Source organism: Candoia aspera, chromosome 2 (genome assembly GCF_035149785.1).
Source record: "Candoia aspera isolate rCanAsp1 chromosome 2, rCanAsp1.hap2, whole genome shotgun sequence".
Classification (NCBI taxonomy): domain Eukaryota; kingdom Metazoa; phylum Chordata; class Lepidosauria; order Squamata; family Boidae; genus Candoia; species Candoia aspera.
This window is the reverse complement of record NC_086154.1, coordinates 242161304-242233392: the sequence shown is the minus strand read 5'-3', so window position 1 is coordinate 242233392 and position 72089 is coordinate 242161304. Positions and strand designations below refer to the sequence as shown.

The following is a 72089-nucleotide window of genomic DNA, read 5'->3' as shown; positions in this document are numbered from 1 at the left end:
GGTATAATTTAAAGTCAAATATTTATTTATAAAAATGGAGTTTCATTTTTTTGACAAGTTTATCAGATTACTTTTCTGTAGTCAGGTAGAAATTCCACTTCACTGTGAAAAACAAGAATCACATATATATTAATTACTCTTGATGTTTAGATCTCTACTTAGGTACTGTAAAATAAAAATGATATTTTTCTTATTTATATATTGTTGTTTTGGTAATGTGCTTATATTATAGGAATTCAGTTACTATATTCATTATACTACCCCGTATTTCATTTCATTGCATGGTCTGAATGATAATCAAGTGTTTGGACAACTGGAATTCCTAATTAAGAAGAACACAGTATGATCTACTTAATTTCTAGGGTTGTAAGCAAATAATTCCTTTTACTATGCAATGCCAAAACAGAAAATCCAATGGATTCGCCGAGGCTTACTGTCAGATAAGAATGTGCAGGAGGACGTCAGAATGGTGCAAGCATAAACTTGTGTCCAAAAGTGAATCCTCCTTAGTAGGCCTTTCTCCCAGGAAAGTGAACATTAGCCAAGAACCCTAATGTTCTATTCAGTTATGGCCAACAAAAATAATTGCCCTGACCATCCTGTTTCAGGTTTGAGAGATCTCAGGAAAAGGTAGCTCCATTGGGGAATGTAAACTCCACTGAATTCATTACGTCTCACTTTTCAATAGAAGGTATACATCGTTAGGGGCTAAAACGTGAGACCTGAGATATGACACATTTTCCATTTTAATTTATATCCTGCGCTTTCATTATTAATATATGTAACCTAATTGCCTAATAAGAAATAATAAATATAAAATAAAACTGGAGAATACCATATTTATTCAAAAATTAGATTGGTTGGATAAAAAAGAAAACCTTACCAATACAACATTCTCAACAAATTGAAGAATGTCCTCACATTTTAAAAATAAATAATTGGGAAATAAACTGTCTTCCTTTTAGGTAAATACAATAAAAATATATATATAAAGAAATATGGGGACCCTGGGGAGCGTACTTACCTGGTTATCTGGGAACAGTTTGATCTTGTTGGGCCTGAGGAAGTGGACAGGGTTCTCTGGACTGTAAACACCACCACTTGCCAACTAGATCCCTGTCCCTCCTGGCTGGTGAAGGCAGCTTGGGAGGCGACATGTGGGGGGGTCCAGGTGATGGTGAATTCATCCTTGAGGGAGGGAATGTTTCCTGCTGCCTTTAAAGAGGCACTGGTGCGCCCCCTCATGAAACCATCACTGGATACCATAATGGACAATTTTTGTCCAGTCTCCCACCTTCCCTTCCCTTTTTAGGGAAAGTGGTTGAGAAAGTGGTGGCATTGCAGCTTCAGAGGGTCCTGGATGAAACAGATTATCTGGACCTCTTTCAGTTGGGTTTCAGGCCTGGATATGGAATGGAAACAGCTTTGGTCCCACTTTTGGATGATCTCTGGTGGGAGTGGGATGGGGGCAGTGCATCCATCCTTGTTCTTCTTGACCTCTCAGCAGCTTTCAATACTATCGACCATGGTATCCTTTTGGGTCAACTCAGGGAGTTATGGGTGGGTGGTGTGGTTCTGCGCTTGTTCACCTCCTTCCTCCAGGGATGGTCCCAATCGGTGTTGATAGGGAGCTAGAGATCCGGCCCACGGCCGCTCCTTTGTGGGGTGCCACAGAGTTTGGTACTCTCTCCACTCCTTTTTGACATCTACATGAAACTGCTGGGTGAGATCATCCATCGCCTCGGGATGAGGTATCATCAATATGCTGATAGTACTCAACTATACATCTCCATCCTGGGTAACTTAAGTGATGCTGTGACCACCCTCTCTGGGTCTCTGGAGGCTGTAGGGGTCTGGATGGGGAACAATAGGCTTCAGCTGAACCCTGGTAAGATGGAGTGGCTGTGGGTTGGGGGCTCCCTGGCATCCAGGAACTTACCATCTCTGGCTTTGAATGGGGTTGCACTGCCCCAGACAGATCTGGTGTGGAACCTGGGGGTTCTCCTGGACTCACAACTCCTCCTCACAACTTGAAGAGCAGGTGGCAGCTGTGGCCAGGGGAGCCTTTGCACAACTTCGAGTTGTACACCAGCTATGCCCCTTCCTGGATCAGGAGTCCCTCCAGTCAGTCACTCATGCCCTAGTCATCTCCCCCATAGACTATTGCAATGTGCTCTACATAGGGCTACTCTTGAAGAGTATCCGGAAGCTATAGCTGGTGCAGAATGCCACACAGGCAGTTTTGGGAGCCCCAAAGCGGGCACACATAACACCTTTGCTGCGCAAATTGCACTGGGTGCCAGTTTGCTTCTGGGTCCAATTCAAGGTGTTGGTTATCAACTTTAAAGCCCTACATGGCATGGGTCCAAGTTACCTGAGGGACCGCCTTACCACCATTACATCGACCCGTCCCACCCAGTTAGGCAGAGGGGGCATGCTACGGACCCTGTCCATGAGAGACTGTCAATTGGCAGGGTCCAGGAGGAGGGCCTTCTCTGCCATGGCCCCTGCCCTCTGGAATAAGTTACCCCCAGAGGTGAGACAGGCCCCCACTCTCACGGCCTTCCAAAAGGGGGTTAAGACTTGGTTGTGCCACCTCGCTTGGGGTGGGAGTGTTATCTGGTGCTTAACAGGCAGATAATTATTGAATGCATCTGAGGACTAAAAATGTGTTATTTACCATATCAGTAGAAAATGTAAGAGTGGGTAGTCAGTCTTTTTCCATTAATGGGAAACCATAAAAATCCATTCAAACACCATAAATGAATTAGCAATATAAAACAATTTCATCCACACAAGGTATATTTTCCAATTTCAGTACAGTACAGTACATAACTTTCTTCCATCCAACATGTTAATGTATACAGTATTATTAAATTGCAAATCCATGTGACTGTTCTTATTACTTGCAAATAAAAACAATTCTTTAAGTCAGGGGTTCCTAAATGTTTTGCCATCACACCTCCCTTTAGTATAATCTTAATGTGCACACCTCCCCTAAAAATCCCAACACCAGAATGAACACAAAAGAACAATGGAAACAATACTATGAAACTTTGGGAAAGGTGCACTTATTGTAACAATGTAACTAAAAGGTTCTTCACATCTCCCTTGGATGCTGTCCATACCTCTCTAAGGGTGGTACAGCTCACAGTTTGGGAAAACCTGCTTTAAGTGGTTATTCCATCTGGCAGGGGAAAATATAGCATAACAACACTAAAGGGCTGGCAACACCTCACAGGTATAGATTTTATTTTGCAGGAAGAAAAGCAGCTACATAAATGAAATTGAAAGAATAAACTTCTTCCCATGCCAGCTCACAATTTCAATTTTCTGTGATTGTTTTACATTTATGATGATGATGGAAGAATAGTGGAACTGCCATAACCCAAAGAAAAAAAGAGCAGAAGAAGGGACTTGAGAGAAACATGTAAGAAAAATATTAATAATAATGAAGCTTCTCTACTTTATTTCAAGATTTTTTTAAGGTTTATTAACATGCAAAACAGACTACAGGAACCATAAAAAGCAACAATAAGAGGAACTGATTTCAAGAAAGCATCATAGCAATATTGGCTATCTTCACATAATACATGTAACCTAGTTACATAATTGTCCTGTTCAGACTATGAGGTGGTCAGACAGTTTTATTATCAAAACCATTCTTTATTAAAGAAACTATTTACAATAAATAAATCCTTGTGATCAAGAGGTAGGCTCGTTCTGATCGAGACCACCCGGGCAACAACGGGAGGACCGGCAAGGTTGCAAGAGGAGACTGTGGCAAAACAGCTAAGCAGGGTTCACTGACCGGAGCTGTGGAACTGGAAGAAGCTAGGACACATGGCACAACTGGAACTGGAGATGATTGTCCGCAATCTGGTATACCACTCAAACTAGGCTGGCACATGGAAACTAGGCGAGACCAAACTGGAACCGCTGGGCAATGCTTGGCTCTAGAGGCAAGACTGACTGAACTGGGTGACCCAGGCTGGACTGGGTATGCTGGGCTGAAGACTCAGAACAAGGCCAATAACTCGAAACAAGGCTGGACTTGGCTGAAGACTCCAGGCTAGGCTGGAAGCTTGGCACACAACTAGGCTGGACTGGAGGTTCTTGACTAGGCAAAGAACTTGAAACACAGCTGGACTGGATCACAGGTTCTAGACAAGGTTGAGAACCCAGATCACAACAAGATAGGTCTAAAGTTCCTGAACAACACTGGGCAACCAAAACACGGCTAGGCTGGACTGGAGATCCTGGGCAAGACTGGAGGTTAGAAGCACGACGAAACTGGACTGGAGACTCTGGACAAGGCTGGGAGCTGGAAGCACGATAAAACAGAACTGGAGATCCTGGGCAAGGCTAAGGGCCTAGAGTACAACGAAGCTGGACTGAAGATTCTGGGCATGGCTGGAAGCTTGAAGCAAGGCTGGAAGCGCTCCTGTAATGCGCAGAATGGAGGTGGTGAGGTCCGAAGCTGGACGCAAGGCTGAAGTTGCTGGATTCGGCAGGGAGAAGATCCTCTGTGGCAGAGGTTGCAGGATACAGGTCCTCTTCAGTAGGAGACGCTGGCACTGATTCCCCTCCAGCTACAGACGAGGTTTCCGATGCAGGTAAGGACTCTTCCGCTGGGACTGTGAGCTCGAAGGATCGGTTGTCTCTGAGCGCTTGCTCTTCACACATCTGCCTTTTATGCTGATCCCTTGCACGCCTATTCCCTTCTGCAGCCAATTGGGCTGACTTTTCCTTCGCACACTTTTCTGTACATCTTTCACACATGCTGATTGGAGGACCCAAATCCTCCTCTGAAGACTGGCCAATCAGCGTCTGTAACTTCTACTGCACTGCTGAGTCACTTCTGGGTCTTGCTTTCCCAGTTTCTGCCTGGTAAGTTTCTGTTTCCTCTTCTGACTCAGAAAGAGTTCTGTTTTCTGTGTCAGAGGCTGGCTGAAACCTCACAAGAATTAATTTAGCTATTGCTTCTTTTTTTAACCATTTATTCATCTGAAACTTTTCTAGACACTTCTTCAGTTAAAACAATTTATAGATGGTTCACAATAGGTTATAAAATAGCAGCAAACATTTCTCTACTGTATCTATCCACTTGTCTATCTCCTTGTCCATTTTTTTTTAGTTGGAGTGCTTTGAAAAACAAGGATTAGAAGGGGATTTGGGGACATCACAAGTACTAGCCAATCAGCACTATCCACAGCTGGCTTTTATTGCAAATTTGTAAGGCTTCCTTTCAGAGCTCAGGCCAGGAAGTGAAAGCTAATGCATGTTTCCAGCTCAAGCCTAGAGCTCTGAAAATGTTTACATAAGCCTTCACCTTTAGTGAGAATAGGAAATAGTGCCTAACTTAGAGAAACCACATTCAAACACGGGCATCTCAGGTAACAGAGCAAAGAAAGATCTTTTGCTCAACAGCTGTGCTGATGACCTGTTGACAGCACTTGATGGGATGGGGGAGAGGGAAGGAACAGTCTGTGGAAAATATCAGACATTCTAAAGATGGATCGGCAAAAGAGGGTCTATTTAACATTGAGCCAAGAACTCCAGTAGACAAGGCACCCGTCAAACGTACAATATGTCGGGGCTTTGCTAAAACAGTTTCAAAAGTCTCTGTTTCTCCCTACCACCAGACTTCAAAAAGAACAACAAAGAGAGATTTTCTTCTCAGCAAAGAACGATTAGCATTTAACATTATTATCTACCAAGATGTGTCTGATTTACTCTGCTTGAGGCACAAGGGCCATTATGAGCAGCTCCCTTTTTATTGTTCACAGGGCTCAAGACTGACTTAGGCACGCCCAAGATACTAAAAAACAAGACCTGAAAAAGAACTTTGAGCATATGGTTATAAAAATTCAAAGACAAAAATCTGCTCTACCTCATTTTCCTCAGGGAAAACATAACCAAATCTACCCCCATGGAAGAAGCTATAATAAAGAGGGGGCTTGTTTGCATTGCCAATGGAAGAAAAGAAAAGAAAAGAAAAGACAAGAAAGGAAAAGACAAGAGAAATAAAGAAAAGAAAATCCCTGCCTTACGTCAAACAATAAGAACAGTCTCTAAATACTGAACAGTCTCTAAATACTGTCAACCACAAAACAAGACTGAAGCAAGTTTGACTTTGGAAAACTCTAGTGGCCTGCCATTCACTCATCCTGCTGGTTTGAAGCAAAAAAAAAAAAAGGTGGGGGGTCTCTGCCTGCTAGGTCAGCAATATTAGCTTATAAAAGAATTTTAGCTGTCTTTCTAAAGTTTATACAAGGCAACTACATGCATAAACATAGAAACATAACTGGGGGGAACAACAGGATTGTTTCATAAAATAGTAGATGACAGCAAACCCATTTTTTTAACGATCCGTCAGTGCAAGAAGCAAAAAAAATGCAATTTTAAAATGCCTTTAAATACTGAAGTTTTCTTTCTTTCACTTTTTCTTTTTAGTGGTAACTGACAGCATATGGATGTTGTACCAAGGGAAAATAGAGAACCACTTGCCGTTTGCACTTGCCAATCTCTTATATCAAAAAACTCCACATAAATGATAGAGTTATAAGCAGAGCCAAATACAGGTACTTGCTGCTAAAAGCAGTCATTCCATAGCAACAGCTGCTCCAACCCATAATGTGTCATAATAGGGTTTTCTGATGTTCAACATCTTCCTACCTAAGTTGCAAATTACTGGCTGCTGCTGACAAATATATGGAAAGGTTCTGAACACTTCAACTCATGTGCCACATCGCTTACATATTGCAAACAGGGTGGAGAGGACAAACTGGCATTTGTGATGACCGATCCATCTGAAATAGTTTTACCTATCAAAAAAGGCCCTAAAAGTTATTTGAGCATAAATTCATAGGCAATATCAAATACTGATTGTAAAAAATATATATTTTTGTTATAAAAATGTACAATGCAAGAAATAGGGCATTTTGGAAAAATAGTTAAATCATTTAAAACCATTCAGAAGACAAAGAGGTTAACAAAAAGTATGAAATTGCAAGATCAACTAGAACTGATGGAGAAAACTGGATTGAGAAAAATTGAGAAAAAAGATTGAGAAAAAGATTGAAAGACTGAGAAAAAAGTAAAATACTTGGGTATTACGATGACAAATATAAATTATATGCTATTTCAAAATAATTATGTTAAGACATGGAATGAAAGTAAGGACATGTTAAGATGGGAGAAATTAAAATTGTCATTGTTGGGAGAATCTCTGTGATAAAAATGACTGTTTTGCCAAGAATGAAGTTTTTGTTTCAGACAATACCTATTTTGACAACTGATGTACCATTTAAACAATGGCAAAAAGATGTATCTAAATTTATATGGCAAGGGAAAAAACCACGATTTAAATATAAAGTGTTACAAGATGCAAACGAAAGAGGAGGACTGGGTTTACCAGATTTGAAATTGTATTTTGCTGCTCGTTGTTTGGTCTGGATGAAAGAATGGATGTGGCTGAGAAACAAGAGACTTTTAGAGTTAGAAGATCATGACCTGAGATTTGGATGGCATGGATATTTATGGTACAATAAAGTTAGAATTAATGTGGACTTTAAAAATCATTTTATTAGACATGCCATATTGAGAATATGGAATAGATATAACACCAGGTTGTGCCTGAAAACACCTTTATGGATCTCTGCTCAAGAAGTATATCATAGAAGAGAAACAGCAGACAAAGACAAATTTATTTATTTTATGTATTTTTCAAATTTTGCCACCGCCCATCTCCCGCCAGAAGAGGGACTCTGGGCGGTTTACTATAAAGCTAACAAGTTAAAAACAATAACCATAAATAGTATATAAAATATAAATACAAATACAAAGTATACATATAAAAAATAAAAATAAAATCCAGATGGCAGTAAAAGATCTAATTCAGTTCACATGTATGTGAGGAGCACTCTAGGCGCCAGCCATCCCCAAGAATAACTACCCACCTTTCTGCCCCAAGCGAGGTGGCAGAGCCAGGTCTTCAGGTTCTTTTGGAAGACCAGGAGCAATGGGGCTAACCTCACCTCCAGGGGCAGCATGTTCCACAGGGCGGGAGCTACTGCAGAGAAAGCTCACTTCCTGGACCCTGCCAAATGGAATTCTCTTACAGACGGGGTCCGTAACATGACCCCTCTGCATGATCAGGTGGGACAGGTTGATGTAATGGGGATGAGCCGGTCCTTCAGGTAACCTGGTTACCTTAACGTCAAATGGTTGACGTTCCAGGAATAATTGAAAAAACATCAAGGGGAATTTAAAATTTATAAAATTTTACTAAAGTAATAAATTAATTTATTTTCTATTTCTATTTCTATTTATATAAATATTATATTTATATTTAATAAATTAATAATAAAAAAAAAAGAATCCCTCTTTTGAGGGAGATGGGCGGTGATGAAATTTGATAAATAAATCAAATCAAATCAAGAGAGCAATTAATAGCAGAAGGATATAGTTGTCAATGGTTTTCCCATTTACAGTTATCAGAAAGATTCAAAATGGACAAAAAGACCATTGGTATGGAGCAAATAAGACAGAATTTGAAGTACAGTTGTGTACTGATGATGAACATGTAATTGCTAAAATATATAAACTTTTGTTGAAATTTGGAACAGAGGAAGAACAGGTTAAAGAATGTATGATAAAGTGGGCTAAGAATTTTGGTTATAATATACAGATGGATCAGTGGGAAAATATGTGGTTAAAAGGGTTGAAATTTACATTGTATTATGATTTCAAATAGAATTTTTATAAAATGATGTATCATTGGTACATGACACCTGAGAAATTATTTAGAATGTATAAAGGCACTTCAAATGTATGTTGGAAATGTGAACAACATGAAGGGACATTTTATCATGCTTGGTGGACATGTAAAAAAGCTTTTCAAAATTGGATTCAGACACATACATTGATACAGAGGATTTTAAAGTTTAGTATTTAATTTAAGCCAGAACTTCTCCTTTTACGACTGATGGATAAACAGAAAAAAACCATGGAAGATTATTTCAATATATGATTACTGAATCAAATTTATTATATGCATGGAAATGGAAAGATTCCATACTACCCACCATGAAGGAATGGTTGGTGAAATTGACAGATCTTGCTGAGATAGATAAACTAACTTCTTTGATTAGAGAAAAGATATTATCTACATTTATTGGTGACTGGAAAACTCGTATGGACTTTTTGTATAAAAATGAAAAAAAAGCAGAATTTGTGACTTATGGCTTTGATGATTAGGTGGGATAGATTATAGAAAGAAGAGTATCATGATGTGACTATAGAAAGAGGTTAAAATATAATTGTACTTATAAATGCTGTGAGAATATTGGAAGCCACTGCTTTGTATCTTTTTTCTTCCTTTTCTATTTTTCTTTAGCTTTTTTCCTTTCCTTGCACTTTTTGCTTTCTCTTTGCTTTCTTTCTTTTTCCTTTTTCTTCCTTATTTTATATTAGTTTGTATTAGTTTTTATCTTTCTTTTTAAAAGTTTTAATAAAAATTACATATATATAGCATAGTGGTTAGAGCACCACCTTTGGAGTGAGAGACTGGGGTTCAAATCCCGGTTGTACCTACCTTACCAGTAGGTATCCTTGGGCAAAGACCCCCTAACGCTTCACCTGCCTACCTCAAATATAAGAGTGACACGAACTAAGAGTTGTGCCAGCTCGGATGTAACCCGGATTAACAAGGTCTGCGTCACATGTTGGGGAACCAGGACAATCTGATGATAAGTGGGCTACTGAAACAAACCGTACATGGATGAGACAAGAGAACCTGGAATTGATGGAATGCTACTACAACAGCAGACCTAATGAGAGGGGATATATGAAATGCATGAGGGAACTATGGATGGACAGAAGACCTGCATCCACACTAACTGAGAAACAGTTAGTTACCCAACGCTTCAACGTAGTTAAGAGGAAGCTGCTCTCCCAACTTGAGACAGACCAACTACACATTATATCCCAGACTCAAGAAGACCCGGAAGAACAACTGGAGGTGCAACCAACACCTGAAGCTGGAACATCACTGCCACCCCCTCCACTACAGAGCACAGCAGTTGATATGAGGCAAAAGATCATGTATAAATTAGCTCAGTCAACTCTCGAGACCGATTACCAAGGCTCAGTGGAGAAGTACCATCAGATAGCAAGCTAGAAGAGCCCTTGCAACAATCCCTACTACCTCTATAACTCAAACCAATGAACTAGTATACGCTATAACCGCTGTAATACCGGAGATGCTTGGCTACATGATCAAGAAGAACAGCAGTACATACCCCCACTGGAAATGAGGTGGGAGGCTAAGATCAAGGCAAGTAGTTCAAGAGTGGAACTACCATCAGTCACCTACTCTACATGGATGACATCAAGCTGTATGCTAAGAGTGAACAAGACATTGACTCACTGATCCACCTGACACAGATCTACAGTGAGGACGCTGGGATGTCATTTGGACTGGGGAAGTGTGGCCAGATGGTAGTAAAGAGAGGGAAGGTAGTTAAGACTGATGGTGTGGAACTACCAGCAGGACACATAGCAGACATACAGACCAGCTACAAGTACCTTGGTATCCCACAGACCAGCTACCAGCAGACCACTACCATAGCAGACATACAGACTAGCTACAAGTACCTTGGTATCCCACAGACCAGCTACAAGTACCTTGGTATCTCACAGACTCATGATGACGAGGCAAGGAAGACAGCAACATTCAAGTACCACCAAAGGATAAGACAAGTCCTGAAGAGCCAGCTCAATGGGAAGAACAAGATTCATGCCATCAACATGTATGCCCTGCAAGTCATCAGATTTGTTGTTTATTCATTTAGTCGCTTCCGACTCTTCGTGACTTCATAGACCAGCCCACACCAGAGCTTCCTGTCGGTCGTCAACACCCCCAGCTCCCCCAGGGATGAGTCCGTCACCTCTAGAATATCATCCATCCACCTTGCCCTTGGTCGGCCCCTCTTCCTTTTGCCTTCCACTCTCCCTAGCATCAGCATCTTCTCCAGGGTGTCCTGTCTTCTCATGATGTGGCCAAAGTATTTCAGTTTTGCCTTTAATATCATTCCCTCAAGTGAGCAGTCTGGCTTTATTTCCTGGAGGATGGACTGGTTTGATCTTCTTGCAGTCCAAGCCACTCTCAGAATTTTCCTCCAACACCACAGTTCAAAAGCATCCATCTTCCTTCTCTCAACCTTCCTTATGGTCCAGCTCTCGCAGCCATATGTTACTACGGGGAACACCATTGCTTTAACTATGCGGACCTTTGTTGTCAGTGTGATGTCTCTGCTCTTAACTATTTTATCGAGATTTGTCATTGCTCTTCTCCCAAGGATTAAGCGTCTTCTGATTTCCTGACTGCAGTCAGCATCTGCAGTAATCGTCGCACCTAGAAATACAAAGTCTTTCACTGCTTCTACATTTTCTCCCTCTATTTGCCAGTTATCAATCAAGCTGGTTGCCATAATCTTGGTTTTTTTGAGGTTTAGCTGCAAGCCAGCTTTTGCACTTTCTTCTTTCACCTTCATCATAAGGCTCCTCAGTTCCTCTTCACTTTCAGCCATCAAAGTGGTATCATCTGCATATCTGAGATTGTTAATGTTTCCTCCAGCGGTTTTAATTCCAGCCTTGGATTCCTCAAGCCCAGCATGTCGCATGATGTGTTCTGTGTACAAGTTGAATAGGTAGGGTGAGAGTATACAGCCCTGCCGTACTCCTTTCCCAATCTTAAACCAGTCCGTTGTTCCGTGGTCTGTTCTTACTGTTGCTACTTGGTCATTATACAGATTCTTCAGGAGGCATACAAGATGACTTGGTATCCCCATACCACTAAGAACTTGACACAATTTGTTATGGTCCACACAGTCAAAGGCTTTAGAATAGTCAATAAAACAGAAATAGATGTTTTTCTGAAACTCCCTGGCTTTTTCCATTATCCAGAGGATATTGGCAATTTGGTCCCTAGTTCCTCTGCCTTTTCTAAACCCAGCTTGTACATCTGGCAATTCTTGCTCCATGAACTGCTGAAGTCTACCTTGCAGGATCTTGAGCATTACCTGACTGGCATGTGAAATGAGTGCCACTGTTCAATAGTTTGAACATTCTTTAGTGTTTCCCTTTTTTGGTATGGGGATATAAGTTGATTTTTTACAATCTGATGGCCATTCTTGTGTTTTCCAAATTTGCTGGCATATAGCATGCATTACCTTGACAGCATCATCTTGCAAGATTTTGAACAGTTCAGCTGGGATGCAGTTGTCTCCTGCTGCCTTGTTATTAGCAATGCTTCTTAAGGCCCATTCAACCTCACTCTTCAGGATGTCTGGCTCTAGCTCACTGACCACACCGTCAAAGCTATCCCCGATATTGTTATCCTTCCTATACAGGTCTTCTGTATATTCTTGCCATCTTTTCTTGATCTCTTCTTCTTCTGTTAGGTCCTTGCCATCTTTGTTTTTGATCATACCCATTTTTGCCTGGAATTTACCTCCAATGTTTCTAAGTTTCTGGAAGAGTCCTCTTGTCCTTCCTATTCTATTGTCTTCTTCCACTTCCGCGCATTGCTTGTTTAAAAATAATTCCTTATCTCTACTGGCTAACCTCTGGAATTTTGCATTTAATTGGGCATATCTCCCCCTATCGCTGTTGCCTTTTGCTTTCCTTCTTTCTTGGGCTACTTCTAGTGTCTCAGCAGACAGCCATTTTGCCTTCTTGGTTTTCTCTTTCTTTGGGATGTATTTTGTTGATGCCTCCTGAACAATGTTGTGAACTTCTGTCCAGAGTTCTTCCAGGACCCTATCTACTAAGTCCAGTCCCTTAAATCTATTCTTCACCTCCACTGCATATTCCTTAGGAATATTAGTGAGCTCATATCTAGCTGATCTGTGGGTCTTCCCTAATCTCTTTAGTCTGATCCTAAATTGTGCAAGAAGAAGTTCGTGATCTGAACTACAGTCAGCTCCAGGTCTTGTTTTTACTGACTGTATAGATGTCCACCACCTTTGGCTGCAAAGGATGTAGTCAATCTGATTTCAGTGTTGTCCATCTGGTGAAGTCCATGTATAAAGCCGTCTCTTAGGTTGTTGGAAGAGAGTGTTTGTTATGCAGAATGAGTTGTCTTGGCAAAATTCTATCAGCCTATGTCCTGCTTCATTTTATTCTCCCAGGCCATGCTTACCTGTAATTCCAGGTGTCATTTAACTGCCCACCTTAGCATTCCAGTCTCCTGTGATCAGTCATCAGATACCCTGGCGGTATAGTGAGCTGGCCAAAGGAGGACATGGAGGCTGCTGATGTGAAGATCTGGAAGCCCCTTACAATGTACTGAGGCTTCCACCCCAAGTCCAACACCCAGAGACTGTATACCAGGCAGAAAGAGGGAGGGTGGGGTCTGGTGCATGTCCAAGCCACTGTCCTGGATGAGACCCAGAGCATCCAGGAGTACACAGTAAGATGGCACCTAAATATGAGCTGCTGAGATAATGCCTGAGGCAGCAGCAGACATGGAAGGAAGATCAAGCAGAGGATGTGCCATGGCAAAACAAGACCCTGCATGGGATGTACCATCAACAGATAGCTGAGGTGGCTGACCTTGGGAAATCCTACCAGTGGCTGGAAAGGGCTGGACTAAAAGACAGCACTGAGGCACTGATCGTAGCAGCAGAAGAACAGGCACTAAGCACCAGATCCATAGAAGCAGGGGTCTACCACACTAGGCAGGACCCAAGGTGCAGACTGTGCAGAGATGCTTCAGAGACAGTCCAACACATAGTGGCAAGGTGTAAGATGCAGGCAGGAACAGCATACACTGAACGGCACAATCGAGTAGCTGGCATTGTGTACAGGAACATCTGCACAGTGTATGGGTTAGACCCTCCCAAATCCAGATGGGAGATTCCACAGAAGGTTGTGGAGAATGACAGGGCTAAGATTCTGTGGGACTTACAGATCGAGACAGACAGGCAGGTACTGGCCAATCAACCTGACATCATGGTAATAGACAAGGAGCAGAAGGCAGTGGTGGTGATAGATGTAGCAGTGCCAAGTGACAGCAACATCAGGAAGAAGGAGTATGAGAACCTGCACAAGTACCAGGGCCTGAAGGAGGAACTAGAGAGGATGTGGGAAGTGAAGGCCAAAGTGGTCCCAGTGGTGGTAGGGGCACTTGGGGCTGTGACCCCCAAGCTGGGAGAGTGGCACCAACAGATCCCAGGAACAACATCAGAGCTCTCTGTCCAGAAGAGTGCTGTGCTAGGAACAGCTAAGATACTGTGCAGAACCCTCAAACTCCCAGGCCTCTGGTAGAGGACCCGAGGTTGAGGAAGACACATACCACCCTTAGGGGTGAGACGGGAATTTTTTTAAAAAAGAAACATTTAAAATCATTATAAAAATATGTAACCTTTTCTCTTATGTAGTTCAGCAATTGTGAATACCTACATATTATGATCTGCTGTCTGTTCGTAATTCATTGGTATGATTATAACTAAGACCATAACATGGAACTTTCAAGTAGGTGTATGACTGTAATATGAGGACTGGGGTCATAATATGAGGACTGGGATCATGACTGAATGAAAAAGTTCATGTTTTTGATACAAAACCTCTTACACTCAGTCTCCAGTACCTGCAGGAATTTCTGTATTAAATCTTGGAAAACTACTCTTGGTCAGAAGAAACAAAGCTGAGCTAGAAGGACCCATGACCTAACCTGGTATAAGACAGTTTCCTATACTCACACATTTTTCTTGTAGCTGTTACTTGTGCTGTTGCTGGGTTATTTTCTTTTTTTCAGTCTCATAAATGGGAGATGACACCAGTTCATTCAGGTTAGATGTGAAATCTTGAAGAGGCTAGCACCAATGGGTTTGTAATAAGAACGACCAGCAAGCAATTCGAAAAATGTCCAAAATTATTATAACCTCCAACCACCACCAGAAAACAGTTTCCTGAAACAGTGCAAAATATATCTGCTAAATGCTATTTCAGTATTGCTTAATAAACATTGGTGGTTTGAGCACTGATATACAAACCACAGCTATTTGTTTTTTTCAACAATACCCATATGACTTAATATTGTTGGAGCCGTGAGCAATCATAATAGCTACTGTGGTTCATTGAAGGTATCACAGATATTTCTGATTTCACATGAGGGAATCTATGTTGCAACTGCAGAGTTGCTATATTCAGAAGAATCTCCATTTCCCCACTTTCATTTATGCCCTTTTCCAGATTACTATCTGTTAAGGTGGACTTTATACAAACCATTGGGAACAAGCTGCTACTCAAAACAATCTTGACTCATCTGGGCAGAAAGGGTATGACTGAAATGCTTATATGCCTGTGGCTTAATATCTAATCAGAAGATCTCAATCCATGAATAAACAGCTTCAAAATGATGCACGTTAAAATGAGCTGTATTTTATGTTTTATTTTATTTTAATTTAATTTATTTGGCAGACTCTTGGGGGAAAGGAGGAATTTTCTTATAGGTCTATGCCATCTGCTTGGTTGCATGTGAAATGGACAATGTAGCAGAAGTTGCCTGTTTTTAATTTTTCCTTTCCTCCATAGACTGATATTTTATTGAAGACTCATACAAAAGGGGGCGGGGGGGGGGACAAAATTAGAACCAGATAGTTCTAACTTCACGGTAAATTTCATGTGCAGTCCAGCAAGCTTAACAAATCTCCTACCTCCTCCCATCCCCATCCACTGTTTGGTTATTGCTTGGGGAATGCATAAAATCATAAATAAAATGTCATATGCCTAGCCTCACTTATTTTACATCATGAAAATTGTGTGAATGTAAAAATAATATGTGTTGTTACGTAATAGCATTGCAAAGTAAGTTCGCTTGGACTTTAAAAGATGCAAGGAAGCAAGGGAAAGTGTTATTATTTTCTTTTATTCAAATCCTTATTGTCAGGAAAAATAGCTTTGCATGTGGAAGTAACTAAGTGTTCCAGGTGATAAAAAAATCACAATCCAGGATAAAAGGAGTTGTAAATTTAGCTAGAATATGTGTATGTGTATTTGTATATACAGTATATGTACACACACAAACACACAAACACACATCCATCCATCCTAAAGCTGCTTAGTGGGGAACGGCTCCAGTTAATCATAGTGAGGGTTACTCTAAAAAATAAATTTAGCACGGGTACAGATGCACAGTAGTAATCATATTGACAATACTAGGAAGAATGTCTATAGAATTCAAGTGAGATTTACTTCTGGTAAACATGCAGAAAACTAGTCAAATGCTATTTAAATAAAGTTCAGACCAAGTCTTGTGTCACTTTCAAGACTAACCATTTTATTATTGCATAACTTTCATCAATCATAGTCCATGAAATATCATAGTGAATTATTGTAAACATTAAAACATGACGTTTGATGAATTAATGAGGGCTTTGCCAGGGACGACGGCCAACCCTTTCCCCCAAATCTTGTGCAACAGTTTGATCTGTAGCAACTTATACTCTGAAAAGCTATCTAACAGTACAGCAGTTGACAGCAGAACCAATTACCCAGAGAGTAGTGCGGGCCCCTTTGTTGGATGTGTTCAGTGGTGAACTCCCTTTAGCTGGCTAAGAACATAAGAATGTTGTTCTTCTTTATTCGTTTAGTCGCTTCCGACTCTTCGTGACTTCATGGACCAGCCCACGCCAGAGCTTCCTGTCGGTCATCAACACCCCCAGCTCCCCCAGGGACGAGTCCATCACCTCTAGAATATCATCCATCCACCTTGCCCTTGGTCGGCCCCTCTTCCTTTTGCCTTCCACTCTCCCTAGCATCAGCATCTTCTCCAGGGTGTCCTGTCTTCTCATGATGTGGCCAAAATATTTCAGTTTTGCCTTTAATACCATTCCCTCAAGTGAGCAGTCTGGCTTTATTTCCTGGAGGATGGACTGGTTTGATCTTCTTGCAGTCCAAGCCACTCTCAGAATTTTCCTCCAACACCACAGTTCAAAAGCATCGATCTTCCTTCTCTCAGCCTTCCTTATGGTCCAGCTCTCGCAGCCATATGTTACTATGGGGAACACCATTGCTTTAACTATGCGGACCTTTGTTGTCAGTGTGATGTCTCTGCTCTTAACTATTTTATCAAGATTTGTCATTGCTCTTCTCCCAAGGATTAAGCGTCTTCTGATTTCCTGACTGCAGTCAGCATCTGCAGTAATCTTTGCACCTAGAAATACAAAGTCTTTCACTGCTTCTACATTTTCTCCCTCTATTTGCCAGTTATCAATCAAGCTGGTTGCCATAATCTTGGTTTTTTTGAGGTTTAGCTGCAAGCCAGCTTTTGCACTTTCTTCTCTCACCTTCATCATAAGGCTCCTCAGTTCCTCTTCGCTTTCAGCCATCAAAGTGGTATCATCTGCATATCTGAGATTGTTAATGTTTCCTCCAGCGGTTTTAACTCCAGCCTTGGATTCCTCAAGCCCAGCATGTTGCATGATGTGTTCTGTGTACAAGTTGAATAGGTAGAGTGAGAGTATACAGCCCTGCCGTACTCCTTTCCCAATCTTAAACCAGTCCGTTGTTCCGTGGTCTGTTCTTACTGTTGCTACTTGGTCATTATACAGATTCTTCAGGAGGCATACAAGATGACTTGGTATCCCCATACCACTAAGAACTTGACACAATTTGTTATGGTCCACACAGTCAAAGGCTTTAGAATAGTCAATAAAACAGAAATAGATGTTTTTCTGAAACTCCCTGGCTTTTTCCATTATCCAGCGGATATTGGCAGTTTGGTCCCTAGTTCCTCTGCCTTTTCTAAACCCAGCTTGTACATCTGGCAATTCTCGCTCCATGAACTGCTGAAGTCTACCTTGCAGGATCTTGAGCATTACCTGACTGGCATGTGAAATGATTGCCACTGTTCGATAGTTTGAACATTCTTTAGTGTTCCCCTTTTTTGGTATGGGGATATAAGTTGATTTTTTACAATCTGATGGCCATTCTTGTGTTTTCCAAATTTGCTGGCATATAGCATGCATTACCTTGACAGCATCATCTTGCAAGATTTTGAACAGTTCAGCTGGGATGCCGTCATCTCCTGCTGCCTTGTTATTAGCAATGCTTCTTAAGGCCCATTCAACCTCACTCTTCAGGATGTCTGGCTCTAGCTCACTGACCACACCGTCAAAGCTATCCCCGATATTGTTATCCTTCCTATACAGGTCTTCTGTATATTCTTGCCACCTTTTCTTGATCTCTTCTTCTTCTGTTAGGTCCTTGCCATCTTTGTTTTTGATCATACCCATTTTGGCCTGGAATTTACCTCCAATGTTTCTAAGTTTCTGGAAGAGACCTCTTGTCCTTCCTATTCTATTGTCTTCTTCCACTTCTGAGCATTGCTTGTTTAAAAATAATTCCTTATCTCTTCTGGCTAACCTCTGGAATTTTGCATTTAATTGGGCATATCTCCCCCTATCACTGTTGCCTTTTGCTTTCCTTCTTTCTTGGGCTACTTCTAGTGTCTCAGCAGACGGCCATTTTGCCTTCTTGGTTTTCTCTTTCTTTGGGATGTATTTTTTTGCCTCCTGAACAATGTTCTGAACTTCTGTCCAGAGTTCTTCCAGGACCCTATCTACTAAGTCCAGTCCCTTAAATCTATTCTTCACCTCCACTGCATATTCCTTAGGAATATTAGTGAGCTCATATCTAGCTGATCTGTGGGTCTTCCCTAATCTCTTTAGTCTGATCCTAAATTGTGCAAGAAGAAGTTCGTGATCTGAACTACAGTCAGCTCCAGGTCTTGTTTTTACCGACTGTATAGATGTCCGCCACCTTTGGCTGCAAAGGATGTAGTCAATCTGATTTCGGTGTTGTCCATCTGGTGAAGTCCATGTATAAAGCCGTCTCTTAGGTTGTTGGAAGAGAGTGTTTGTTATGCAGAGTGAGTTGTCTTGGCAAAATTCTATCAGCCTATGTCCTGCTTCGTTTTGTTCTCCCAGGCCATGCTTACCTGTAATTCCAGGTGTCATTTGACTGCCCACCTTAGCATTCCAGTCTCCTGTGATGAAAATAACATCTCTTTTAGGCGTGTTGTCCAGTAGGTGCTGCAGATCCTCATAGAACTGCTCTACTTCAGCTTCTTCAGCATCTGTGGTTGGGGCGTATATTTGGATCACTGTGATGTTAGATGGCTTGCCCTGAATTCAAACTGAGATCATTCTGTCGTTTTTTGGATTGTATCCAAGCACTGCTTTAGCCACTTTACTATTAATTATGAAGGCTACTCCATTTCTTCTGTGGTCCTCTTGTCCACAGTAGTAGATCTGGTGGTCATCTGATGTGAAGTGGCCCATTCCAGTCCATTTCAGTTCACTGATGCCCAAAATGTCTATCTTTAATCTTGACATCTCACCAATAACCACATCCAATTTGCCCTGGCTCATAGATCTTACATTCCAGGTTCCAATGGTGTGTTGATCATTAGAACATCAGATTCGCTGTTCACCACCAGCACCGTTGGCCGCTGTCCTTTCGGCTGTTCGCTCGCTGCGTCATCACATCTGGGGCTAGTTGAATTCATCCTCTGTTCCTCTCCAGTAGCATTTTGACCATCTTCTGACCTGGGAGTCTCATCTTCCGATGGTATACCGACATATCTCTGGTTGTACTGATCCATTTAATTTTCACGGCAAGAATACTGGGGTGGGTTGCCCTTACCTTCCCCAGGGATTGCATTTAGTCTGACCTCTCTGTCATGACCTTCCCATCTTGGGTGGCCCTTCACAGTTTAGCTCATGGCATCATTGAGGTGCTCAAGCTCCAGCACCACAGCAAGGTAACTCTTTACAGATTACAGAATGGGAAATGCGATCAGAGAAGATGCAAAAAACCTATAGCCATAGAAGACAGTCTAGAGAAGGGTTAAACATCTTAAGAATGAAGCCTCTTTTGCAGAAGAAAACTTTTATAAGAAATTGGAAGATAGATTTCAACACAGTATTAGAAGCAACCATGCTATTATGCTTTCTCTATCACTTGGTACATCAAATGTCAATCCTGGAATATTTTGAGATTCAAGAAACGTTTTTGATAGAGTGCGCGAACTTAGCTCATGGCATCATTGAGGTGCTCAAGCTCCAGCACCACGACAAGGTAACGATCCTTTGCTGAAGAAGAACATAAGAATAGCCCAGGATTCATCTTAATCCAGCAGTTTGTTTCTCACAATGTTGAAACCAGAGGTCTCTGAGCTGCTCACAGGCTGGACACATACCTTGTCCTGTTGCTCTTGACTGCAATTGATATTTGGAAGCATAGACTCCCCTGACCAGGAGATAACACTATGTCTTGAAGACCAAAGGTTCTTGGTAGACCTATACTCCATGAGTAACTTCCCAAGGCCAACCAATTTAATGGCAATCCCCAGACCTTGTTGTAATGAATTCCATAGGTTAATTCTGCACTCTGTAAAGTGACTTTTTTGGACTATTCTAAATCTCCTTCCAGTCAGATCTGTTCAATGACTCAATTCTACTATTTTGAGAGTGGGAGAAACCCTTCTCCCTGCCACTTTCTCCAGGCCATGCATGATTTTATAATCTCAAACATGTCACCTTGATTCATATTTTTTTCCTAAACTAGAGTCCCAAATATCCTAGTCTTTTCTTGTAGAGGAGGTGTTTGGGTCTCCTGATCATTTCAGTTGCCTTCTTCTGCAGTTTTTCCAGCTCTATTATATCCTTATTTAAATGGCAACTAAACTTTGCCCAATATTCCAGATGCAGGCATATAAGAACATTACTAAGTTGGCAGTGATATTTTCCACCCTTTACCATCCATTCTGTAACAGCTGCTGCACCAAACTGATATTTTCATTGAAAAATCCACTATAAACCCAAGACCTGTTTCTTATTATTTACAAGCAATTCAGACCCCATCAGTGTATAAGTGAAGTTAGGATTTTCTTGCCTCAATATGCATCACTTTTCATTTACGTAACTTGAACATTTGCCATTTGTCTATTTACCCAGTTTAAAGAAATCACTTTTGGTTTTCACCATCTTAACTAGTCTGATATTATCAACAAACTTGCTTATCCCTAATCAAGAAAATTTCTAAACAAGCTGAAATGCATTAGTCCTAACAGATATCCTTGGGAAATGCCACTTCTCACTTCCTTCCATTGAGAAAATTACCTTTACCTTTTATTATTTAAGTAAAGGTAAAGGTTTCCCTTGACATTAAGTCCAGTCGTGTCCGACTCTAGGGGGCGGTGCTCATCTCTGTTTCAAAGCCGAAGAGCCGGTGTTTGTCTGTAGACACTTCCATGGTCATGTGACTAAATGGAACGCCGTTACCTGCTCGCCGAAGCGGTGCCTATTAATCTACTCACATTTGCATGTTTTCAAACTGCTAAGTTGGCAGGAGCTGGGACTAGCAACGGGAGCTCACCCCATTACCCGGATTCGAACTGCCGACCTTCCAATCAGCAAGCTCAGCAGCTCAGCGGTTTAACCCGCAGCACCACTGCGTCCCTTGCCTTTATTATTTAACCAGTTAGTAATCCATAAAAGGACAGGTCCTCTTATCTCATGATGGCTAAGTTAATGCTAAATGAGAGCAAGTCTGCCAAAGGCTTTTAGAAAGTCCATGTACACAGTGCCAATAGAGTTATCCTCACAAGCCTGCTGACACTGAAAAAAATCCAAAAAGTTGGTGAGGCAGGATTCCTTTGTAGAATTCATGCTGATTTTCCTTCAGCAATTCCCCAATAAGCTTAGTTATTTTTGCTTTTGATTTCTCCTTCTACCAATTTGTCCAGGAGTGATAGCAAGGTGATTGGACTGTAATTTCCCAGATCTTCATTGGGTCTCTTTAAAAAATTGGATCACTTAAGCAGTTTTTGGACAGGCATCTGTTGGACATGCTTTAATTTGGATTCTTGCACAGAGCAGGGGATTTGACTTGATGGCTTTAATGATGTCTTCTACAATTCTATGAAGTTCATATGTATCCACCCTAGCTACAATTCTATACGCCCCTTCCTGGGAGGAGGTCCCATAAAATGCAACAATGTTTACCCCTCCGTAAACCGGCGTGACAGGAAACTTTTTCTTGCACCAAAACACACAGAGCGCCTGAAACAAACTTGCTACTTTTCAGGGGGCTGCAAGAGTCGATTGAAACTGCGGGTGTGTTTCATCTTCCACCCAGAGCCCAGAAGGGACTAATCGATATAACCCTGAGGTCCTGTCCTCACGCATCACCTCGCCCTCCATTTTGCATTGGCCGTAACCTCCCTCCGACCCGCCTTCCTTTCCTGCCCGGCCAGCGGCGGCGACTCACCGCCCTTGCTTCGCTTTCCTGATAAGGACGGAGGAAGTTTGACCCTAGCGACGCTCCATTCCGGAAGCAGCTGTTCGCAGCATCATGGCGGCGGTGCTGCTCCTGCTGCGGGAGATCTCAATGACAACGGCTGTGGCGAGACACCTGCTGCGCGGGGGAGGAGGAGGAGGAAGAGTGAGCGAAGCTGCCGTCGGCTTTGGGGCCAGGTACCTATAGAAGGGGCGGGTGGCTCCTGGAGTGGACGGACCCCCCATCGCATCTTTCCCTGCCCACCGTCCTCTGTCCCCCGAGCGTGGAGGAGGCGAGGGCGTTTGGCCGCCAGGCCGCACGGGCTGCGGAGGCCTGAGAATACTTCGCCTCTCCGGCTGTAATAGCTGCGCTCCCCCATTCGGAATCCCCTCAGGAGCCCCCGGCGAAGCGGAGCTTATCCCGCCTCTGGCCGTCTGTGAGGTCGGAGGCACGGCTGGCGGAAGGCAGTCTGTCAAAGCAAAGCGGACCCTGCGGCATCTGGCAATGAACTGAATGGGAGCGTTCCTGAGGAGAACTTCTCAAACGCGTGTGAAGCGTTCTCCCTGTTGGTCAGATACTCCTACACGTGGTTGCAGGCTGAAACAGTGAGGCTTGAAAGCCAAGCAATGGAAGTGATAGGACTGTGTTAGGGTTACCAGTCCAAAACAGGATGGTTCCTTCATCACAGCAGTCATTCTGACAATGCTCTTTTTTGGTTATGCTGTATAAGGAGAAGAGAATGAAACTCATCTTTTCCGTGACTGTGATGGCGAGGGTTATGTCTCTAGGTCATGGTCCAGTTTATTGATATGCATGTTTCTCAAAGCTTCCCATATTTGCAAATCCCCCCTTCTCACTTTTATAGATTTGAGGGTTTGGGAAGAAGTGGTAATTATTTGGAGGTAATATTATTCTTGCTAGTAAATAGCCAATTGACTCAAGTCTCTTCTACAAAAATGACACTTCCAAAATTTCAAAACATAGAAGTGGTATTAAGAATATTCACCACAGTTAAGTTTCTAAGGCACCAGGCTTCTCTTTAGATAGATTTAGACTTCAGTTCAGAAACTATAGATCTGCTTCTCAGTATCAAATTACATATTTTTGCTAGATAGCAAAGATAATTATTCTACATAAATAGCTGGTCTATTATTTGTGTACGGCCACTGTACTACAAAAGTTTGGGTATTTAGAAATGAGTTTTTGACTAGACATACAATTTTTATGCTTCTGGTGCTATGATAGATCATTGTTTTTCTTCTCTAGAACAATATGGTTCATGAACTTTCTACTTCAATATAAAAAAGAGGTACAGTTAGCAATGAAATTCCCCCCCCCCCCCAGAGTGTAAAATTATTATTCTTCACTTTCCAAGTGAAGGTTTTCAGAAAAGTAAAACCACTAAAAATAATGGTGATGGATTTATGTCAGTTTATGCCCAAAATCCAACTAGCTCCAAGTATTTCTGAAAATGAGTATGTAACATATGTCCCATATTCCATAATTGGAAAAGTGTACAAGCACCCTGATTGTATATGCCTGCACACAATCTGGTAGTTTACAGTATTGAAAGGGATGCAGGGATGTCTCTCATAATACACATTACATATTATTGTTTGTTGTTTGGTTGTGTAATATTCATTCTTTAACATCTTTTAAGTAGTATAAAATCAGACAAGCATACTTTAAGCTACTCTTAATGAGAGGCTAGTTCATCATTTTGTAAGATAGAATGTTGGTTTTCAAAGCTAAGATGGTAATGCATCTCTAATTGCTGCCAAGTATCCATTAAATCAAAATGTATTTTGCTGCAGTACGAAGGACATATCATGAACATAATTAATTTGCAGCCTAAATCCTGCAAAGTCATATTTCTTTATTCTTATTATACTTCTGACAGTATTATTCTGCAGCAAATAAGCAGTCCTCTTTGAACAATCTCTTTTTTTTAACCAGCCATTATGTTTTGTTCAGAATCTCAAGAATGTTATTCATTACAAAACACATATTTGATTGTCAGTGTGAGAAATCTGAGCTCTAAGGTCTCTGTATCGAAAAAGAACTGGTAATTTCAAGCAGTATTTGAAATCAGTTTTTCAATCAGTAAGCTTGTTGGCAAGGTGGTTTTTTCACAGCTATTTTTCAGGCTGAAAAAAATCATGCAGTATTAGGTAAAGCAGCCAATAAGCTTAATCATATTTGTGGAGTCCTTGGTGTCTCTGAGCTTGGTTGTTTTCTTGCAGACATTTCATTGTCCAACTAGGCAACATCTTCAGTGCTAGAAGGGAGTGAGGTTTCTTCTGTTTATATACAGTAGCTTGCCCTGCCTGTGTTGGTGGGAGTGTTGTTCTCTCTTTGGTAGTTCCTTGATTAGGCTATTGTTTACTGCTTGATTGTTTAACTGAGTTGGTAGTTCCTTGATTAGGGTATTGTATACTTCTTGATTGTTCATCTGGTGTTAATCCCAGTGTTAATCTTTTCTTACCTGGGTGTTGATTGCAGGCAAGGAGGTGTTCTGGTCTTTTTTGTTTCCTTTTTAGCTTTTTTATTGTCTCTTTTGAATGGTATGTAAATGTTGTTTACCTCTATGTGCCTGTTGATAGCTGACTATCACCATCAAGACTACATCACTAAGACAAGCTGAAAACAAAACTCCAAACCAAACCGCTCAAGATAAACCCCAGAAGCAAAGAGCAACCTGAATGGGTTGTCAACATTTTACATAAAGCTACAAATGGTCAGCCAGCTATTGTGAAGTCCAGTTTATATTGTACAAAATGTACTTGATCCAGAAACTCTTCTCACCATTCTCTTGAGAAATAATAACATCATTCAAAAAGAAATAATAATTTACCTTTCCATGTACCATTGAAAATGGATCAAGTACATTTCATTCAGTAGCTTGCATTGAAATATTAGTTTATACTTATAGGTTAACTATATTAAGAATAATTTACATAAACTATATATTTACAACTGTTCAAAAGGTCCTTAGAGCCATCAGACTAAGGAGCTTTAAAACAAAGTAATATCCTAATAATACCCTAGATTTAATTTATTGTAAATTTTCAATGTGATTGTTGTGAATTTTTCTGATAACGATAAATCCAAGTTAACACTAAAGTCTTCTTCAAGTTGAGCTCAATTCCTGATGATTCATGGACATATCCATTCCATTTCTTGAAGTGGTTTACAGTTGCTTTCTTCTTGATTTTTTCCCCTAACATCCCAGTCTACAGCCCTGCGTTCCCCATCCAAATGTTAACCAGGCCCACCCCTGTTTAGCTTACCAGCAGTGATAAGTTCATTACACTGCCAAGAAAACTACATGAGGAAAACTACATACGGAATCAAGTCAATACTGACGAATTGTTTACTTTCTTTTTTTAGGACCAATCTTCTAGCTGTAACTTGCTAGGAAAAAATAAAATGGATTTCAATTGAAAATATATAAAAAGCAATACTGAAATTACTTTTTCATAAGCAGCAACAGTATATTGATTGGGAATGTGTCTCTCTACCCTTTCCTCTTGGAGTAGTTTGTCAGTAATTCCTGAGACTGAAAGAAAACTATAATTGTGTAGTAAAAGTCTTATTTACACTTTTAAACCACTCAGAAACTGAAGTGTACAGATAAAAACTTAAAATGCAAAATCATAGTATAGTATTAATAGATAGCAAGGTAGTGCAAATTAAAATTGATAGCAAGGAATTTTATAAAATAAGACCAGCAACAAAAATATGATAATGCAAACATGTAAAATTCTTCAAGTGCCTTAGAGAATAGAAAGGTAGGTGTTGAAAACATCATAACATAGACTTCATGTGATTCTTAGTAGAAGGAATTCTAGTGACAGAAAGCTATAAATGAAAAGACTCTCTTACTTGTAAATATCCATGTCCTCTTGTTAATTTGGGACTGTAGTAGGAATGATTCATATATTCTGAGTATTTGAATGAAGGAGAAACCTTTCTGGTAATAAGTAACTGACACTTTGAATTGACCTCATAAACATTCAGCATCCAGTAAAACTAAAAAAATAATAATGGCATAATTTATTTGTAGTAGTTCCACTTATCAATCTACCTGTCTTGATTTATTTATTTATTTAATTCATCTTTAAATAAATCTTTAATTTGTACAACTCAAGGCGGCCTAATTCCTGAAGTTTATAAACTGCTTTCAGTATAAAAATATATAAAAAGGTAGATGCTTTCAAACTTGACTTCATAGGTTGACTCCTAGTCTAGTGACAGACCTGAGGGGGCCCATCATCTGGCTGTATATCGTCAATCATTTTATATTTTCTATCCAAGTGGATAGAAGAGATAGGAGAATTCATTGTTGCCTTCCAAGCAGTATGAATTGATGCTTTTGCCATTGTCACTAAATTAATCTTCCTCAGCATCTTCTTATATCACTGCTGCCCAATATCGGTGCCTGCTTGCTTTAGCTTGCTTTAGCTGGGCAGCCAGGATGTCCTTCAAACCTGCTGGGAATATATACTCTTGGCACACACTCCTGGCATTCTTTGCTCATCCCTCCTAAGAACACCCCACCACCACCACCATATATTATGATATGATATGATATGATATGATACGATACGATACGATACGATACGATACGATACGATACGATATGCTATGCTATGCTATATGATATTTTGAAACAATTTTTTTAAAAAAATAAATATTAAAATATGATAATTTTTATGAGATTATGTCTAGATCAGCTTGACCCATTCAGTTAATTCAGGACTTCAGTGATCCAAGAGTACCTATAAAGTTCTACCCGGTGGAACATCATTTAATTTGATCTGAGATGTCTAAGCCAATCTTGCTTCCCTTATCCCAGTTCCAGCACAGGTCACCCCACATGACAAGTAAAACAATTTATCTTGTAAAACAGGCCTGAAACCAAACTGAAATAGATCCAGAAAATCATTTACATCTGATAGTGCCTACAGTTGATCAGCAACCACCCACTGGAACATCTGGCTCAAATGGTTATGTTGGAATCTAGCACTGGGTGCATTTAAAATGCATTCATATTTTAAAAGATGGAAGATATGCCTATCTTCCATGATTGGGAGATTATTTAAAATAAATTACAAAGTTCTAAAGCATTCTGAACAGTGAAAGGACATAGCCTCTTCAAATGTGAGGTGGTTTGTAGAACACTAGCTTTTCATTGCTTGCACTTCTGGAATGAAATCATTTGACTTTTGAGTTACATTGTGATAATAAAAGCACACTTGTTGCTAATACGGCTCTTGGTATGATCTGAATATATTTGTGTGGGGAGACGTTTGACATTTCAGAAAACACATGCAGGGCAAAGCATGGGGTCACCTGTGGTTTTTGCAAATAATACTTCCACCCCCATTCTTCTCACAATTTCCACCAGTCAGCCCACAAGTACAGAATTCCAGCAATAGTCAGTAGTTAAGAAATTGTTGCATGAGCACAATAATTGTTCTCTTAAATTTGTTTGCCATTTTAAGTCTATTCTTTCTATATTCTGGGTACAGAAAGTTTGGAACTGATGTCACTGTCTGTTAATCCAGTTAGGATAGCAGCTCCTTGGTCAGATATTAGCGGGTGGCTTTTTCTTAAATACTGCTTTACTTCTTTTCATAAGTAACTATATGCATAAAGATGATGAATTATTTAGACATCTGATGCCAGGAAGAATAAAAAACTGCTTAATAGTATCTATTCCATCGCAAGGCTTAATTTTTATTAAGCTGTTTGGAATATGCAATTGAAATACTTGTTAATAGTGTGCTTCCTTGATAATATATTTAGTACTTGAAGGGTCATGAGTTCAATTACGAAAGACAGGTGACCTTTCTATACTAATTGGCTTTGATATCTGAGACCACATAGGTTCTTGACCTTTGACAACTAATGTTAAAATTAGCTTTATTTTGATATTTATTTAGACCTCAGAAAAGCAGCATCTGAATATTTTTCAAGCCAATGTTTTCTTAAAAGGTGAATGTAGAAAATTCCTCTGTTCATGTTGTTTGGGGCATGTGTGTGAAAAGGAGAAAGAGAGAGTGTCAAGTACTTGTATTACCTAGTTTAAGTATGCCTATGAACTCTGTTTCAAGTCCATGTTTTTAATCCAGTTTATCTTCAAAACACTTCACAATTCTTTACTTCAGAGGAGGAAAAAAAAACCTTTCAGGTTATTATAGTCTCAGCAGGAGGCAGCATCTGGGTGACCTTGTCTGGGTTGGGAAGCTAGGCAGATTAGGCCTGGTTGGTATTTGGATGGCAGACTCCCCAGAATACTATAGTTGTACGCTAGACTGAGAAAAACATCCTGGAAAAAGGAATAGGAAACTATTTCTTCTTATTACCAAGAAATTTTTTTAAAAAATCATATATTCGGTCAATGACCAGCAAAATTTAAAAGGAGAAAAGCAAAATATAACAAAGAAATACAATAATATATTACAGACTAATAAGATATATCACATAATAACATAGTGTTCACTCTGTTATTACTATATTAATACATTTGTTACCTTAGTGGTGTGAACCTAGAACATTAGGAATTATAAAATAAAAGTAAAAATATATATCCCCTGACAATTTATTAATTAAGATATTTCAAATTTAAAAGTACTTTTTAAAGTAGGGATTTACTTCTTTGTCTAGTTTTGTCTTGTTTTCATTGCAGCAACACAGAATTTGGCAACTGTACATGTAATGTATGGTTTTAGATCCTGAAGTAGGTAGTTCACGTAAAAATTATCTGGATACCCAGGGAATTTATCTATTAGGGGCAAAATGTATATTGACCTGATATCCCTGTAAAATTTACAGTGTAGCAGTACATGTGAGATGGTTTCTACTTCCTCTTTACCACATGGGCAGATACGCTTAGCTATAGGGACTTTGTTATACCTGCCTTGGAGTAATGCAGATGGAAGAATTTTGAATCTAGCTTTGAAGAATGAGATTCTCAACTTAGGGAAGGTTAGGTTTAGCAAATATCTTGCTGGTACCCATATGCCCTTGTTTATCCAAATTCTGTTATGTTGTGGGAGCCTATTAAGTTCATTCTGGAACTCCATGTCCCTTATTCTTTGAATGACTAGCTGTTTGGCTTGGTCATAGCCTAATGATACTAAGAATAATGGAGAGAGTCCATACAAAGCCAGCTTACATTCTACCACCTGCTTCCAGGGTGAAGAGAAGTTATCTATTAGAACTAGAGGGGTTAAACCAATGGGAAAAATTGGATTTTTAGCCAATAATTTATCATCAACTTCCAGGCCCTCGCTTGAATTGATGGCATTCCTGTCTCGAGCCTTAACTGGGCATTTGATGTACCATTGGGTGCGGCTAAAATTAATTGCAGAAATTTTGTTTGCACTGTTTCCTGCAGCATCTTCTTTATATAAATTCCTATTTGTGCCTTGTAAAGAATTTCAGCCAATGTTTTGTCCTCAAAAAGTTTTAAAGCCGCAAGTACTAATTGTCCTCCATCAGAGTAAAAAAAACGTTTAATGGCATTCATTGACCTAAGGGCTGATTGCACTACATAATTCTGGTGTGCATTCCAAGTACCTTTTGAGTGGAAGACCACCCCAAGGTATTTAAATACATTAACTTGTTCTAATTTATGCCCTTCTACTTTCCAGGAACGCTTCCTAGCTCTCCTAGCAAAAACCAAAATTTTTGATTTATCGAAGTTGAGAACCAAATGGTTTTGTCTGCAGTACCTTAGTGTTGCTGCAATTGCCAAGAAAATTATATGGACATGGCTGTGAAGTTACAAGGAGTTGAGCTCAGCTTGAAGGAACTCAGAGATATATCAGAAATTGGCTTTCAGAGCAGTTATCCATGCTCTTTGAAAACATTCAATAAAAAAAGAAGTCAATCTATATCTTCTGATATAGATGAGTGTATTCTGCTTGAAGCTACTGGTGAGCATCTTTGTCTTTTTTGCCCTTTTCAGAGTTCTATAGGTGATGGTGATATGGTCGCTTATACCTCCTTTGGCTGGAAAAGAGAATTTTAGTGTCAATTGTCCATCCTTTAGATACTTCTACATTAAACTACTGCAATCATTTCTATATGGGGTAGGTTTTAAAAACAGCTCTGTAATTTCAGTAAGTGTAAGTTGGAAACTGAAAATCTGCTGTTTGAGGCTTGAACCAGGGTTATTTTTAAGTGCTAGTGGTGGTGGTGGGGTGTTTGATAGGGCTTTTGGAGAGAGCCACAGAAAGTATATTTTGCCATTTTTTAAAAAAGAATTATCAAGAAATTCTTTACTTCTAATTTAAAATGGCTCTTTTTTAGCTCTCATACCTCCCTCCTCAACAGTACTAATAGAAAACTGAAAATATGATTCACTTTCTGTGATACAATGTAGATATATGGTTCATATTCTGTTCTTCTCTGAAATAAATTTTGAAGTTTTACTAAACAATTGCCTTAGTAATTTTTCATTAACTTCAGCTGAAATTGTCATTTTTCCAGAATTCCAGTGAGCAAGACTTCAAACAGTAATTACCGAAAAATATAATTGGCTTATCATTGAGAAATATTAAAGCAATTTTAGATTTGTTTGTTTATTAATTTAGAAGTTTTATATGGCTGCTCAACTTATGTGATCATCATTCTGCGCAGTGTACATCAATAAAACTAAGGAGAACCAAATTACAGTTAAAACTAACAACATCAAGAACTAAATGTTGTCAACTTTTTTTTCATATCACCATGAAATAATAGTGTTTTGGTCAGGAATAATAGCAAAGTCTTGGATGTTCAGTTCAATTTAATCAAGTCGGAGTGAAAAGATATGTTGAATACATGCTTCCTATAAATTTCCTGCATTTTCAGGACAGCTGCTGTACTCTGCAAATATTTCTTACACCAATTCCTACCTTAGTGCAAAACACAAAGACAAGTTATGATAAAGTTGCTTACAACCAATGCCTTATCCTGCTACCAATTTCTGCATTCCCATTTACTGAAAATAATTCTGTCATAGATATTTTTGTTTTCTTCATGCAGTGTTTTTATCTACCTCTTTGATCATGGATTCTGACAATATGTAGGTATAACTGTGTCAGCACAGAGGCAAGGCTGCCTGACCTTGTGTAGACTTGGAGGAAAAGCAGGGCAGTCCTGATTATTACTTGGAGGGTGATAATCAGGGAACCTGAAGGCTATAGGCTAAAAAAAAAATCCCCAGAAAAGGCAAATCACTTCCATATCCTTACCAAGAAAACTGAACACAGGTAGTCCTCACTTAATGACCATTTGTTTAGTGACAGTTCAGACTTATGATGGTGCTAAAAGAACTGACTTACAGCAGGTGCTCACACTTAATGACTGTTGCAGAATCCCCGTGGTCATGTGGTCATGATTTGGATGCTTGGCAACCGGTTCACATTTATGACTGTCACAGCATCCCATGGTCACATGATCGCCATTTTTTACCTTCCTGGCTGGCTTCTGGCAAGCAAAATCAATGGGGAACCATGTGATTCGCTTAATGATCATGTGGTTTGCTTAACGACTGCAGTGATTTGCTTAATGGCCACTGGAAAAAAGGTCATAAAATCAGGTTGGATTCACTTAATGACCACTTTGCTTAGCAACCAAATTTCTGGTCTCAGTTGTGGTAGTTAAGCGAGGACTACCTGTAGATGTCTCCATATAAGTGTCTAGGAGTCCAGTTTGATGTGAGGTCTTTATTACCACACAAAGCCTCAAAGAATATGACTAATTGCCAAGGGATTCTTATAGTACTAACTTTGACTGGATTTGCACTGGATGATGAGATAAGGTTCTGGTTTTTTATTCCTTCCAGTTGGGCAAGATTTCCTTTGCAATGGCAAAGGGACAATCTCATATAGATAAAGCCATTTTAATCTACAAGCTGACTTCAGTTATTTATTTAATTTTAAATAAATTTATTTAATTTTAAAATCTTATACGACCAAATGATTTCAGGTAGTTGATAACAATTTAAAACAACTACACAAATAAATAACAGCAATCAATACACTGCCATGCTGTCAAAGTCTGACTGAGATCACCCCTGAAACATACAAATCATCATATAAACCAGGCACCTGAATGCTTGTCAAGGGCAGCTCCATGTAGAATACATTACAGTCATCCAATTGGGAAGTGCCTAGGACCTATGCAGTTGTGAGCAGGGCCTCCCAGTGCAAGAACTGGGCAATTGGTGCATGAAATGAATTTGTGCAAACCCCACCCCCCACTGCAGCTGCCACCTGCTTTTCAAGCAAAAGCCATGAATCCAGGAGGACTCCCAAACTGGGGAGTGCTATCCCATCGAGTGTTGAGATGAAAAATCCCCAGATTCAGAGGGCTGGAAAACAGAAAGCCACTCCATCTTGCTAGGGCTAAGTTGCGGTCTGTTCATCCCATCCAGATCCTGATATCCTCCAGGCGCTGGATATGCACTTGGAGTAGAAATGTACAGTAGAACTGAGTATCTTCAGCATTCTGATGATATCTTTCCCTGTGCCAATAGATGATCTTGCCTAGTGGTTTCATGTAGATGCTAAATTGGAATGGAGAGAGAGATGTAATGGTATGTGGGAATGGCCTTGGGAGGCAGGGGGAAGAGCTTGGCTTGCAGAAAGAATCTGGACACAGCAAACATCTCAGAAGACCCTCCCTAGTTTCTTGGCTATAAAAGCAGTGGGGAAGAAATGTACTTTCAGATTTGGAAGATTCTGTCAATCTTACAATAAAGTAGAATTAGCCCATCTGGTCATGCTTCCTTCTGGACTACCACACAAGGCTGACATGAGCTGAGCCCTGAAGCACCCGACATAGAAAGGGCCTAGGATTAGACCTCTTCCTCCCACCAACACCAACTTGAACTGGCCCTGGAGAAGAACCACTGCAAAACAGTGCCTCCGACCCCCTAAGCCAGTCCAAAAGGATACCATGATTAATGATATTGAAATCCACTGAGAGATCCAGGAGGGCAAGGATGGACACACCACCCCCACCACTGCCCTCCAAAGGTCATCCATAAATGTGGCTGATACTGTCTCGATACTGTAACCCGGTCTGAACCCTGACTGAAGACTTCAGATAATCTGCTTCCTCCAGAACTTGTTGAAGCTGAACACCTACCACCTCTAAATAGTTTTATTTAAGAAGGGAAGTTTGGATACTCAATGTAAGTTGTGCAACACAGCTGGTCTCTTAAGGAGGGGTGGTCAACTGCCTACTTCAAGGCAGGTGGAACCACCCCCTTCCACAAAGAGGCATTAACTACCATTTGGACCCAACTTCATGCCACCTCTCAGGAGGCCTTGACCAACCAGGAAGGACATGGATCCAGAATTCAGGTGGCAGAGCTCACAGGGCCAAGGACCCTGTCCATTTCTTCAGGACTAACAGGTTGAATGAAACTCCTCCCAGATAACAGGGTAGAATCATACATCAATCACTTCTATAGAACCTACCCAGCCAGAGTCCAACTCAGAGTGAATCCAAGTGATTTTATCCAACAGTTTAGTCCTCACAGTGACCAGTAAGGACTCCCGAGGCCCCTCCTTACCCAAAGGGATCTGATCACCTGAAACAAGGCCACAGACAGCTATCTTCAGGTGCAATAGGATCAGAGTAGTAAGCCCACTTCAGTACCTTTATTACCACAAAATAAGTCCTAATGTAGGCATTTACCTGTGCCCAATTGGATTCACTCTTCATCTTGCTCCAGAAGTGTTCTAGGTCAGCAATCCTCAACCAGGGGCCATATGGCCTCCTCGGGGCGCTAGGATATTTGAAGGGGGCCACAGGTGAAAAGCATGCATTGGGAGGCCATGGCACGTACCAAGGGGTAAACAAAGAAGCACAATTGTATTATACTACAATTACTGCCTTGCTGACACCAGAAAACACACCAGTTACTGCCCCATGTCCATATTCAGTAATGGGACCTGGAGAGGGGGCACAGAAAAAAAACAAGGTTGGAAGGGGGCCACAGGTAGAAAAAGGTTGAGAAACACTGCTCTAGGCATCTCTTGCATCCAGAGTACACTGCAGGATTCAAAACTATAGAGAGTCCACATAGGTCCAATCCAATTCAAGGCTGTTGTCACTTGCTCATTCCAAGCTGCGATTAAGACCTCAGCTGAACTGTGCACCAGTGCTTTGGAAATTATTATAATACAAGATTTGTCTGTCTCTATTTTCTCATTGCATGAATCATTTTTCAACTTCAACTCTTACACTACAGGTCTTCGAAGACTTCCACAAGGCAGCTGGCACAGGACCAAACCCAAGATACACAACTCATCACAGTTGATCAAAAACTGGTAAGGGTTTTCTGCTGTATATACTCCCTTGAAGATATTTCTACATATCAGGTACCCTGAACTCTATACTGTACTGGAGAAAAAATGTAGGTGCAATTGCCAGATATCAACGTTCTTCAAGTAAAACACATGTTATGTTATTAAAGTGCAAGGTAAAAAATAGTCATAGAGATGCATGGTGGTTTAATATATGAAATCCATATATTAAATCATGTATTATGAAATCATATATTATGACTACCTACATTATGGCTAGGAAGCAATGTTTTAACATGTAATGTACCATTTTGAGTTAATGGTATTTTGAGATAATTGTTTAATGAAGTCATATATGATTCAATAATACTTATTAAAATTGTTGGATTGCCCCATTTTAAAGAAATGTAATATAAAGACATCTTATAAATTGATTGTAAAATCTGTTCATATATTCTGTTTTAAATGTGCATGAAGGATTACAGTTAGAAACAACTGTATAACATTCTTTTGTTAATCATTACCAGATCATAATTTTGGCAGTCTTTTAAGTTCTAGTATACTGCAGTGTGTGGTCCATTACCAATACTGTGATGCAATCTAATATTTATGCTTATATTATACAATAATCTGATACTTTTTGTAACGCATTCAAGGGATGTGATGTATCATGGCTTACACAATATTCTCTACTGACAATATTATCATGCTTTATTTTTGGAGGTGAAAAACAGTATTAAATCTCTTAACAAATCAAATATGAAACACACTTAGATTTGAGCTGTATAAAGTCATTGCCTTTTGTTTTAAAAAAGAATTTTAGAAGCTTACAATGATAATATAATGCTGGAGCTCTCAACAGGGATCCTTCCCCATAGACTACTATCTTGATGCAATGCAAGTTCAGTGCCATATCTAATTTTGTTCATGGTGGTGATGATTTGCAACTGGCCATTCCACACCAGCAACATTTTATGAATAAATAAGATTCCATAACAGCCCATAGTAATCAAAATGTGTTCTCAAAATTCCAAATATACCCACTGTCAGAAAAGATTGAGGATCACTGCCACATTGAATACTACTGTGCACACAGGAAAGGATTTCGCTGTTTCTGGCTCATCTCTTGTGTTCATATTTCAAAGTCAAAGCAGAGGGGTTGTTTATTTATTTTTGTAAATAAAATATACTTGCTATTAAAAAAATCTCAAAACAGTTTATCATAAAATTAAAACAATAAACACAGAATATTAAAGTAATTGAAAAATGCATTATTTGCAAGAATACCTTGAGTCATGCATCAAAAGCAGAGTGTCTGCTTTATGGACTATGGAATAAAGAAAGAATGGTGGGTGCTATTTACTTGCATCAGTTCAACTTATGTCACAGCAAATTGGGATCCTTCGGGAAAAAGGTAGAGGGGTACCAATACTTTTGGCCACATCTGTACTTCATAACATAACTAATTAAACTCTCAGTTAAAAGCATTATTGAAGAGGAACATCTTCAGAATTTGCCTACGCCACTTTTACAGATGGGACAAAATACAAGTTAATTAGAAAGTAAAATTTCATCATTTGGGGATACCGTTATGTATGCCTTATCTCTTATTACATGTAGTCCTTGCTTAGCAACCACAATTGGGACTGGCAACTCTGTTCCTAGATGGTGCGGTCACTAAGTGAGAAATCACGTGATCATGACGGGCTTATGGCGTCACTTCCCATTCAGTTAAGTGAATCATTGCAATCATTAAACAAGACATCACATGACCATGACGTACAATTTTACTTCCGCTTTCTCCATTAACTCTGCTTGTCAGAAACCAGTTGTAAAGCAGATGAATGGCAATCGTGATCGCAGAACACTACAACAGTCATAAATGCGCACCAGTTGCAAAGCACCCGTATGGTGATCACATGACTGCTGGTTGCTGCAACAGTTGTAAATGTGAGAACTGGTCACAAAGCTGGTTTTTTTAGCACCGTCGTAACTTCAAACGGTTGCTAAATGAGGCAGTCAGTCAGTGAGGACTACCTGTAATACTGACCGAATAGATTAACAGTAATTTAGAATTTCTAAAAATTGCTCATGTTACATGTTACCCATAACTCACCAGATAATGAGAAAACTAGAAGCTGCCCAAATTAGGCACATTCAGTCCTTTAAAGTAATTGATTAGTTTTATACTGCTATCCAGCTGTATTGACTTCCAGTTGACTGTCTTAAACTGTCAACTTGTTCTCTCTTATCAGTCTCACTCTTATAGTCAGACACTTTATTCAGTAATTCCACTACTTCTCATAGATTCTTATTAAAACACTGGAACAACTATGTAACATCTGGAATGTTGCTCTAATTGCTGAAATTTGAATGGAGAACCATGTAGATGTCTCCTCCCAGCTTTCCAAACACTGGGTTTCTAATATAGAGACATAATGTTTTTTTTAAAAGGCACATATTTCATAAATTTTAAGTTATTCAAGCAGAGTGAAATGTTCTTATTTTTTTACCAAGTTAGAATGGCTGAATTGGGATGCAGTGAAGTAATTTAAATATTTAACATTAAGGAAAGTTTGTTTCATTGTTGTTTGAATTTATTTATTTATTTATCATATTTATATGGCTGCCCATCTCACACAAAGTGGCTCTGGGCTGTTATAATTGCTGCAGTCTATACTAATTTATTGCTGTTATAATTGCTGTAGTCTATAGAAATTTTCACTATTCATTTTTTTGGTCATTAAAAAAGAATTGACAGTGTAATTAAATACATGACCTTTCTCTTTAATGACGTCTACTTCAGTTGTATTTTTTTTCCCTCAAATACTTTACCAGCGGTAGTCTCAACTTTTCAAATGAAGCCAACATATTGTACAACTTTAATTGAATTATTTACTAGCTGTAATTAATATTTTTTCCTATTTTCCTCTGTACAGTAGTAATTCTTAGGATTAGTAAATTAGGCAACATTTTGTAATAACTGCTAGATTAGGAATCAAAATGTAGAACTGACTCCATTTCACAAATGATATTTTCTCTTGGGTGTTTTCATTCAACTTAAGTGAACAAAATTCTATATCTAGTAGAAAATTATTTTGGTATCAACATTTAGTTAAATTTTGTATACCTTTTAAGTTGGATACTTTAAAGAGCACTCTTTAATACTTTGCTAATCTACAGTGCTGATCTCCCTTGGTGAAACTTAAAATGATTTAATGTCTTACATATGAAACAAAATTAGTTCCAGTGCTATTTTAGAAATTATGTTTCTCCTTGTGTGTTACATATGGTTTTCCTTCAGCAATTTCTGCAGAATTTTGGCCTGAGACACCATGGTTATTGTATGACTTTTAATCCAGCTCAAATTTTGAATTTGGTGGTAGTATTATTTCATTATTTTTCTATTCAAAATCAGAAACATAGAAGTAGCTGTCCTTATTCCGATTGATGGTAAAGTAAAACATGATTAAGTTATTCATATACTTTAAGATTATTGTTAATAATATTAGTGTCTAATTATTACTGAAAAGTCTGCATCATAAATGGTTGTAAATTATTAGTCAGATGAATCCTCCTATTATACTCATAGTGGAATTCCTAATGTTCCAGTTTCCCTAATACTCTAATTTTCCATAGGAAAAAAAAGAGGAGAAATAACTTCTAAAATTTCAGTCAGAAAATATTCTGATGTGGAATTGACCAGTTAATCATACCAATGCATTGTCTTACCTTAAGTATAAAAGGAAGAATATTACAATGCTTCATAATAGATACTAGAACTTTTATACCATCTGGGTAGTCCAGTCTGAGACAGCCTAGGCTACTTTTGCTAAGCTACATCATCTTAGAGGGTGACTTTAAGCTCAGTTCAGTTTTTATATTCATAGAATGGAGAAGAAGGCAGATTTTATTCTCTTCTAATCAATGGCTTGCCCATCCACTAGTGATAGTTATGAGGACCAGCAATGCAAGACTTTATTTTTCATGGTCTCTCTTTCTGTGGGGGTCCTGAAAGCATTTCTCTGATCCTGTCTACTTCTTTGATCTGCTTGACCTCAGCCTGCAGGTTGAATGAATACTGCCAGTTGAAATATTTCTTTATTCTGTGTTGGTTATGCTTAGAGGCCCAAAAGGAAGGTTCATCATGACTTTCTTTGGGAACCTCTTGTAGACTTCAGTAAATGTTCTGGAACATAGTGACATACAATAGTGTAATAAAAATGTGTTCATTGTTTTAAGTTTAAGTTGTTAAGTTTAAGTTGATGGTTGCAGATTTCCTGGTAAAAATTTAAACCAATAAAGGCAAGGGTAACATAAACTGATAGCACAGTTTACCATGAGGAAATTGAAGGAGTAAGTACCAACTTGCTACTAGTAGTCAAAGGTTATAAATTAGGCTTATAAAATGAAAAGGCCAAATAAACTGGAATGGGCTTTTATGGCTTAGGACTTTGAGATTTTGGTACTCAAAATAAGAGCATATTCAGAAACATTCTGTTCTTCAATTCTAGTATATGGCTTTTGCATATGACTTTCATTATGGAATTCTGAAGCTCTTGTAAAACAATAAAATGTTCCACCTCAACCCCTGGTGTGGGACAATCCAAATATTTCAGTGAAGTTCAGCACACAGATACTTCATAATATCTTGGCATTATGGTATTCCTTAAATATTCTTGGAAAAAATACAGTATGCAAATTTGCTTGTTCTGTACCATCAGATGTGTGATGTAGAAAAGCAGAATTATAGAAATGTAGACACATGGATAGAGAACAAGGAAACAAATAGATTGCATTTGTTGACATCTAACAGTCTAAATATGGAACAAGCACCAGATTGTTGTACTACTACTTTACTTCCAATGGTGCAAGCCAAGATATTCACATTACTTACTGAAGGATTTTCTCAAATGGACTGCCCAGTTCAGTCCAACTATATATGCTATAATGCTATTTGGCTGGGCTAATCAGTTGCTTGCTGCTCTTCCCTGTGTTGAATAAAACTACTCAAGAGTGCCGTGTCTACCCAAGAACAATCACTGTTGTTGCTTAATTTGTGTTCTGAGAAGAATTCTGATTGTTTTCCCTATTTAGCTACTGAAGATTTGCTTTACTGTTCTGCTTCCATCCAAATATAGTTTTGTAGCTAGTAACCAGTTCAAAGCATAGTTGAGGACAGCTGTACCTTGGACACAGGCAGTGGAAGGATTATAATAACCTTATGACCAAAGCTTTGTATTTAAATTGAAGGTTGTGTCATTGGCAAAAGAACTTTTTCTTCTTTGTCTCTAACTGTATAGAGATTTGCTGAAATAAAATATGGAAAAAATGCAATCTTGTTAAGCCAATTGGCAAATGACAGAGTGCAGCTTTGGTTATATGTGTATTGTATTTTCAGATGATTTTAAAATACATTTTCTGTTGCTACTGTATTGTTTCATTTCAACATAATTATTGTATTTTCATCAAAAAGATAGTTCAATCATGCCTTAGATTTTTGACACATTTATTGATAATATTTTTTTCTATTTTGGCCAGTTTATAGAATCTTTGTGTGGTTTTGTTTTGTTGTTTTTTGTTTTGCATTTTTGTAGTATATTTCTGTGTGTGTGTTTGTGTGTGTATATATAATGGGAAGTTTCCAGCTCTCTTCTGAATGAATTGAAACTGTTCAAGAACTGTGGCTATCTTCCATTGAAGGTTAGTTCTCAACAGTCAGCCTGATAACTAGATCAGTCCTTTACCAAAACAAGGGATAGAAACTGTAATTCCTGCCCAAAAGAGAATTGCTCCTAGCATTGTATGCAGAAAAAGATGCAAAAAACACAAAATCATTATAAATAGAACTTGATAATGAACAGTTGCTGCAATTCTTTCATAATGGGTTCTTAGCTTTTTTTTTCCTCAACAAAATCAACATCAGAAGTTCCTGGGTTCTTCTGTACTTATGTAATTTTTTACAATTTCTCTCTTGAGTCTAGGATCGAATAATCCAGAATACCCCCAGTTTCATGACAGCAAAGATATATGTGTGTTGACAGCCAGAAACAGAGTCTGTAAATCCAGTTGTAGAAAAAAGAAAAATCAGTGTCAAATTATTTGAAGTAGAATTATCTGAAATGGAAGTGGTTCAAGAAGCATCAGTTATAAATATATTTCAAAGACTTTGTCAAATAGCTGGAATTAACAGTCATAAATCCTTACTCCCGACAATCCCTTTATCTCAATTCTTGGAATATTTGTCAGTGTTTGTTTTATTTGTGAGATTGCCTGGTTTTTAATATTCAAAAATTTGTGCATTTCCTGCTACTTAATTTCAAGTTTCCTCCAATAGTATTCATTCTGTTGCAGGATTCTAAAAATTCGTGGTTTATTTGATAGCATTTGGAAACTTTAAAAGTTATATTCAACCATTACAAACCTGTTGCTATTCTTGCTTAGTGTGAAAGGTCCCCTGTGCAAGCACCGAGTCATGTCTGAGCCTTTGGGGGGATGCCGCTTTCACGACATTTTCTTGGCAGACTATAGAGCGGGGTGGTTTGCCATTGCCTTCCCCAGTCGTCACCTTCCCCAGCAAGCTGGGTACTCATTTTACCGACCTCGGAAGGATGGAAGGCCGAGTCAACCTGAGCCGGCTACCTGAGAATCCAGCTTCCACTGGGATCGAACTCAGGTCGTGGGGAGAGTATCAACTGCAATATTGCCGCCTACCACTCTGTGCCACACGAGGCTCTTATTCTTGCTTAGTACTAATCAGTATTTTAGAACAGAATGAGAAGAAACAAACTAGGTCAAAAGTAGTTGCAAGGTGTTCAATAATTTTGGATAGTAGAAGACATTATATGCTACTAAAATTCCCTGCTAATAAATGAGACAAAATTCAGCTTTGAATATAGACCTCAACTACCCACAATCTTTAATCACCCCAACTGGTCTGTAGCTAAAACCTAGGTCATCTTTCAGTTCAGAGTAAGCTATCATCTGATGATATCTAGGTATATGTTACTTCAAACAAATACGCAGATGCAATAGAAGACCTGATGCCTGGAGGCTTTAAGGCTTGGGATGCGGGGGAAAAACCAGACTGAAGTTGAATCCCAGCAAGACTGAAATATTGTGGGTCCAGAAACTATCTAGCTTTCCCTCTGCTCTAATGATAATTGTAGAAAGGGTGATATTCTCCCACAGGAGCAGGACCTCAACTTGGGGAGCTTCTTAAACTCACAACTGCTACTGAATGAGCAGATAGTGGCTGTTCTAGGGTGCTTTTGCCGGTTTCAACTGATACTTAATTGCACTCTTTCCTGTAGAAGGAGCCTCTGGCTATCACCTGCCAATTAGATTACTACAATACACTCAACGTGCAGCTGCCTTTGAAAACTACCCAGAAGCTGCTGTTGGTCTAAAATGCAGCAGCCTGTTATCTGGAAGAGGAAACCATTATTTGCATATAACACCAGTACTACAGGTTCTGCATTGGCTGCCAAAAGGCTTCTGGGTACATTTCAGAGTGCTGACCTTGACCTTTAAAGTCAGGCATGGCCTGGTACTTGCAGGATTGCCTACTTTAAGTAGATCTCACCCATCCAGTGCACATGTCCCAGGTTGGGATGCTGAGGGTACTATTCCCACATGAGTTCTATGGGAGAACAAGAGCGTCTTGTTTCTCAGCAGTGGCATTCACCCTTTGAAACAGTCTCTTAACAGAAATCTAGTCTCTCCATTGCTCCTCACCTTTAAAAAAAATCTTAAAATATGAACTGTTCAGAAGATCATTTATTTAAGAGCTGTCATTGGTACTTCTACTATTCTATTAGTTCTGCTTATAATAATTACATATAATAATAATAATTTATATAAGGTTTTAAAAGCTTTATTTTTTATGTATTCTGGTTTTTCTGTTGTGAGCATTTTGATTTTTCATTGTACACTGCCATAAGTCCATATAGAGTGTGGTGGTATATAATAAAGTAAATAAATAAAGCTGTCAGTCTTGAATAGCAAAGCCACAATCAATAATGGTGGCAGATTCAACTCTTCAGGGTAAAATGTAAATATGGAAGGTGGAAACAAATTCATTTACAAATAGGTCTCTGTAAATACAGGTAGTCCTCATTTAACTATGGTAATTGGGACTGGAATTTCTGTCACTAAGCAATATGGTTGCAAAGTGTGATGTCATGTGACTGCATCACTTAGCAACAGCAATCCTGGCAGTCCCTGTTGCTGCCGTTAAGCGAGAATTATGGGTCATTAAGCCAGAGCCTTCTCACAACTTCCTGCCAGCTTCCAACAACTGAAGTCAGTGGGGAAGCTGGCAGGAAATTGCAAGTCCCAGGCAGCTCGCAAGCAGGCTGGCAGGCAGGTAAGTGGCTACTGCTGGGTGGCTGCAGTGGCACGCGTGAGTGTTTTTGGGCCTGGCGGTGGCTGCTGCCGGGTGGGGGAGACTTACATGAGCCCCTTGTGGCCTTCCCTGCTGGCTTCCCCATTGACTTTGCATGTGGGAAGCTGGCAGGGAAGGTTACAAATGGCGATCACATGACTGTGGGGCATTGCAACTGTTGTATGTGAGAGCCAGTTGCCAAGAGCCCAGATCACAATCACGTGACTGCAGGAGTCATGTGATGGCCAGAACTTTGAGGACTGTTGTAAGTACCATTTATTCAGCGCTGTCCCAACTTTGAATGGTTGCTGAACAAGTGGTTGGTAAGCAAGGACTACCTGTAGCTGTTTTTCTTTCTATCATTACTATGATATAATCTATTATTTAGGAACCTGGTTATTGATGTATGTTTTACAGAACATTTTTTTGTCTGCCAGTAATCTTCAAAATTACTCTTAAAATGGATCTTAGAGCTGCTACTACAGTTACCAGAATATTACCTTTTGAGATAATATACATTTCTTTAGTAGTAAGTACATCTTACTTGTAACTTGCAAATATTTGTCTACTGCAGAAAATACTGCAAAGTAACATTAAAAAAAACCAAACATGATAATTATGCAGGTATTAAAGCCATCCTCTAAACTGATGCATGCATATTTATATTTAGATAAATATATTCACTTTTTTAAAAAAGATCGCTAATTCATTGCAATTCATTACTTGTCAATTAATTCCCTCTTTAATTAGAATAACATATCTCAATTCAGCCTCCGGTGCTTGCTGCCACTTGCTTTTGTAAGTAATTACTGTGATTAAGCATGTGGCAGTGTTAGCAAGCTCAGCTAACTAGCTAGTGATACAGAGCTTTCTGTAAAATGACTGCAGGCAGCGAGTATTCTGCCAGACGACAGACTATATCTGTAGCTGTGGCAGTTTGAGCAACAAAATCAATATATAGAAAGAGTTTTATTGTTTAAAAGGGATACATTTTAATTGAAAAGGTGGTGTAGTAAGAAATGCACATATTCTTCTCATTGCAAAGTCTAATCTGACAGCTTGTCAAAGGATAAGAGTATATTATTTTGAAATACTTAACTGACATATTTTGTGCATACTGTATTTGCATTTGGTTTTCAAAGTAAGTGAACGGGAGATCAGAGTTTTATTTTGCCTGCTCCTTTTCACTTTGGCAGGGCTATCTCTTTTGGTGTATAGGAGCAAATTAGATTGAGCTTTTTAAAAAAAAAATCTCAAGTGTCTGTTTTGTCTGGACTTTTCTCATAGAGGGTTCTTGTGCAGATATTTCAAGGCTTTAGTCTGGAGCACTGGGTCAAAGGATATTTCTCTTTGAAGGGCAGACAGGAGTCTTTTTTAATTCATGAGGTTTTTTGCTTTACATCAAAGAATAACTGTTTCTCAGACTGTAGTGTGATGGCAGTTCAGAGCAGTCTTTTAAAATAATGTTGAATATATATGTTTAGTTTTTAATATGTGTTCAGTTTCAGATACGTATTTTGCAAGACGTCTGCTTTAATTTTTGTGTTTGCCTGTGCTACAATTTATAAATAGTATTTCTGTGATACTCCATAACTTAGGGCAAACTAAATATTAATAAAATGAAAAGTTAGCAATAAAGATACTATTATGGTATAAAACTTATCACAGCAAAGATGTGTAAGCAGTAAAATTCAACAACACAACTAAGTCCAGCATTTTAAAAAGCCATGACCTCAAAATCCATTACCCCCTGAAGAGCAGTAGTTTTTACCTGGTACTAAAGAAAATTCAAAGTTGATGCAGATAGATGCCATGTAGGAAGGGCATTCCACAAGGATGCTGTCCCCAAAAGGGGCCTCCTTCTGTCATCCCCAATCTGCAAGCTCTCACAGTAGAGTTACATTTGAAGAACAATGCCTAATAATGACATGCTCTATTTAGGAATTATAGGAAAAGAAAATTCTGATTATTTTTCAAAGAAAAAGACTAATATTTTTTTCAAAAAAATTCAAAACTAAAAGGAAAAATAAACCAGTGATACCCACAAGAGTAAATGAAAGTAGGAAAAAGAACAAAGAAAAATTGAGAATGTACATACACATGTAGGGTGTGTATGTGTGTATGACCACAAATGTGATCCCTAAATATTTAAACAATTCAATTTTGTCCAGTGTGAGATTTATAGAGACTATACATTCAATTAAGAAAATTGTTAATATAGCAGATTAATGATGATTTGGGTAAATATATCCTTTATAGTGAGTTGTTTTAAAGCTCTTGTGTCAGGTTTTCATCCAGAATCATTTCCCTCACTTAAATATCACTGATCCATTGAAAGATGTTTATTTTAAAATATGTTATGATAACAAACTGGTAACTAGCAACAAGAATTTAATTGCTTAATTATGCATATCTTATTTAGCATATAAATCAATTGCATTGATTTATATGCTAAATAAGATATGCATAATTAACCAAAAGCAGGAATCATTATAAAATATTATGCAATTTCTCAAAAACCTTAAACCAAGTAAACTGGCTTATTGTCTAATCTATAAATATGTGCCAATTTGCTTGCAGTCTATCAGCATAATCTGAAAAGATTTATATTGTGAAGTTCTTGTGAGTTATTTTCAGAATCAGTTTCTGGTGATTTGCTGGTATAGATTTTAAAGAGAATTTTAAAAGAATCCTATGCCAGAAAAAGTTGTTAAAAGACTTTCAAGAGAATCTGCCATAATAAGACATAATAAGACATATAAGACTTTTGTATATTATAATGAGATTGTCTTCCTATTAAATGGAAATAGAGATATACTATTATTCATATATTTTTAATTATCATAATTAATGAGACTTAGATATTTTATGAAGGAATAATTGGACTTGATTAATTTGAAACCAAATTTGTACTTGTGACAGTTCATTTTGCTAAATATATTCAGTAGTAACTGGACTTCCTTTTATAGTTATTAATTCGTAAAATCCTTGTATCTCCACCCTTATATTGAACTGATTCCTTGTAGCCTTTATATTTATAAAGACAATGATCAAGTAATTGGAAAAGAACCAAAGATCAGGAACCAAATATTTTTTTTCTATCCTGTTTAGGTTTCCAAAGTTAGTTTAAATGTAGGTTTGAAAGAGTGATATTAATGTGTTACTGTCAGGAAGAAATGGTATTGTCTCAATCAATAAGATATCCAGAGCTAATTCAATTTGTACCCATTTAATAAACCAGCCCACAATCATTCCATGTCAGATCATTTCAGAGGGGCTTATCCACCACACTGGTCCAATGTGCAGGGAAGGTTGGAGATTAGACAAGAAATATCCAGCACCCTTGAATCCAGCAGTGGTTTCTCGAGGGGGGGATGGACTGTGGCCTCTTTAAGAGCTGATAGAACATACAAACCCCAGATGCATTTACCATCATCTGGATCCAACCATGTGTTGTCTTCCACAAACATTGACCAAGCAGGGGGGACATAGATCTAATATACAGGTGGCTGTGCTTACAGCCCCAGTGTTCACTTGTGCACTTCCTTGGATCTAGATGTAGTGGGCTGAGGGAATGGCCTTCAGGGACAGGAGGAAAAGTGAGTAGAAAGACAGCAGTCAGAAAAAAGAAACTTGAGTCTGGGACAGAACTGTAACCTGAGAGAGCGTCTTATACAAGGCCCTCCCTAGTTCTCACGAAGACAAAGGGAGGCAAAGGGGAAGCACATTCAGACTTGCAAGATTCTGTTACTATGTCTTGATAGTAAAAATAATATTGGCCTGCATGACGTTGGTTTCCTAGCCTGGTCTACCTTGATAGGCTGACGCTTATAGGCTTAAACTCTTCGCAAAGGATCTGCACATCCGGAGTCCAACTTCAAACAAATAAGAGTGAATTTTCCTCACAGATGCTAAGAATATTATTCACAGCAGCCCTGTAGATTTTCTCCTAGTTCCTCCTCAGGAAAGATCAGGTCTACCCTTAACATGGCTACTTGGATGTGATGAGTGGAAAAATAACTACATTTTTCTGCCCTTATTGCCATGAAGGAAACCTTAATAGAAGATTTTACTTGTGTTTGATCAGATTTGATATTTATCCTCCTCCAGCAGTGCTGTAGGCATCTCTTCTGTCACTTCATCTCCCAGAGGTCCTTAGAGAACCAAAGAGCTCTCTGGGTTCCATACGCAGAAAGATTCCTCATAGGTACGATCAGATCTGAGGCCTCAGACAACCTGCGCATCAGAGCCTCAGGAATAATTCCAAATTCCCTCAGAAACCCAACAGGATCCATCAGGCTCCTAGGGTGAACCAACTGAATGGGCCCCACCTTCCAGTGGTGAAAAGCAGCGGCAGAGAACTCCAAGGCTAATAGAGTGTGATCGGACCATGACAAGGAACTGACAGTAACTTTCCCTAACATTACATTGCCACTGACCCAAGCATGCTGGCTGGGGAATTCTGGGAGTTGAAGTCCACACATCTCAAAGTTCCCACATTTGAAAAACACTGCTTTAACAAGTGAGGGAAAGCATGTAGAATGTGGTTTCTGGAACTGGCTTTATCAGCAATGGCCACAGGAGGCATATTTGTTTTCTTCCATTAATGAAATAAGATATCTGTGTATGCATCTTTGTGTGGACATGGAGGCACAAGGTGGGCTATACTGTATATGTCCCAGTCTCTAAGACATGAAACAAGGAGGGAGGGTTGTTTAGAATGGAGCAGTATCCAACATCCCAAGCCACTCTCATAGGGATGCCTTGGGGGATTTTAGATGAAATTGCCTTCAGTGATCATTCCTGATCAGCAAGTACTCCAAATTATGTATCAGATGTCCAAGGCCCATTTGCAATATCCAGAGCTCTCTGCCATCTTGCTTTCAAATTTTAGTAGCGTGATTTGCCAACAAAATTTAGCAGCAAATTATCATCTTACAAATTTTACAAGAGTTCCAAAGAAGATAAGGTTTGGGAGAGGATTCTTTTATCTTGATATCACCTAAAGGGAAAATGTAAATGAACTTTTGCTTCAAAGCTGCTTGTAATTTAGGAGTGTAACTAGGTTGAGTACAATTTAATTGGATGGGCAAACCATCCACAAACAGTACTTTCATGTTGTCTGTATTGGGTCTTAGTTTATTAGCCTTTCTCCAAGCTTTAATTGGGACCATCTGGATTTAATGAGAGATACTTGAGTATCATCAGCTATTGATGGCACTTCAGTCCAAATCTCACAATGTCCTCACCCAGCAGCTTCTGGTTGATGTAAAAACAATATGAAAGGTATGTTGGGACATTGCAAATCCTTGAAATACTAGGGTTTTCTTTAAAAAAAATCTTTCTTGCCTTTTTAAATTATCAAACAATTTGATCCAAATGGGTATATATTTAAATAGAAATGTGCAGTTTACCCTAAGAAACAGGACCAGAGTGAATTTCATATTAAAAAGAAAAGCTATACATGGGAAGATCACAGTAGCTGGCAGGAGTACTGGTAAACAATAGAAGCATCAGCAGTAAAGAATTGAAGCATCAGCCTGAGTTCTTCTGGTATAAAATACATATGTGAATGCTTACAAAAATGTTCAAGGGGCTGTTTTTAATTGAATCCTCAAAATACTAGGTATTGGTTAACAAAATAGAGTGAAAGTTTAAAGAGCTAGTAGCCATATCATTACTAAAGCATAGCTGTGTGGAATGCTAACGCTATGTAACCATGCTCCATTGTGTGCTGCTTTAACAGGATAATTGTGTCAATTCTTTTCTGTCCTGACTACCTGCTGAGTATGGAAATCATGTTCATTATTTGGTGCTTGTTTTTCTGCCTGTCCACAACAGTGTGTATTATAGCATGGGGAGGTATAGAAAAAGGAGAACGTCTTGACAGAGGAGGGGGGTAGCTTCAAAAACTATAAAATATTAATATATACTTCCTGCAGTAATACTTAAAACCAAAATATCAACATTTGCAGACTTCTAAAAGAACTTCCAAAGAATTCCATCTTGATATTTCAGATTTTCTAATCACTCCATGCTGTATAATTAGTGGTGCACCATAGAACTGTATTACACTATTTGTGCTTAGGTGTTCTTAATTTTCTTGGACTATCTGAGAACCTGTTTCACCATGATTATACATTAGAATTTTTTCTTCTGTGCCTAGAATGACAATAAATGCAACTAGCTAATGTGTCATTGTTTTTTCTTAGATCTTTTAAATAGTTTTTCTGAGGTAGTAGTTTTCAAACTTTACTATAATTAAACTACTAAAATAATAAATTTGTGTGACATCACCCATGAATAGAATTAATGGTTTCAATGGCATTAGAGTAGACAAGAAATAAATATACTACTTTCAATAATTAAATATTAATTACGTGTCTTAAACTTTGTGGTAAAGTAACTGCCCACTCTCGGCTTACACAAACAAAATGAAGAGTAAAGCCCTGCATGAGTTTTCACAGGTTCAAAGGACAAAATTCAAATGATCAGTGGAGAGATATATTCAGAATTGGAGCACATATTCAAATTTGAGTGCTCAAATAGTACCTGATGGGAACACCTTAAAGCAGCTGTGTGTTTTTCTGTTAGAATAATAGACAATGAAAAGTATACTTATCCATTATATAGGAATTACCAAAGGTTGAGTCAATGTAAATATCTGCTACCCACTTAAATAAAGAAAAATTCCCCTACAGCTCTTTTACCTGATTAGTAGCCACCATTTCTTCTTTATAACTATATTTTTCCAGTGTTTAATCTAGCAAATAATGCTAATTGTGGTGCAGACTGGTGATAGTAGTACACCGTCCAAGTTTACAGCTAAGATTTTGTGTTGGAAAATATGGCCTTTATCAGATTTGTGTAGTCTATTTTTGCTTTGTTTTTTCTTTGTACTGATTACAGTCTAGTGTTATTGTTCTGTCTGAAAAATTGCCAGGTGTAGCAATGATGACGATGAGCCATCAATTGTCAATTGTCAATTCTGAGCAACCACATAGATAGATTTTCTCCATGATGATCTATCTCTAACCTGGTCTTTCAGCTCTTCTAATGCTGCACTCATTGCCACTGTAACTGAGTCCATCCACCTTGCTGCTGGTCATCCTCTTCTTCTATTTTCTTCCATCTATCCCAGCATTAAAGTCTTATCCAGAGAGCTAGGCCTTCACATAATGTGTCTGAAATAGGATAATCTGAGCTGGTCATTTGGGCCTTGAGTGAAAACTCTGGGTTGACTTATTCAATGATCCATTGGTTTGTTTTCTTGGCTGTCCATGGTATTCTCAGGAGTCTTCTCCAAGGCCAAAGTTCAAAAGTGTCAATATTCTTCCTATCCTGCTTCTTCAAAGTCCAACTATCACTTCCATAGAGTGTCACAGGGAATACCATTCCCTGCATTATTCTGATTTTTGTAGATATAGCATCACAGCATTTGAATACCAAGCACTAGTCTTGACTGCTGGTTCCTTTACAGTTGATGGCTAATCCTAAAAGGCAGAAGCTATCCACCATTTTGATATCTTCATTGTCAGTTCTAAAGCTGATTGTTTTACCTGTTGTCATTATTTTGTCTTCTTTATATTTAATTTTAGTCCCATTTTATCCATTATGCTCCTTGACTTTTATTACTAGAGTTTGCTGATCCTTTGCATTTTTGGCTATCAGGGTAGTGTTATCAGCATAGCACAGCTTATTGAGGTTTCTTCTTCCAGTTTTAAAACCATGCTTATTTTCTTCCAGTCCAGCTTCTCTTAATATATATTCAGCATATAGGTTGAATAAATAAGGGAAGAGTATACAGTCTTGTTGCACTCCTTTGCCAGCCTGGAGCAGTATGTTTCCCCATGTTCTGTACATACTGAGGCTTCCTGATCTGTATATGAGTTTCTCATAAGGACAGTGAGATGTTCTGGGATTCCCATTTTTCTGAGCACATTTCACAGCTTGACATGATCGACACAATCAAAGGCCTTTCTTTAACCAATAATGCACATAGTGACTTCTTTTTGATATTCTTTGACTTTCTCAATTATCCAGCATGCATCAGCAGTAATGTTTTGTGTTCCTTGACCTTTTCTAAAGCCAGCTTGAACATCTGGCATTTCTTTTTCCATTTAATCTGCATTGGATGATCCTAAGCATTATTTTGCTAGCTTGTGAAATAAAGGATATTGTACTATAGTTTGCACACTCTGTTAAGTCTCCTTTTTTGGGTATTAGAATGTACTGTAGTTAGACCTCTTCTAATCTGTTGGCTACTGTGTTCTTCTCCAGATTTGCTGGCATAGGTGTAGCAATATGTATATTTAAAGCTGTTTTAACGAAACCTATAATACACTTGGGTATTTGCCTATAGAACAGTTTCCTTCATTTTTCTCTGATACAAATATAAATCTCAGTTTTCAGATGGTACCTTAGTGGCAGTGGGTAGTTGAAGTTATCTGATTCATAATCATATAAATCTATTCGTAGAATTTGAATGCACTTGTGGACAAATGCACTAAGAATGAATTAATGTAAATAAAAAATTGGGCTGTATCCAAATGCTTCAGAGGATACCTGTGCTAAGAGTGTTTTTATGATTTTAGTTATAGTGCCAGTGGAGGGAGTACAGGACAGAGAAGCTAAAGCAGATAATAAAATTTCTATGTAATGATTTATGTGAGACAAGTGAAGGGGAAAAAGCTAGAGAGTTTCCTAAACACCTTTTTATATGCTCCCTTCTGAGCAAATTAGTAGCATGTTGGTATTAGTTTGAGGTCTGAATCAAAGGTAAAGTATGAGAGACTATTATGTTTGATTATTGTAGGATGGTGATCTTATATAATTGATTAAAAAAAACCAACTAAAGAGTTAGCATGTATCTCACAATAAATCTCATATCAGGTAACATCCCTGCTATTTTAAAGTAGGTCCTTTTATTTTTGGTTAAGATTTTCAAATGATTTCACACATTCTCACCTAGTTTAAAATCCTCTGAAAGCTTGGAGGTACTGAGAGGGTGAGAAACACTGTATGATGTACTTTATGCAATGGTTGTACAAAACATTTAAAGGAGCAATTTAAAAAACCCATTGTCTTGACACAGTTGCATCCTCCAGAGCTCTTGGTACAACTATTTTGAGGGTTTTCCCAGGTTGCCTCCATAATAAATATACAGCCACTTTGCTGACAGTCCTCATGACAGTATAGTCCATCCAGGCATGTACAAACATCATAGGAAAGCTTCTGAAGCAGTTGCGTGAAGCATCCCAGAAGATTGACCTCTTTTAACAATTTGAGAAGGACCCCTTCACTTATATCAGTGAGCTTGCTTCCAATGTTTTAAGCAGACCTAATAACCAGGAGTCTTTATCTTTATATTAGAACACCTGAAATATTCACAAACCCCTCAGAAAGTAATTTGTGAAACTGCTGAAGAGAGGACTTAAACCCAGGAAGGGAACAGATGGGGAAAATTGCACCTGTTTGTCTATGAGAATTAGCCCACAACTTAAGAGTGTTGTAGAAGGAAAGCAAGTTTGTTAGGTTGCTTCTGTGACCTCTTTATATAGCTTTCCTTTACTTCCTTTTGTAGGAAAAATTACATGTCTGCCTGAACCTAGTATCTTTCACTTATATAGGACTTTATTTCCCTTTGCCTTTAGCCAGCAGATCTATAGCTAGACTTAAGTGCAGCAGGACCATCCTGGCTGGAAATGATGGAGATTGTTGTCCATCAAAGGTAGGAGAAGGTTGTATTAAAATGGGAGATGCAATTAAACTACTGCAACCCAAATTTTTACATTAGTATTTTTAAAGGGCAACAGATACAATTTGATATGTGCCCTTGTTTAACATTTACTTTCCTAGGAAAGCCAACTTGCATCACCTTCGTGGCTTCAATTGAACTATTTTTGAGTATTTGTGTATTTGGACTGCCTTTTTGTCAAAAAATATGGGGGCTGGTAGCAAATCTTTCTAAAGCAGTAATAGCATCTCTTTAATCCCTCTTTTTTTATATCCAAGGATAAATTATGGACCTTAAGTAGGCTAGGGAACCGGAAGTAATTATGAAGGCCAGTGGCATTTTTTCAGTTTAATAAAAGCAGGGGCTAATTATTCAGTTTTTATTTAACTGAAATGCAGCCAGAAAGGAGGCTCCTGCAGAGCAGCTGCACTTCTTCAGTGTTATCCCAATTTACCACAGACACAACTGTCACAAACAGTACTTTTAAACTTGATACAGAGCCATGGAAGTGAGGAGCCTTTTGTCTTGAGAGCATGCAGAACTTCTTTATACAAATCAACTGGCAGATGATGGACAATGATGAAAATTTGATTCTTTGAAGTCATAATGGTCATTGAAATGTGTGAAATTCTGGCATTGAAAAGAGGGCAGCCAGCAAGTTTTGGAATCTTGGGTGGCTGCTGGGAGCTTGCTGGGAGGTTTTCTGCATTTTGACATCAACTTCCCGTCGCTTGTTCCCAGCTTCCTTTATTTAGAGAGGTGGAAAATGTTAAACAGCTACTTGCTCTCAGGGATGCTGTACAATCTCTTTGGGATATGCCATTGTGCAGATGGGAAATTTTGGATGCATTTCTGCCCCTCGGAATACAAACTGCTGATGTGCAAATATCTGTAAATAACTTGGGGCAGAAACAACATTTTATTCTGCCTTGTTCTTTAAAACCTTTACTTCCATCAGGTTATTTAATACTTCACATTGTGAACTTGTGCCATAATTAACTGGCCAAAATGACTTGAGAAAGAAAGCAAGACCCTAGTGATGGAAATTATTTCACTGGTTGTTGTTTTTTTGAGTCAGTAATTTCAATAGTTTCCTACTTCCTTTATACCATGTATAAAGACTTGAACCTTATATACTAGTTTTCTTAAATCTACAACAGTCATATTATAGAATATTTAACACTTAAAAAAAACAAATAGGAATATTTAAAGTTTCTCCTTTAGATCACTAATCTGAGAGTATGTTTCAAAATGGAAAGAATTAGGTGCCATACTAATTCATTTTATATATAAAATTCTCCCAGTTGATCTTTTTCCATTTCTTTAGTAAACATCTTGACACTAAATATACATATAGCAGTAAGTATCAAAGAACTCCCACACATTCTGTCTTGCCAATAGTTAAATGAGACTGAACTTGAAATCATTAAGCTAAAGATAGTTTTTAAAAATTTCTCCCAACAACTTTGTTGCAGCAACTTGATTCACAGGTAGTTTCACTGAAATCTTTGTTCACTGAACTTGGAACAAAGCACTCGGTGACACAGTGGAGTATTGGACTTAGGTTTTTTTTTCTTTTTTTCCAAATCCTACAAATGTTTTAAATGATATCTTGAAGCAGGAGATTTAACCCATTGAAATGTCACTAAAAAGACAGGTTCTTCCGCCAGTGGCTGAAGCTGTGCGGATGAAATCACTTTAGTAGATTGTTGTAATGCATTTTCAAAATGTGAGAACTCAGTTTGTCTAGACTGAGAGGGCACCTGCAGGGAATAGGAATTTTAGAGCTTCTGTGTTCTTTAGGTGACAACTATGTGAGCGATGCCAAGCCTTTATTCCTTATCTTTGGCAACAGCTCAGTATGCTGTAATTCCTTGCATGCCAAAGCAGCTTTTTTTTTGGCAAGGGGGTGGGGTGGGATTAAATAAATAAGTGCTTTATTCCCAAAAGGAAACTTTAGCTATAATGAATCAAAAGTAGAGGCTAGCAATATCATGTAGCTATTTTAAATTATTAACTCAGACCGTTTTCCTTCTTGTCCTAGAAATAAAGGCTTTTAGAGAATAAATCCCATGCCACTGTTAAAGGTTTTGTTGCAGCCAATCAAAAATCTGATCTTGGTGGCTTGATGCTCTTTTATTAGAAGGAGACTTTTTTCTTCATTAGGACTCATTTAGAAGCATGGCAAATCTCCCAAAGGTAGCCCAGTCCTTTTCTAAATGTATATTTAATTTTAATATAGTAACAATGTGTACTTAATGTTCTTCATTGGACTGATGTGTGATAGAGAGTGTCAAAAAGAAACCTTACATTAGACATCTAAATCATATAACTTCCTTTGATGCTTAATGCCTAATTACAAACAATAAAATATATTTCATCTCATATGCAACTTGGAGTAGGAAGATATTATTTATGGGACCTATGTTTCTGCTAAGTGAACAGATGTGTAATCAAAATCTATTCTTCCTTGAGTCGAAGGAGGTTTATGTTCAGAACTACCTGAGTTTCTACTATGAGTCATATCAGTGCTCCAGCAAATTTTTTGTCCACACAACATGCTTCTCAGTATTCATGATCAGTAGAATTTTCTGATGGAAGAAAAGGTGATTATTCGTGATTTATTTATTTATTTATTTATTTGTCAAATTTTATTACCGCCCATCTCCCCCCACCAAAGGAGGGACTCTGGGTGGTTTACAGAAACAAAATTTAAAATTCAATATCAATATAAATACAATAATAAATAAGCAATAAAAATATAAAATATAATAAAATCCAGATGGCTAAAAGTTGCGTTGCAGTCTAAGTATAAAAGATAAAAAAATACAAGATCGTGATTGCTATTTATTAAAAAGTTAAAAGATGAAAATTATTCCAGCATTCTAATGTTCAGGTGCATGGCTTTTGGTCATAAAATGCTCCTGAATGAGACACATTACTGTAGTTAAGCAGATTAGTCCCTGCAGCCTTGCAAAACAGGTATTTATGTTCTGTTTCTCCCATGGAAGAAATGGTGACTCACATTTGTTTTTTCCTACTGAATTGCAGCTTCTAATGTATGCTTCCTCATGGGTGCTCTTTGGTATAGCATAACTTATGGGCCTAAGTTTCTTAAAATTGTGGCCCATTTGATTAAAGTTTGCATCTGTTGTACAAATTGATGTAGTGGAGTGCAGCGGAAAAACTGAGATTGAAAAATAATCTACTAATGCTAGCAACTTTTGTAAGGCTTATATCTTACCATACTTCCGTACTCAGTGTTCTTTTTGTAAGTTTGCTGGGTGAAGGAACAAGCCTATGAAGAAGGCAATAGTGTGTTCTGGTGATGACTGAAAAAACAAGGTTTCATTTTTTAAAAAAATGAATATAGGAAATGATTGCCTTCCATCACTGTGTCTATTTTTAGCCAAAATGGTCTTGTTCCTTCTTATCACTCTATTGGAGGCAAACACAGGGAGAATGTACATGGAACTCTTTCTTAAAAGTACCACATGGGTAGACATTCCTTGTGTATTTCAAGTAGGCATCCAATTTCATTTAATGAGATATTCTCATTAAATTATATTGTTCATATATCCTGTATGAGATAGGATTACTTAGAAAATGTTCTCTTTCTGATTCAGGGAGAAAATCCAGAAAGATGTAGAATGAAGTTGTAATATTTTCACCTTGATGGCTTGACTTCAGGGGCATACTTATCAAAATAGACCTCTGGAGTCAATAAAAGATCTGGAGATTTTTGCAGGAGTAGCTTTTGAAGGCTGGTGAACACATTTGGAATCTTGAAGTCATACCATGGGAACTCTTAACAAACTGCCATGAGGAGGCTTATACATGTGCAAAACGATTGTCACTGTGGCCATTCACAAAACTCTCATTAACCAGATGGCAAATGGGAGAGGCTGTTCCTAGACCCATCTTGCAGCTGCCTTCTCCATCACAACTTTCTTCTTCTTTTCCTTTTTTTAAGATGCATGTGGCAGCTTAGAAAAATGCACTGGGCTGCAGCCACATGCTATTTCAAAGAAAACCCCTATGTCTATTGCATGCAAAGCATATTTTATGTATCTCATAGTTGATAGGATATGGGCAACACTATGTTGGTTTTCAGAGTAGTTTCTAAAGATTCTAGTTTGTATGGAATGGCATGATCTTACTTGCATTAAAACTGGGCTTTGACTGTTTGTAGGATTGATTATGCTTGTGGCCAAAATATGCTAAAACTGATGGTACTATCTGTATCATTAGCAGGAAAAATTGGTTGCTGAATGCAATAACAGTATTATATGATAGAAGTAAATTGTGCATGAGAATAAACTTAATGCTTACCAGATTGTTCTATATTGGTATGTGGTGTTCTCTTGGTTGTTTACTCTGATTATTGATAAATACATAAAGTTTGTGATGATGTTACATGCATTGGTTGGAGATGTGAATGTGCCTGTATGCAGAGGATCCGGTATTGCTGGTTGAGAATCTGAATTATTTGCAGTAAATGTTAGATTGTATGATGCAATGAGTAGTATGAAAATTAATGTATGAAAGACCAAGATAGTTGTTTTTGACAGGGTAATGGAGTGAAGACTAGCAACATTTATGTAACTGACTTATACAGAAAGTACATGAATTTGAGTATCCTCATGGAAGGTTTATTAAAGATGGGGAAATATATGGATAAATGTTAAAACATGCAAATGCTGGTAGAAAAGTAGTGGGTAGTATATATGCTGTTGCAAGGAAATAATTAATATCTGTTGAAAGAAGTAAACATGGCTATGTATATGAGCATGTTTCTGCCCACTTTGTTATATGGGAGAAAGAGCTGGTTATGTCAGGAGAATCATAAATTGGATGAATTGAGAATGAAGTAGTTAAGAAGTGTATGTGGTAGAACCAGAAGAGAAAGGGAGGGAGGGAGGAAGAGTGAGTGACCAATTCAAAGAAAGAAATTGTGGTGGTTTGGTCATATAAAGAGAATAAATGAGGACTGAATCAAAAAACAAATACCTAAAAGAACAGTGAATGGGTTGAGAGGAAGGGAAGAACCAGGAAAGCTGTGGTTGGATGGAACTGATGAATCTTCCAAAAAGAGGTGAGTTTAAAGAACAAAAGGCCATGTATGAAGTAATACACGGACATGGTAGAAACAGTGATAGTTTCCGGTGTATCCGTGTATTGGCATAAACTAGATTTAGCTATTTCCTTTTTTTTTTCCTCCTGATAATGCATTTTAATATCCTTGGCCTACTACTTCATTTTTTGCACTTTGCATAACATTGCTTATCCTAAAAGTGAATAGTATGATGGACATGTACTTCTTTGAAGCTACGTGAAATCCAGAGGCATTTTTGCAAATAAATGTAAATGCTAAAACCTTTACACAATGCCAATTTTCTATTTAATGTTTAAAATTAAGTTTTTTTTACTAAAAAAACTAAGTGGATTAGGGACTCTGGTAGACATTAAGAGAGGATTGTTTATGGGTACATTAGTATTCATTGGCACCAGAGTTCCTCTCCCTGAACTGTTAGCTTTCCTTTCCTCAACTCACAACAGTAGATGCAGTTTGAACTGCATCTTTTATAATTTTATAATTAAATGCAAGAAACTTTATGATTTGTCTTTTAAAGAGATGCTGAAGGTGGTTTACAGTAAAATTGAAAAAAAAAATACAAAGAAGTTGTGAATGCTTTTCTGAGGGAGGGTTCAATCTGCTTTGAAGGAGGCAGTGTCCTAACAACCTTACTCATGACAGGCAGTGGTTCATCCCCTCCTTACGAAGCCACCCTTGGACCCAACAGTACTGGACAATTGTTGTCTAGTTTCCAACCTTCCTTTTTTTAGGGAGGGTTGTGGAGAAGGTGTTAAGTGCACAGCCTCTGGTGGCCCTGGAGGAAGCGGATTATCTGCATCCTTTCCAAACAGGGTTCAGACTGGGTTATAGTACCAAGACAAAATCACACTCCTCTGGAACACTTGAGACAGTGGTGGTGCATCTATCCTTGCCCTCTTAGATCTCTCAATGGCTTTTAGTACCATCAACCATAAAAACCTTCTGGCCTGGCTTCAAAGGCTGGGAGTGGGGGGCTGTGTTTTGCAGTGGTTCTCCTTTCTCCAGGGCTGGTTCCAGTTGGTGTTGGCACTTCTTATGTGGGGTGCCTCAGGGCCCACTGTCTCCCCACTCCTACTTAATATCTACATGAAATCAGTGGGTGAGGTCATCCGTCACATTGGGTGAAATAGCATCAATATGCTGTTGATTCTCAGCATTATATTTCAAACCCTGGCCACAGAAGTAACAGGGTTCCCAGTGCCTGGGGGATGTGAAAGTCTGGATGGGGAAGAACAGTTGCAGCTCAACTATGGCAAGACCAAGTGTCTCCGAGTTTTAGGGCCCCTTGGATCTGGTGATTTTTCGTCTTTCACTCTGGACAGAATAGCCCTCCCCCAGACATAGTTGGTATACTATTGGGGAGCCTCCTAGATTCATGACTCCTGCTTGAAGAGCAGGTGGCATCAGTGGCCAGTGGGGCCTTTACACAGATTCATCTTCTGCACCAGTTGCACCCATTCCTGGACTGGAGGCTCTGCTCACTGTCATTCATGCCTTAATTACTTCCCAGTTGAAACTGGTGATTGGATGGAGTTGATGAGATCCTCCAAAAGAAGGGGATGAGAAGTTTAAAAAGCAGTATATGAAGTGGTGCATGGACATTCTGGAAGAATAGAAGGATGTGGAAAATGAATGGTGTTGGGTAAACTAAATTTAGCTACATTTCTTTTTTTCATCTCATGGCTTTAATTTTTTGCCTTACGATTTCTTAATGCTTTTCTTCACTTTGCATAAAATAATTTAATCCAAAAGTAAATAGGTTGAAGGTTATGTATATAATGCCTTTTTTCCTGAATGTCAGTAAATTTTTGTGGCATTCCTTTTAGAAGCCAGTAGAAATTGATTTCTTTTGTCAGTTGCATATTTACACAGAGGCACACAAATGCTAACTGTAAGAATATATCTGTGTAAATGTGAATAAATTGTCAGTTGATTTTTATAAACAGACAAGCTGGAACAGTTAAGCCTCGCCTTATTTTTACCACAGGTGAAACATATTGTGTGAAATACTACAATTGGTTGCTCAAACAACCTTTACAATATTTCTTTTTAAGCAATCAAATGCCAGTCTGTCAGAGGAGAACATAGTTTTGTATGTTGCAACATTTTGACTAATAATTGGTGTGTCTTCATATTTTGACTAGTCTGGAATTTAATATAAACACTATCTGGATTCAAAGAAAACATTTATGATTAAATTGTTAAAATATTTTGACAGTTTGCTTTAGGTAGTTTGAGCTCAGCTTTTACGCATTGTTGTAATTTCCTGTGGGTTTTTTCCCCCTTAGTTCTAAATGCAAGACAAACATTTCACACTTGGCAGTTGTGACTGATCTCTCTGAGTTTATTTTATAAAGTGAAACAAAAAGGGGAGGGGGGAGTGGGAGACATGCCTCCCTTTTTCCAAGAATGGTCTGGTGAGAGCAGCTTTTAAATTCTGTGACAGCAGATACTCTGAAGTTGGTAGCTGGGGGCTTATTTTTTAAAATCCCAGGGTGCTATTTAAATTTGTTTGCCTCCTCAAATTTAAGTCATGTCATCACTGGTTTGGATTACCTCTGTCTGCCAAGAGTTGGACTTGCATCAGATCAGCCTTTGTTTTGGAGACAGGCAGAAGAAAGAAGTCCAAGCCATTCCCATTGGCATTGTGCAGGCAAAATTCTAAAGTAGGTGGTAGTTTTGAATTACTCTGCTAGGTTAATGTGGTGGTTTTGGGAGGAAGCATTTGATAATCTGAGCTTTTGTCAACAAGATGTTAGAAGATTAGATTCAAATGATAGAGAATAGCTTTTATATAACGAAATGCTTGCTTCAGACCTATGCAAAATATCTGGCTTATTGAGCTGAAATCATATCACTTCAGTTCCATTCATGCTGTATGTATCATTACAGGTTAAAACCAGAAATAGTTGTGTGGGCCTACAAGAACTAAAACTAACCTCCACAAGTTAGTCAATACTTTCGTTAGGTTCAGCAAAATGCACAAAAATGTGTAAGCTTTTTTGTTTTCCAGAATTCTTCACTAGGCTAGGCGGTAGCAAAAGCTGTAGATTCAAAACATAAGTTGAGTTTGGTCATGAGGTGTACAACTTGGAGCGGTCACCATCGTAACTGTGAACAGTCACTGCAAGGCAGTCGCTAAATGAGGATTACCTGTAACAACATTGCAAAACTGTTTAGTAATAGCATTGGGATAAATGTAGGGTGTAAAATTGCACTAAGACTTTGGGGATGCACTGTACAACCACATTGTTTAGCCCTGAACAATGCAGAAGAAATGTTTACAGTAGCCCATTGCAAAAGTATCTCTGCATCCCTGAGGTTTAAATGTTGATCTTCTGTTCAGTGAAAAATTTTAATTCCAGAAAGATTATGCAGGCTGTATAAAAGAGTTTTGAATATTTGTTATCCTATACATGAATTGTGAATAGATTTGGAAACTGCATTCATTCATTCATTCATTCATTTATTTTTCAAACTTCTATTATGGCCCATCTCCCCCAAGAAAGGGGATTCCATTCCTGTCAGTGAAAATGAACTGTCCCCAAAGCGTAGGTCTCTGGCATTTCAAAAAATGCACTTGTTTATCTCTTCTTTCTTGTTTTTATAGGACATTACCTCTCTAACTGGTGTTCCAGAGGAGCATGTTAAAACAAGAAAAGTTTATATTTTTGTTCCAGCCCGTAATGCCATGCAAGCTGGTGTTAATAACACCAAAAACTGGAAAATGGAATTTGATACGAGGGAGCGCTGGGAAAACCCACTGATGGGTTGGGCATCTACGTAAGTATAAAATAGCTAGCATTTTTACAGTTTATTCTTTGATGAACTTCATTCTCTGACTATTTTAGGGAGAATGATGGAATTAAGCCATTCTTTGGAAATCTATAAGGAATTATTTATGGCAGTTAAAAGGCAACTAGTGCAAACGCTCAACAAGCATGGTTAGATTTCAGAAGTTCTAATACAGTTATTTTTTTGCCAGGGTTTTTGCTATTTTTCAGTTTGGAATTTTTTTAAACTTCTGAGTGTGAGATTGGAGGCCATTCTCCCACTCAGGGAAGGGGGTCATCTGGTGGTAGAACATACACATGACCACCTGGAGTTGCATTAAATAGACTATGAAAGTATCCATTCCAAGAATCAGATGAGATCAAATTGTTATTAGCTAGGTTAAATTTTACTTACAGAGAAATGAGGGCCAAAACAGTCATCTTTATTTACTACAGCCTGATGGATCTTAGCCCAGTTCTTTGGTGCATAATCTTGTTTCTTCTACTTTAAAAGTCTTGTAACTCTTTTTTAGAGTACAAAGGGTACTGGAGCCATATACAAAGGGAACAAGTCAGATCCTGCAAATTACCATGCTATCAGTGTTTTATCTGTAATTAGTAAATGATATCTTTTATCTTTTATTGATTTTATTGTATTTCTTTGTTGTGAGCTGCCATGAGTCATTGGGAGTTGAGTGGCATGCAAGTTTAATTGACAACAACAGTTATTATTGTTTGCCAGACTTTTATACTATAAACTCTTGGATTGGATGCTTTCTGAGAACATCTTCAGACAGGCAGTGTTTAGACCTGGTCTTTCAATTGTGGACCAGTTTACAATATTATACCACCTAGCTGAGAAATGTTATAGTCTTCCAACAGCTCCCTTTATGTTACTTTCATAGGCCCAAAGGCAACCTTTGATTCCATACCATTTGAGAAAGCATCCTTTCCAATTATTAGATATTGAAGTCACTATGGCAGCAACTATGTACCAGCAGCCATTAAACTATTCAAGGCTAAAGTTTTAGGTTCGATGCTTGTGGGAACATCCTTGGTTTACCTTACCTTGAGTCTTCCTTAAGACAAATCTATCTTGATTTGGCTTAGTGCAGTAGCAGGGGATTTTGGACATAGATAAAACCAGAGTTTCCCATTTGCATTATAACTGCCCAGAGTCACTGGGAGTCAGGCAGCATATAAATATAATAAATTATAATAGTTGTTATTATTGTTATTGCTGCTGTTCAGTAATTACCTCTCTTTGGTCATTTGGTCACCAGATACTTCTAAAAATATTTTACACATTTCAGATAGAAGACTTTTACTTTGGTCCAAATTGGCTAGTTACCTGTTAGGGCAATAACTGATACACCAGTATTTCCTATGAAAAGTGTACCTGTGTATGCTCTGATGGAGTGGCTGAGTCTATTTTTCACAGCCCTTATTATTTGTCTGTAAAACGAGAATAATAATCTGGTCCACTTCTGGTTGAACTGGTTGAAATAATTGCTATCTTTATTTGAAGTTTTTTTTTAGATTTTTTATTCTGCCTTTATTATTTTTAAGGCAGGGAACATACCCATACTCCTTCCTCCTCCTATTTTCCCCACAACAACAACCCTGTGAGGTGAGTTGGGCTGAGAGAGAGTGAGCATGAGGCATTAGATAAATGCTACCTATTAAAGACAGCGAGTTCATTCAGAAATGAAATTTTAGCGTGAGAGAAAATTTCTGTAATTTAATCAACTAAGATTTCATTTATAATTAATTACTATTGTAGTCATTACAATAATATATAAAGGGTTAAAGTAGCAGAACTACCGTTCATTCTCTACATACTTAGTAGTCAGGTACTCCAGGCTTTGGGAGATCAGCACCAAGGTATTGTTAAGTTTTTCTGTGGGTGTTTTGCTTGGTGTTCCAGCACGGCTTCCTCAGTACAATTGCTCCAGCCACTTGGCCTCACAGTGGCCTATAAACCTACAAAAACACCACAAAGAACTCTGTATAAACCAAAGAACTGCATGCCTCACCAAGACAAAACTAACGTTGTATGCAAAATCAACTGCCAGGGTTGCAACAAGCACTAGATAGAACAAACAGGGTCCCAGCTGCATCAAAGAATTAACACATAACTACTAGAAAGAACCAGGATCACAAATATTTAACAGCCACCCAGGCTCTCCATGGCCTTTGGGAGAACACAGAAATAATAGATCACACAAACAGCAGGAGAGCCCGGAGAAGCTGACTACTTACTACATATATATAGCAAACATGGGCTGTCTTCAGTCCAAGAGAACCTTAATGTTCATTCTGCTGCCCTAAATATGGGTAGTAGCATCTTTAAGATTATTGTTGCCCCCCAAATGCAGCAAAGTCTAGAAAATGCCTTCAGTTTTCTTCTGCACCTTGCTTAAAACTCGCTGGCCTCCAATATGAGAGTAGATGCATTTTTGTCATACAATAACATGTGGCAGTATCTCCATAGTGCTGTGGCAACTTGTTAAATTTTATGTCAAAGGCTCAATGAAAGAAGTCATTCTGTTTACAATCTGTCTTCATCTGCTTGCTTTCTGAAGTCAGAAAGCTAGTTTGCCCTCACTCTGAAGAAGGTGCTGCAGATTTTATGACGATTTAGTTGCAGATCGAAAGGGCCTTTTGCAATGAAGCAACTGCACACCGCCTTCTTAGAGAGTGTGTTTTGTTTCCTTTTTATGACCTTGAGACACGATTTACATAATTTCAGTGCCACTGTAACAGATTTATTCTCATCAATTCTGAGAATTCATCTTGCTTCCCTTGGTAGTACTTGAAGTTCTATTTTAGTGATTGTGGTGGTGTTGTTCATGAAAGAGATATTCTGAAAAATTAAGCAAGCACATGTTTAACATTTCAGGCTGGACTGTGGGTTTGGATGTTTGGCTTACTCAGAAAATGGAAGGCTAAAAATTCTTGTCCCTTTTGTGGTTCAGCCTCCTCCTCTTTAGAAATAAAAATCAGAATGCAAGCAGAAAAACTAGTTTATTTTTGTTTCCTTTTTTTTGTGGCGTAATAAAATGCATTTCTAACCCACCCTTAGATGTTGTGAAACTTTAGAATTAGAAGCAGGCTGCTAGAAATTTGTCTCAATTCTTGGATAGAGAATATGATTTAAACAGTTAAAGAATGCGTGCAAGGTTACTTGGTTGTTCTAGCCAGCTCTATATTTTGAAAATCTCTGGGATTTCCAGCTAGGCCTGAGGCACTTATACTGTGCTCCACAAGCTTCCACTCTATTCTAGATCATCTGTTGTTTTTCTTTAGCAACTCTTTGAAACTGCTAGGTGTGGTCATCTAGGGATTTGTAGTTAAGTGTGATCACCATGCGATGACACTTTATTTTTTTCCCTTGCCTTCTGAGTCAGGTGAGGCTGCGGAGCTGCTGAACCACTGCGTCTGGTTTTGACAGTGGGCTAGGTGACAGCAAATAAACAGCAGCCAAACTCTAAGAAGGTGAAAGTGCTGTGAGCTAACGGTCCTTCTGTTTGGGGAGTTGGTAATCCTTCTCTCCTGGATAGGATTGTCCTCAAGTTCCCAGTTTGGAAGCATCAGTGCTGTTGTTATAGGCCCAAATACTTTGGCTATCTTTGCTCAGTGTTTCTCAACTTTGGGAACTTTTAGATGTGTGGACTTCAATTCCCAGAATTCTCCAGCCAGCTATTGAAGTCCACACATCTTAAAGTTCCCAAGGTTGAGAAACACTGGTCTAGATACTCTGATGTTCTAATAACTATCAATCAGCATTACTGCAATGTATTGTGAAGCTCCAAGTAGTATAGAATATGGCTGTCAGACTTTTACTGGTGAACTGTATCACTCCGTTTCAGAAGCAGAGGGTTTACCCATTGACTTCTCAACTCCCTCTTTTGGGGGAGATGGGCAGTGGCGAAATTTGATAAATAAAAAATAAACTCAGTTCAGAATGCTGATTAAAGCCCTACATGGCATCTTCCTACTATATCTGTCCTTTAAGAATCTCTGCCAAAACTCTTTTTTTCATGTGCCTTTTCTTTCAGAGATACAAAAATAATTTACAGGAAGAGGGTTTTCTTAGACTAGAGCCAATGATAGTGTTATTTTGGTACTAGGAAAAAACAGATTTGCCTTAATAGTTGAATCGATTTTTCTGAATTCTTAATGCAACCTTTAAATGTTTCACCTATTTCCATGATTTTTTATTATTTACAGAGCTGATCCTCTGTCCAATATGCAACTAACTTTCTCCACAAAAGAAGATGCCATTGCATTTGCTGAAAAAAATGGTACGTGCAGCAACAACCAGAGTGTAATTGATGATACTACCAGTGTGTGCTATTGAATGAGAGGGGGAGTTTGAGCCATTAGCATAAAGAAATGGCCAGACATGGGGCTGAGATTTTAGCTTGATAGATGTGTCCTGTTGAGTGGGTAGTAGTGCCTAGTGTGGATGGTGAAGCACAACAGGAACTGCTATTGACTCAGCAGCCGTGCAGCTATATGACTCTGAAGTAGAACTTGAAATATTAATATTCTCTTACACTGCTTGAAACTGAAGTTTGGATTAACTCTTTACTATAATGGATAATAAAAAAGGTTGAGCTCCATCAATAGTAAAATTGTTCAGTTGTCCCTTCATAGACCCTTGCTGCTCTTGTTTTTTCAACCATCCTCACTCTGGTTGGCTACTTTGGCCAGAGTGATTGGTGTCTTACCTTGTAAACATCCCAGGCAGATTCTTCATCTGTTTATCATTTAGCCTGGAATACTGATACCAAGTTCTGGCGCTGTGTCTCATGATTTTGGGGGGCGGTTTTGCTGTGCAAGATTGTGTCTTCCCCAGTGGTGTCACATTATTGCACAATTTTACCAAGGTAGGCATTTATCAGAAACTGATATTTCTATGTTCATTCTAATCTCATATTGACAATTATATTGCATTAGGAAAGACTAGAAGGTTTTTGAAGGAGTCTTCTCTTTTGCTACATGCTTCATTTTGATTACCATGGCTGTACATTGTCTTCAGAAAGGATGAAACATTTCTCAAACTTTGATAAGACTGTGAAGCTTAATTCCTTGTTACTGTAACAGTTACTTAGTATAAATTGTGTTGAAACACACTGGATTTGGGGGGAGGAGGCACATTCCAAGCAGACTCAGTAAAACAGAAACAGTATTCCCCCAAATAATTTCAAACTAATACAAATATAATGAAACATTAAAACCATCACATCATTAATTAGATTACTCTCATATAAAACAACAGTATACCGATTACAGATCTTAACCAAAGGCCCTTTTGAACAGCTCCATTTTAACAACTTTCCTAAAGGACAGGAGCAGCAGTGCCATTCAGATTTCTGTAGGAGGATGTGCCATAGTGCTACTACTGAGAAATATGTTTCTACTCTCCCCTGGACTTCATTGGAGGGAGCAATCCTTAGCATCCCTACTGACGACATGGACACTAGAGGGTAGGATCCACCTGAAGTAAATGGTCCTGCAGATAGCCATGTCCCAATACATTTTGGCTTTATAGGTTAAAACCAGCACCAAGGAACAGATTCTTAACAAGCAATCTGATGCATGCATAATAAGCATTTCTAATTATTATTGTTGCTTTTAGTGAGAAGATCAGCTATTCGATCAAAGTCTATCTTGGGGGCACCTGTCTTCGTTTCTGCAGGACTAAAAGTGTTGATTTAGCAATTTTCTTAACTAAAACTTACTGAATATGTCACTCCTGGCATCATAATAGACTGAGAATGTTTAGGGAGTAGTTCTTACAAGCATTCATATCCCATAAATGTTGGTGTTAAATCTCTACATTTTACTTTTATCTCATTTCCTACAAACATTTGACAAGAAAATCAGTACTTGCTAATGTGAGAACTAAGAATGTTGGCCTAATTCCAGTGGATGTGAGTGAGAGATGTTTTACCATCTGCTTGTGCCAGGGCATCTTTATCTTGGTTTACAAGTCTCACTTATTCCATGATTAGGTCTCATGAGTGCAGAGATTGCCAGGCAGATCAAATGATGCCAAACTACTTTATGTGCTCATTCCAAGCACTCTGCAAACATACAGTTATTAAACTCAGTTTCATTCCTGAACTAGAGTCAAAAGTTGAAATTATCCCTAAGAGCCTGGAAATGAATGTGTAGAACCTAGGTTTGTCTTCTTGTTTAATATATTTTTATTTCAGAATAAATTCTCCTTAAGTTATCCCTAATAACACATAATGTGGACAGTATTTTAAGAAATATAATCCAAAGATTAGGAGGGACCCAAGTTGGGGCTGGCTGATCTAGTGAATTACATGGAAATGTATATATCTATAAATAGTAATGCATTAATAGGAAATATTTTAAGCATAAAATTAATAATCATAGAAAACCAGTCTCCATATTCACATATTCTGACAGACTTCCTTCTAACTCAAAGATTGTTTTGTTTGTTTGTCATAGAAGGGAGTTAGCTGTTCCTGAAAAAATACAGGTCTGAAGCTGTGAATTTTTTCTGGATTATGTCTTGAATATATAAGAGAATAAAATAAAAAAATACTCATCCCATATTATCCTCTCCCACTCCCAGATGGCTTTCTCAGAAGCAAGCATAGAGTGTCGTCACTGCACTTTTACTGAGATGTGAATAGTCTATTAATCACAAACATTTATCCTTCCTTGATCCCATCTGTCTGTCACAGACTGTCCATTCCTGTCTGCCTCTGTATGATTATCATCATGCAGTTCCATTTCCTGAATCTGACAGAGGAATATAATCCAAGTTTTACAGGTGGAAAACAACTCTTTAAAAGTTTAGTACCTTTCAATTCTATTTGTTTTAAATGTGAAGCTATGGAAAAAATAGCAAAATTCTTGTTATGTGAAGCAGCTGATTCTGAATTCAGGATCGCATTATAAATTCTCCAAAGCTCACCTCTTTGTCCTTCTTGCTTCCTTGTGGCATTGGGGCACTCTGCTACCAGGCATATTTTCGACACTTGGCTTGACATCTGATAGAGAGGTGTGAATGCATAAGATTACAGGCCTTCATGTGTCAACTGTCGGTCCTGGTCCATCAGCAGGAGCGGTGAAAGTTGGAACACGCAGTGCCTGAGATCTGACAAACCTGGGAACAGGTGTAGGTCACATTTAAGGCATATCTGTCTTAAAGGATTATTGTTCACTGCCTTTTGCAAAAGAATAAGCTAATAATTACATATTGTGTATCAAATATGTTGGTTATTTCTTTTTTGTTAGCTCTTAAAAGCTTGAAGTTACTTTTGTTTGTGTTGCACTTGCTCAGTATTATCAGCTATATGTGTGTTGTTTAGAATTCTCAACATGTTTTTTTCTAGGCTGGAGCTATGATGTTCAAGAGCAGAGGATTCCAAAACCTAAATCCAAGTCTTATGGTGCAAACTTTTCTTGGAACAAAAGAACAAGGGTGTCCACAAAATAGGTTGGCATGGGTTGTCTCTGCATCTGACTGTGAATAAAGTCAGCTGTGCTGTATTTATAGTCCATGTATAATACATCTCTTAATCTCCTAATAAATTTGACCTTTAAACTACTCATGCATCTTGTCGTGTCTATTTAAAATGTTTTTGATGTCTCCAATTGAACCTGTTACAAACTTCCCTATATTTAGAGAGGAGATTTGGGGTGTTCATACCTCTAGGAAATTGCTGTACGTGGAATTCATTAAAAGGAATGTTTGAAATGAGCTGTAGCATTAAAGACCAAGCCTTGGCTTTTGAGTAATTTTATAGTTCAATATATATTCATACTTTCACATAGAAAAGCTGTTAATAGATAATCTGCGGTGGTTTGTGGGTTTTTCTCCCGTTGTTGTACAAGAGCACACTGTTTTATTAAAACAAGATCTTATCTGAATAAAGACTTCCTCTGGAAGATTAAATTAAGTTCACATTCTTCTGAATCTCAGTACCATTCCGCTTGAACAAAGATTCAAGATTTTATATTTTGAGAACTTGAAGGCACACTTAGAACATGCTTAAACCTCATAAGAGAAATCCTACCATTGCTTGTTCGTGTATAACAGTGAAAACTTACTAGGATCCAGGCAAAACTGTTCCCTCCATTACTGCAAGTGGGGATGGTGGAAAGGTCACATCCTACCATCCTGTCCTGAATATTGGGACATCCTTTCAAGTCAAGAATTGCTAAGGTTTTTTAGAAAGCTCTCTGCAGCTAAGACAACAATATCACTGCTTTATCCCAGCACTTCTCAGAGAGGCAGTGGCCAATTCCAGTGTTGCATCAAGGCAGGCACCCAAAATACAAGACCATGATGTTTACAGAATTGCAACAAGTGACTTCCCTGAGATAGCTACAGTAAAATAAGTGGCTTTTGCTTCTCAAGGAGTAAGTGCCACTGCAATCTTCTGGAACAAGGAATTTTGAGAAAATTATGTCTGCTTCTGCTGCTGCTGCTCAAAACTTGGGCCAAAGTATTAGCATGCTGAACACCAAGAGGAAGGCAGTGCCTTTAATAATCCCTAAAATCAAATCATACCTGTAATTTCTTTGTAAAGACTTGTAATACAAAGGTAAACATGGGTCCAGTTTACTTGCAAGCCCAATGGAATTGTGAATTCAGCTGAATATTTACAAACATTATATATTAAAGACCTAGATAGCTGACTTGTGAACCATATCAACGTCAAGGTGGAAAGAATAACACTGCAGGTATGGTTTCTACATTTTTTGGGTTAAAGATTAAATCACACTATTGATTTGCAAGAGGAAAAAAATTCCCATAACACTCATTGTGTGCTATAGAGAAAAAATTAGATTTCCTCCTGTTTTTTTTTAAGATTCTGAGTTTTGAAAGCTATTTAAATCATGACATCTGAGCATGTGTTTGCAGCTTTATGGCATTGTGACTACATTGTGTAGTATTAATGGGCAATTTTAAACAACTCTGTTCTGTAAGTGAAATTGCAAACAGAAAATCTCCAGAGTATTGCGGGGAGGGAGGAAATCCAAATTTACACCAATATCAGGTTCTTCCCCTTAATTTCTTTACAGGAATTGTTTGGTGTGAGTTAATTATTTGTGGAATTGTCTGGCACTATTAGAAATGAGATTTTGGTTGCATGTCAACACACCAAAATTTAGTATCAGCCAGAGATGATTATGCAACCTAGTTACTTTGACCTACAAAATAAAGCACTTCCTCTAAACTAAATTGGAGTAGCAAAGAAGGAGACAAAGGATGAGCAAAGATACTATTGGGCCTTGATTCTCATAAAGGTGTCATTAAAATCTTGGGATTATCAAAACGATTTCCTGTTGAATCTAGTTCTGTAATACAGTATGTGCAGGGCTCCATCTGTTCTTCCATTTCCATGAGTGGTTCAAATGTTTCTAAAACTTACTTGACTCATTCAAAAAATTATTTAGACTTTTGTTGTCACTGAATTCATGTCCAATCTAATGAAGCCAAAGTCTGCCGTGTCTTACAGAGAAATGTCTACATTCAATCTAAAGAAGTATATTATCTCATTGTTTATTAACATAAACTAAATTGGTAGATTTGGACATCCTTTCCTAATTGAAATAAATCATATTTAATCATCTTCAGAACTTAATTATTTATTCTTCAAATTTTATTACCGCCCATCTCCCCCAAAAGAGGGACTCTGGGCGGCTTATACCTGAATACTGTTCTACCTGGGGATGTAAGGCTTGTTAGGTTTTCAATGAAGGCTAAAGTTAAAGAAAAAAAAGGGGCGGGGGAATTAAGCATACTGTATACTTATTCAGGTAGATTAAAGTTAACAATGCGCTTATTGCAATCTGCAAGGTTTTAAAAAATGCTGGAAATCAGCTAGAAGAAAAGTATGAGGTGTAGTTATTACTAAGAAACATATCTCATTCTCTTCCCTGCGTGGCTGAAGCCTGGATGCTAAAGAAGACCTAATGCACGAAGTATAAATTATGTGGAAGCACAATTTTATCCTTGATAAATAGCAGCGTCAATAGTGCAACAGCTACAGAAGTTAAAAGAGCAACATTCCCACAATATATTTTTCCCCATCAATCATGTTATTTAGCTACCATCTTCCCATGACCTGTGCAGGGAATGCCAGTGAAGAAACATGGATTATAAAAATGATGTTACCCTACAATAAACTTTTGGACACAAGTTCCTAGAAATGATAGCAGATCTAGATGAATAAAATGATCACCATTAAAGCATTAAAGAGACATTTTTTCAGCCAGGATTATGTACCCGAGAAGACCTCAGCTGTTAAATGCCTCACCTCTCTGGGAGATGTATAGAGCAGAATCTCTGAAGAGGAGGATTAAGGAGCACAGTTTCTCCCCCTCTCCTATTTGAGTGCTAGAAAAATGAACT

At 38.4% G+C, this 72089-nt stretch overlaps 1 protein-coding gene across 1 annotated transcript; it reads left to right on the top strand.

Moving 5' to 3' along the window:
• The first annotated feature begins 22387 nt into the window (after nt 1-22387).
• Nucleotides 22388-69275, top strand: NDUFS4 (NADH:ubiquinone oxidoreductase subunit S4). The gene is made up of 5 exons (XM_063295668.1): nt 22388-22550; nt 34613-34691; nt 61516-61688; nt 65912-65985; nt 69061-69275. Exons 1-5 carry the CDS (start codon nt 22429-22431, stop codon nt 69162-69164), a joined length of 552 nt encoding a protein of 183 aa, XP_063151738.1. The 5' UTR covers nt 22388-22428; the 3' UTR covers nt 69165-69275.
• The last annotated feature ends 2814 nt before the right edge of the window (nt 69276-72089 follow it).

Excerpts from the sequence above, each read along its gene's own strand:
- NDUFS4 (XM_063295668.1), top strand. The coding sequence starts at position 22,429 with ATGGCGGCGGTGCTGCTCCTGCTGCGGGAGATCTCAATGACAACGGCT. Across the intron at positions 61,689-65,911 it reads CTGATGGGTTGGGCATCTAC|AGCTGATCCTCTGTCCAATA; the intron begins GTAAGTATAAAA and ends TATTATTTACAG. Across the intron at positions 65,986-69,060 it reads TGCATTTGCTGAAAAAAATG|GCTGGAGCTATGATGTTCAA; the intron begins GTACGTGCAGCA and ends GTTTTTTTCTAG.